Below are 71,519 nucleotides of genomic sequence, written 5' to 3'. Positions count from 1 at the left end.
CAAATGTTCTATAGGATTGAGGTCAGGGCTTTGTGATGGCCACTCCAATACCTTGACTTTGTTGTCCTTAAGCCATTTTGCCACAACTTTGGAAGTATGCTTGGGGTCATTATCCATTTGGAAGACCCATTTGCGACGAAGCTTTAACTTTAACTGATGTCTTGAGATGTTGCTTCAATATATCAACATAATTTTCCTGCCTCATGATGCCATCTATTTTGTGAAGTGCACCAGTCCCTCCTGCAGAAAAGCACCCCCACAACATGGTGCTGCCACCCCGTTCTTCATGGTTGGGATGGTGTTCTTCGCCTTCAAGCCTCCCCCTTTTTCCCTCCAAACATAACGATGGTCATTATAGCCAAACAGTTCTATTTTTGTTTCATCAGACCAGAGGACATTTCTACAAAAAGTGTCCCCATGTGCAGTTGCAAACCATAGTCTTTTTTAGGGCGGTATTGGACAGTGGCTTCTTCCTTGCTGAGCGGTCTTTCAGGTTATGTCGATATAGGACTAGTTTTACTGTGGATATAGATACTTTTGTACATATTTCCTCCAGCATCTTCTCAAGGTCCTTTGCTGTTGTTCTGGGATTAATTTGTACTTTTCGCACCAAAGTACGTTCATCTCTAGGAGACTGAACGCGTCTCCTTCCTGAGCGGTATGACAGCTGCATGGTCCCATGGTGTTTATCCTTGCATACTATTGTTTATACAGATGAATGTGGTACCTTTAATTTGGAAATTGATCCCAAGGATGAACCAGACTTGTGGAGGTCTACATTTTGGAGGTTTCAGCTGATTTCTTTTGATTTTCCCATCATGTCAAGCAGTCACTGAGTTTGAAGGTTGGCCCTGAAATACATCCACAGGTACACCTCCAATTGACTCAAATGATGTCAATTAGCATATCAGAAGCTTCTAAAGCCATGGCATAATTTTCTGTAATTTTCCAATCTGTATCAAGGCACAGTCAACTTAGTGTTTGTAAACTTCTGACCCACAGGAATTGTGATACAGTGAATTGTAAGTGAAATAATCTGTCTGTTATCAATTGTTGGAAAAATGACTTGTGTCATACACAAAGTAGATGTCCTAACCGACTTGCCAAAACTATAATTTGTTAACAAGAAATTTGTGGAGTGGTTGAAAAACGAGTTTTAATGACTCCAACCTAAGTGTATGTAAACTCCCAACTATATATCATTCAGATCTATACTAAAGAAAGGACACAACACAGGTTTTAAAGGTAATATTTTTTGGGAATGGTTTCTCTCGCATCTTCGCAATGTTGAAATTTTAACGGTATAGTTTTTTTTAATTTTTTTTTTACACTTGTCTAATTCAAGTTGTTTATTTAAATGTATTTTGTTCCTAACACCATTCCTCCATGTTTATTGGTAAAAGCAAACATGCTAGTGAGTTAGAAATCCATTTTACAAACCGAATAAATCAAAAATACATACACTTCCTGAAAATATAAACAATAACAAATCCCCAAAAATATTCTTCCAATAAGTGTTTTACATTTTACACTACCATGTCATAGTAGCATCCACAAGGTAGTACAAACATTGGGAGAAAATCCTCAAAGCAATTTCTGAAATCTCACTGAAGTAATAGTTCTGCCATTAGATTTCTCCTACTGAAGTTATCAAGCAAAGGGCTGTTCATAATGTTGCTGTGAAATATGCAATCCAAACAGGAAAAGCACATAGCAAACAAGAAGGGTACTGTGCAGTGAAAAACTACAATTTCTTATTCTCTGCATTGTCCTTCTAGAGCAGGGTTCTCCAACCCTTTTCCTGGAGAGCTAGCGTCCTGTAGGTTCTCACTCCTACCTTAAATCAAACCCAAATCTAATAATCAGCTGGTTGATAAGCGGAATCAGGTGTTACAGCTGGGATTGGAGTGAAATCCTACAGGAGGGTCACTCTTCACGAACAGGGTTGGAGAGCCCTGTTCTGGAGTCTGACTGGCGTCCCTTTCTCACATTCCAATGGGCTTTTTATTGATCTCCAAAAAGAAACATGTTGTGACCTGATATAAAATTGTCATGCTGATAAAGTTATCGCCAAGCCTCACAATGATAGGACAAGTCAAAGTCTAGAGAGGAGTCTTACTTTCCTGTTACTCCAATCTCCTAACTTTCCCAAGAAGACTGCAAAATGAACAAGGGTCAAAATCTTATAGGGGCTACAGCAACATAACCGTTTTCAGCACTTATATTGAATCCGATGGTTTAGTCTTGAATTACAACAGGGTGGTTGGTCCTGGCCAAATATGAAAGCATAACACGCTATAGGGTTCAATATCTATACTTCAGGGGCATCTCTAAAGAATTTCAGATCTCCCTCCCTTGAATAAATGTAAATACAGTATGGAAATATAGCTTTTGTTTTTCATCAATTATACAAGAGTTGATGTTAGTTAACACATTCAGAGCCACCAACGTTTCTCCACTTGCAGGGCGGTATGGGGGGGATCCTCACTCATTAACATTAGGTGCCTCGCTTATGTGAAAATGGATTAACTGCAGATGAATGTAAATTAAGATCCGAAACTGTGCATGGAAACATTACCAATCTAACAAATGACTGGTTATTTTACAACTCTGTCAAAACCATACATTTTCCCTTGAAGATGAATCCTGGCAGAGATGAGTTGGTATGAATGTGTCTTTGATGTAATGTGAAGTGACGCCACAAGGGTTGGTTTAAACAGAAACCTATGTTAAATAAGCAGAGTAAGTGGGACCTCTTTTCCTGACAATTTCCACATTCATTCAAATGACTAAAACTGGGTGGGGAAAGTATCAAAGTAAATCCTATTGCAAACATTTACAACATTTACAGAAGAAAAATCACTCATCTCATAAAAAGTCAGCCTTCTGCTGATTACGTAAGGCAAAATTAGAGATACAAATCAAATGTTCAGTATACATTCAAACAACATTGTCTACAGAAATCCAACACATTTGACAATAAATGACTAGCTCCTCATCCAAATGTCTTTGGCTTTCAGACAACTAAGGGAAGATGACTTGGGAAAACAGTTGTTACACACCATCTCAAAAGTGCGTAACAGTCTTGGTGTTCATATGTACATAAAGTGGCACCACACATTTAGTCGACAACAAAATACTCAGGGGAATATCAATTGTATCTCGAAATTCAAGACGGAGGTTGTATCTAATTTGCAAGGGCATTTCAACAGGGGACTGTAAACTTAGTGACCTCTGCTGTAGACCGAGACGGTGAGATCTGTGAGGGTGTGGCCGTCCCTGGACTGAGGACCTTTGAGCCTCGAAATTATAGACAACATTAGCCAAACAAGGGAGCGAAGGAAACCATAGCTTAAATATATATAAAAATAACTAGCTATTCACAGTAGTCACAAATGTTGTGTGTTACCGATTATCTAGTAACCACATCGAAACATACATCTATTTATAATGGTTTAGATTTTTTTCTCAGAAAAAGTGAGATTTGAATAATTATTCAGATGTTTGAAGAGACAAAACAGTCTGCCTTTTCAAGCTTCAAACATATCATTAAAGGAACTGCTTTCTCTCATGTGTTTCATTCTTCAGTCTCAAAATACTGGAAATTGCAACAAAAAAAAACAAGTGATTTCGTCAAATCGGCTTGAATTTGTTTTTAAAAAATAAAGTAATTCCCACTAAAAAGTGTGACGTTCGTATTGCATTCATCGCCTCCATGAACGACTCTCGTACTCGTCATCCTCGTCGTCGTCTTCCTCCATAAGCAGGTAGGGGCTGACTTCCTCCTGGAGGAATGAAATCAAAGAACATGCATTTTGATGTCATTAAAACGATCTATAATTCCGCAAAATAAATACAAAACTCACTAAATCAACCATTTTGCAATCGATAATTTGTATTAGGACACAGCTATTCTGCACTCTTATTTATATACTTTAATTCTGATTTATTAACATGACACGCTTTTCCAAAATGCCTAAATGGTAAAAAAACAGGAAATGTATGGGGAGAGATGTATAGTAACGTACCTTATTGGCCTCGTCCTTCAACGACTCCTCTTCAGGTTCTGTGGACATGGATGGAGTCTTCGGCTTGTGCCATGAAATCTGTAGAACGCGACCTTTGAACTTTGCTCCTTGGTTTGCAGCCTATAAAATGTGAAAATTATCATGAAGGGTGAAATTCAATTCAAACTTGTGTTAACTGTCTGTTATAAAGGCATCTAAATGTTACGAGCTACTGTGTGTCACATCTGCAGGACATACATTCTCTGCTTCACTCCGGGTCTTGAACGTTATGACAACGCTGGTGGCATCCTGATCATGAAGCTCCTGTATCTCACCAAATTTCTGTGACAAAGACAAGAATACCAAACAGCCCGTAAGTGCCAGTGGAAACTCCTTTACACATCTTCTCAGGCATTGTTTTTACTACTATAATGATTCATGCTTTGTGCCACAGGATGAGTTCTAGCTCTGACTTTCCAATGTTAAAATAAGCCATTTTGGGGGAAACATGCAACTAGCTGGATAGGATAAGATGTGATGGTTGTATTTCCTTACCACAAAGTGAGGCAGCAGCTCCTCCTTCTCTTCCTGTGTGACTCCCATGATGGCGATGGCCCGGGGCCTGTGGTCCACCACCATGTGATTGCCCCCTCCTCTTCCTCCTCCTCTGTGTCCCCGTCCCCTGCCCCTTCCTCGGCCTCGGCCCCTGCCCCTGACGCCTACTGGATCGTCCACCTTTCCCCGCCCGGTCGGTATCAAGCCCAACCACGTGGCCTAGGGGAACACAGCCAACAAAGTCATCAGATCCACAGCTACTCCTCAACATCACACAAAATGAGGTGCCACCTGGCACTATTAGGAGAATACCACAGAGACAGATGTGGAAGCAAGAAAGACAGTTGTGCCACCTGGCATATCCTCAGCAAACAGTGCCATGCAGCGTCAGTATCTAGGAAGAAAATGTAATGCCACTCAGGATAAGAGAGTCTGCTAAATAACTAAAATGTAAAAATGGTGAACGCCAACACTCGTCCTTCCCCACCCCTCCTACTAAATGTCATCCCTCTATTTTCTTACAAGGAACACGAGCTCAAACTTTAATGAAATCAGATGCATCAATGTAGGATATGTGTTTCGTTAGGATTCGTTAGTGGGTGTCCTCTGGGCTTGGTAAGTGCCTGCAGTTTAATGTGCAGAAGAGGGATAAAGCAATGCATATTTCATGGAAGTTAATTTAAGCACACCAGGCTGGGAAAGCCATGCAGAGGTGTTGCCATGAGAAGAAGAAAAACAACAACGAGTTTGTTGTTTAGAACCTGATCCTCTGACACCGAGGACGTGTTTTTCCTCTGGAATTGATTGTAGAATTTTTATTTTTGGGGTGTGCCGGCAATGATTTTGCCCTGGTGCAGCACCCCAGCTAAATGACTGCAGAGGAAACACTGGGCAACATATGTGACTAGCAGCAGCAGACGAGAGAAGCTGTGTGGCAAGGCATACGTTCACATCCAAGGTGATGTCCTGCTGCTCGCTTCAGACCCTTCTTCTAAAAGGTTGCACATTTGTTGGAGTTGTCTTGTCTGCCACTACTCTTTCAGTATGCCAGAACACTGCCACATTCCAGACATGGTCATTAGTTCTAGAGAGAGGACTTCCGAAAGTATGGATACTCCGTCTACCCACCTCAACCTGTAGCTGACCCAGTTTCTGCTTCAGGTCTGTCGTGTCCTCTCCAGAACTCATCTTCTTGTGGAAATCAAGCTCTGCATCCAGAAGCTCCTTTTGTTTCTGAGGGAAAGCACAAATCAAACAGAGCCATTGATATTACATTTGGATTTCCCCAATGCATGAACTACATAGTATAAGCAAATACTGTAAATGGCGGTGATGGCGCAATTAAGTAATTACAGCCCTATATGATATGGTAGGTAGACTCACATCTATCTTGGTCTTGGACTGGGCCGTTGAGTGGGAGGCTGGGTTCATCTCGTTCTGGAGCTGGGAGATCTTGTCGGTCAGATCCTTCAGAGTCTTCATAAGGTTGGCCCTCTCCTCTGGCTTCAATGTGGCCCGGTTCTTTTCAAGTCTGTTTATTAGAGCCTATAGGAGGAAGGACATGAGATTGACTAATCAGTGCTAGACAAGCAGGGTTTTCCAGGACAACACACAGGCTCTTTTGGTCTTACTGGTGTCCTTGGTTTTGATAGTGAATGGACAATGTGATGATGATCACTGCATGTGGCTTATGTGCAACTGTAAAATGGAAGGTGGTGATGGTGGTATCCTTTAAATTATTAACTACACTGAACAGAAATATCAACGCAACATGCAACAATTTCAAAGATCTGAACCGTTTATAAGGGAATCAGTCAATTGAAATAAATGAATTAGGCCCTAATCTATAGATTCACATGACTGGGAATACAGATACAATCCATTTGGAAAGTATTCAGACCCCTTCCCCTTTTCCACATTTTGTTACGTGACAGCCTTATTCTAAAATGAATTAAATCATTTTTTGCCCCTCATCAATCTACACACAATACCCCACAATGTCAAAGTGAAAACAGGTGATTCGAAATTGTAGCAAATTTATTAAAAATAAACAGAAATACCTTATTTAGATATATATTCAGACCCTTTGCTATGAGACTCAAAATCAAGCTCAGGTGTATCCGGCTTCCATTGATCATCATTGACATGCTTCTACAACTTGGAGTCCACCTGTGGTCAATTCAATTGATTGGACATGATTTGGAAAGGCACATACATCTGAGCAGCTAACCGATCGCTGCAGCTGTACATAGTCTATCGGTAAATAGCCCACCCAATTTTACCTACCTCATCCCCATACTGTTTATATTTATTTACTTTTCTTCTCTTTTGCACACCAATATCTCTACCTGTACATGACCATCTGATCATTTATCACTCCAGTGTTAATCTGCAAAATTGTAATTATTCGCCTACCTCCTCATGCCTTTTGCACACAATGTATATAGACTCTCTTTTTTTCTACTGTGTTATTGACTTGTTAATTTTTTACTCCATGTGTAACTCTGTGTTGTCTGTTCACACTGCTATGCTTTATCTTGGCCAGGTCGCAGTTGCAAATGAGAACTTGTTCTCAACTAGCCTACCTGGTTAAATAAAGGTGAAAAAAATATATTAAAAAAAATACCTGTCTATATAAGGTTCCACAGTTGACAGTGCATGTCAGAGCAAACACCAAGGTCAGAGACAGGATTGTGTTGAGGCACAGATCTGGGGAAAACATTTATGCAGCATTGAAGGACCCCAAGAACAGTGGCCTCCATCATTCTTAAATGGAAGAAGTTTGGAACCACCAAGACTCTTCCTAGAGCTGGCCGCTCAGCCAAACTGAGCAATCGGGTGAGAAGGGCCTTGGTCAGGGAGGTGACCAAGAACCCAATGGTCACTCTGACAGAGCACCAGAGGTCCTCTGTGGAGATGGGAGAACCTTCCGGAATCTCTGCAGCACTCTACTGATCAGGCCTTTATGGTAGTGGCCAGACTAAAGCCACTCCTCAGTAAAAGGCACATGACAGCCCGCTTGGAGTTTGCCAAAAGGCACCTAAATTACTCTCGGACCATGAGAAATACGATTCTCTGGTCTGATGAAACCAAGATCGACCTCTTTGGCCTGAATGTCAAGCATGGAGGAAACCTGACACCATCCCTACGGTGAAGCATGGTTGTGGCAGCATGTTGTGGAGGATGTTTTTCAGCGGTATTGACTGGGAGACGAGTCAGGGTCGAGGGAAAGATGAACAGAGCAAAGTACAGAGAGATCCTTGATGAAAACCTGCTCTAGATCGCTCAGGATCTCAGACCGGGGTGATAGTTCACCTTTCAAAAGGACAACGACCCTAAGCACACAGCCAAGACAATGCAGGACAATGCAGGAGTGGCTGTGAATGTCCTTGAGGGGAGCCCAGTCAGAGCCCGGACTTGAACCCAATCGAACATCTCTGGATAGGCTTGAAAATAGCTGTGCAGTGACGCTCCCTATCCAACCTGACAGAGCTTGAGAGGATCTGCAGAGAAGAAGGAGAGAAAGTCCCCAAATACAGGTGTGCCAAGCTTGTAGCATCATACCAAAGAAGACTCAAGGCTGTAATTGCTGCCAAAGGTACTGAGTAAAAGGGTCTGAATACTTAAAAGTGATAAGTGATATTTCCCCAAAAATGTTATAAATTAGCAATAAATTATAAAAACCTGTTTTTGCTTTGTCATTATGGGGTATTGTGTGTAGATTGAGGGGGGGAAACTAATCAATTTTAGAATACGGCTGTAACGTAACAAATTGTGGAAAAATGCACTCTATGCATCTGCTGGTCAGAGATACCTTGAAAAAAAGTAGGGGTGTGGACCCGAAAACCAGTCAGTATCTGGTGCGACCACCATTTCCCTCATGCAGCGCGATACATCTCCTTTGCATAGAGTTGAATCAGAATGTTGATTGTGGCCTGTGGAATGTTGTCCCATTCGTCTTCAATGGCTGTGCGAAGTTGCTGGATATTGGAAGGAACTGGAACACGCTGTCGTACATGTCGATCCAGAGCATCCCAAACATGCTGAAAGGGTGTACAGGTCCTTGCGATGGGGCTGTGCAATATCATGCTGAAACATGAGGTGATGGAGTAGGATGAATGGCACAATGGGCCTCAGGATCTGATTACGGTCTCTGTGCATTGAAATTGCCATCCATAGAATGCAATTGTGTTCGTTGTCTGTAGCTTATGCCTGCCCATACCATAACCCCACCATGGGGCACTCTGTTCACAACGTTGGCATTAACAAATAGCACTACCACACGATGCCATACACATTGTCTGCCATCTGCGTGGTACAGTTGAAGTCGGAATTCATCTGTGTGAGAGCACACTTCTGCCAGTGGCCATTGAAGGTGAGCATTTGCCCACTGAAGTCGGCTACAACGCTGAACTTCAGTCAGGTCAAGACCCCGGTGAAGCACAAAGATGAGCTTCCCTGAGACGGTTTCTGACAGTTCTTCAGAAATTCTTTGGTTGTGGAAACCCCCGTTTCATCAGCTGTCCGGGTGGCTGGTCTCAGACGATCCCGCAGGTGAATTCAGATGTGTAGGTCCTAGGCTGGCGTGGTTACATGTGGTCTGCGGTTTTGAGGCGTGTTGGAAGTACTGCCAAACTCTCTAAAATGACATTGGAGGCGGCTTATGGTAGAGAAATTAAATTAAATTCTCTGGCAACAGCTCTGGTGGACATTCCTGCAGTCAGCATGCCAATTGCACACTCCCTCAACTTGAGACACGTGGCATTGTGTTGTGTGACAAAACTGCACATTTTAGAGTGACCTTTTGTCCCCAGCACAAGGTGCACCTGTGTAATGAGCATGCTGTTTAATCAGATTCTTGATATGCCACACCTGTCAGGTGGATGGATTATCTTGGTAAAGGAGAAATGCTCAATAACAGGGATGTAAACACATTTGTGCACACAATTTGAGAGAAAAATATGCTTTTTGTTCATATGGAACATTAATGAAATATTTTATTTCAGCTCATGAAACATGGGACCAACACTTCACATGTTGCGTTTATATTTTTGTTCAGTATATATGTAATATAAGCAACCATACCTTCTGGCATTCAATCTGTTTCTCAAGCATCTCCTGTTTTTTTTTCCTCATGTCCTGTTGCAACTTCAATGTCTCCTGAATGAACAAAGAACAAACCAAACAATTGATTAGAGTGGAATTTAGATTTTTGTATGAAAGGTGATGATACACTGAAGCTTATTCAAAATGCTAACAGCAAAACTGACTTGCCTGCTTCTTTTTCAAGACCTCCAGTTCTTCAAGTGCTTTGGCAGTTTTACCAAGTGACTTGGATGTTGCCTTGAGGACTGTGGACATGTAGGGTCCCTTCTGAAGGACCCCAGAGGAGGCGAGGAGTGCCTAGGATAGAAAGAGACAAACAGACCCTTTGATTACTACCTTACCCCCTGTGTCAATCCACTCTCTTTGCCATAATACAACACCGTGCTGCAGACATGTATAGGGGCACACTCAGACCCACAGAGCATAGGAAATGACTGCTTACTGTTGCAGTGTCCGTGCTGGGGTGCAGGGAGTCCAGTTTGCCCCCGGCCACAGCCCCAACACTGTGGCAATGTTTGGGCACCGTCTTATTATTCAGCACATAGGCCCCGGGACTGTGCTGCTTTATCACCTGCTGGTTTATACAGAAAGATAGAAAGTAATGCATAGATGATGATCACTGCTGACCTGGAACATAGAACTTCTCTGTTCAAAACCAAAACTGCTGGTTGAATGAATTAATGGTTTGACCAGCTAAGATTTTTTTTTTTGCAGTAGTCACAAGTGCGCTGTTCACCTTGTGGACGTTGGGTTGCTGTTGCCCCATGGCAGAGCTCTGGCTCAGTCCGTCCCCCTGACCCTGACCCATGCTCTGTCCCTGCTGCTGGGTGTTGGCCTCTCTGTGCCAGTACACACGGATGAAGCGGTTGTTGAGCACCGCCTCAATGCTGGAGATGGCCCGCCGTGCCTCTTCATTGGCTGTGTACTGGATCAGAGCTGCCTCTGGGTCACCACCAAACACCACCTATTGGAGACGGGACAGGTCAAAGAAGATACAGGAAGTAGTGATATAGGCAAGCAGGTGTGTCCTTGATTACCATCGAAAGTATGTAGACGCCCCAATAATGATCTAAAAAGTTCCTGTGTTTAGTGGTACAAATGATATCAAGAAATTGTGAGTAAAGTGCTGTCGAGATAAAATAAAAAAAAGCGAATGAAACAGTCAACTACAGTCATGTTACTCTTACCTGAATATTCACGATGGTACCAAACTTGCTGAAGTGTTCATTCAATTTGGTGATGTTGTTGAGATCTCGGGGGATTTTGCGAACTTCCAGCTTAGTGTTCACATAGTGATTCTTCTTGGGGAAGCCCCCGTGTTGGGGCTTGTTGTTGGGGAAGTTGAGTTGGTTGTTGGCCTGGTAGTTTGACCTGGAAGATAATGACAGAAGTGAGTGACAGGGCAGAGGAGCCAATGACAGTGATCTGTGAAACTGAGTTCGGGTCGAGTAACGAGCCATCTAAATCCAGGCTCTTACAGAGCTCAATTAAAACTGTAATTGAAGTGGAATCGCTCACAACACTGCAGTGGTGGAGGGTGGGTACTGTGCGTGTTCAGGGTGGCCCTTGTGTGTGTGTGTGTGTGTGTGTGTGTGTGTGTGTGTGTGTGTTCCTACTTGTCCATCCAGAGTTTTTTGGGCAGCTGGCCCTCTGTGGGCCCCAGGGGCCTCTTCCTGCTCTCCTGCTCGGTGCTGCTGTAGCGGGACACACTGCTGGGAACACTGGCCACTGCCGGCTCTGTCTGGATCACTATGTTAGCTGCTGGGAAAAGGAGAAAAGCAGTCGGTCGTAATGACACAGCTAGAATCTGGACGACAATAAGGATATGTAAAGTGATTCTAGCTGTTCGAGTTGTTTGATACTGTTCTCCAAATGAATTAACATATGGAACTCGTCTCATGTTTCGTATTGGTTAGGAGCAGAGGAAAGGCCCAATCTAAATAACTAAAGTGACTGTGTTAAATAAAAGGGATCGATTAATTAAAGTGGGACAGGATAGACCCACATGTGATACCTCTGGATCCCTGGCCATCTCCAGAAGTGAGGCCAATCAGGTTGGGTCTCTGGGTCTGGATGCGGGGGATGAACTGCCTGTACTGGGGCCGGCTGGCTGCAGTGATGCCTGGAGACTCTGGGTTGTAGGCCTCTGGGTCATAATTATCTGGCAACACAAGGGATGGGACACATCATTAGAAGAACTAAAACAGCATTTTACACTGTGGAGAGTGACAATTCCCAAACAGGCATATCTGTAATAACACCTACTTTAACTGTATGCATGCATGCTTACAAGGAAAACCTAAGTATAACCATACTATTGAGCTCAATATTATAAAGTCTGATTTTTCTATATAATAGGCTATGGCTTGGGACTGTCAAGAATGCATGCACTAAGCTAAAACATCGAGACACCCAGAGCAAGTAAAATAAATACACACACACACACACGCAGAGTTCCTCTGTCAAGTGTCTGTGTTCTTTTGCCCATCTTAATCTTTTATTTTTATTGGCCAGTCTGAGATACGGCTTTTTCTTTGCCTAGAAGGCCAGCATCCCAGAGTCGCCTCTTCACTGTTGATGTTGAGACTGGTGTTTTGCGGGTACTCTTTAATGAAACTGCCAGTTGAGAACTTGTGAGGCGTCTGTTTCTCAAACTAGACACTAATGTACTTGTCCTCTTGCTCAGTTGTGCACCGTGGCCTCCCACTCTTTCTATTCGGGTTAGGGCCAGTTCGCGCTGTTCTGTGAAGGGAGTAGTACACAGCGTTGTACGAGATCTTCAGTTTCTTGGCAATTTCTCACATGGAATAGCCTTAATTTCTCAGAACAAGAATAGACCGACGAGTTTCTGGCCATTTTGAGCCTGTAATCGAACCCACAAATGCTGATGCTCCAGATACTCAACTAGTCTAAAGAAAGCCAGTTTTATTGCTTCTTTAAATCACCACAACAGTTTTCAGCTAAGCTAACATAACCATTGCAAAATGTTTTTCTAATGATCAATTAGCCTTTTAAAATGATAAACTTGGATTAGCTAACACAATGTGCCATTGGAACACAGGAGTGATGGTTGCTGATAATGGGCCTCTGTACGCCTATGTAGATATTCCATTTTTTAAACATATATATATTTTTTTTATCTGCTGTTTCCAGCTACAACGGTCATTTACGAACAATTTGATGTTATTTTTAAAGTACAAAAAATGGGCTTTTCTTTCAAAAACATTTCTAAATGACCCCATACCTTTGAACGGTAGTGTGTGTGTGTCTGTGTTATATATATATATATATATATATATATATATATATAGAGAATTATTGTTTTGTATTAAGAGTAGAGAGATGGACTGCATTTCAATTAATTCATTTTCTCACATATGTGGGCAGGATTAGTCAAATAAAGTTTGCGCTTATCTAATGTGCACCTTATTACAGCACCAACAGTAGATTTCCAGTTCAGAAACAGTGTGACCCTCTGGTCAACATATGTTATTGCACCCTAAATAAATGGCAGGCAAGGCAGTAGGACACAAAAACAAAACTAACACCATCACCCAAAAAGGAAATAATTAGCAAAACGTGAATGAACCATAAACATTTTAAACCAATATAATTTCTCTGTCTTTCCTCACTTACTACAGTCAAACTGAACAATGCCATTTGGTTCACATTGATTTGAAAGATGCTGTATTTCAAAGAAAACAAACTGACAAAAAGTTAAATAATATGGGAGCTATGCTTAAAAGCACCACTTTTCCATGCCAATTGAGATAATCATAGCTGCTTACATTCTGACTGAGAATATTGGGGGTGTAGAGAGACTGAAGGAGATGGAGGTGGTGGAGGAAGAGGAGGTGGAGGTCCCACTCCAGGCAGTCCCAGAGAGGAGGCAGAACTCGCTCCTGAGTTGTTGGGAGTATCTATCCCACTTGCTGGTATTAATGGGGGCCCTATGGGAGATACAAATCCAAGCTGAACCCAGTTAATACTAGACAAAAGCCATTTACTTAAACTCCTGAACAGAAAAGGCTAGGTAAAGCACAGACATGCAGTATAGGGTGAGCACTAGTGAGGGTAAGACAACAACAAAGACAGCTGTTTCTCTGAGGTGCGTATCTGCACTGAACAATTTCAACGATTTTAATGAGTTATAGTTCATATAAGAAATCAGTCAATTTAATTAAATTCATTAGGCCCTAATCTATGGATTTCACATGGCTGGGCAGTGGTGTAGCCATGGGTGGGACTTAGAGGGCATAGGCTTACCCATTTGGCAGCCAGGCCCAGCCAATCAGAATAAGTTTTTCTCCACTAAAGTGCCCTATTACAGACAGAAATAGTCCACAGCAATGACATTGTAGGTAGCTTATGGTGGAGAAATAAATATTACATGCTCTTGCAACAGCTCCGGTGGACATTCCTGCAGTCAGCATGCCAATTGCATGCTCCCTTAAAACTTGAGACATCTGTGGCATTGTGTTGTGTGACAACTGTACATTTTAAAGCGGCCTTATATTGTCCCCAGCAAAAGGTGCACTTGTGTAATGATCATACTGCTAAATCAGCTTCCGGCGGGAATGAAGCCCTCTACCTTAAACAAATGCTAACGGCTTCCTACTCAATGATGTAAACCAGTGGTTACCAACCTTTTCTGAGTCTAGATCACCTTGAGTCAAAATGCAGGTCGATTTAAAATATATATCTATATTTTTTTTTAAACGTGACTTAAAAAGATGTAAGCCTACGCAATAACCTATTAAAACAATTCCGTAGCAATGAGGTTTGTATTAGGCTATATGCAGAATACATTATCCCTGCATATTGGCTATGCTTGAATTGCCCTGCCAATGTTCTTCTCAAACCATTTTGAAATGATATTTTCGGTATATGATCACACTGGCAATAGATAATTTGCTGAGCATAATAATTTTTTATTTTACTGGACTGATGGCCTGCATCTGATGGTCAACCTGAGGGGAGGGAGAGCGTATCAGTGAGGCTGCCTCTCACCCGACTCACCGTCCCTCCCTCCGCTGAGAAAAGGGGACAGTCTTCCAGCTGATGGCGAAACTCAAGTCGAAGTAGGGAGAATGTTCAACACTTTTATAAGCCATAAAATGCGCAAAGTGTTGACAGTGCTGAATAACAAGTTAAACATGAAGTTACTAATAAAAACAGCAGTGCTTTGCTGTATTCGTTGAATCTCTATCTAGTCATGGTTTTAAAAGTTTTAAAATCTCAGAGTATCAACTTTGCTGTGCGCTCAATACTTATTTTTACAGTCTAAGAAACTGTGCAGACACGGTGATCTGAGCTATTGGATTGGCCAGCAGTTGGCCTGTAGGTGCACTTGATTTGCACTCTGGGCCTGCCGGGTAGGCGGAATTCTACCTTCAGACACATGAAACGGTTCAAAATGGTCACACTTTGCCTTCCCAGCGCTAGGGCTGCTGAATCAAGTGCACCTACCGCCAACAGCGTGAAGCGAATAAAAAAGAAAGAAACTTAATTGCCAAGCTTTATCGTTGTTTTTTTTACAGAAATGTTTGGTGATCGACTAGGAACGCGATCGACCGGTTGTTGACCACTGATGTAAACAAACATCCATGCATCCTAAAATGACTCTCACCACATTAGGATCTAAAGTTAGGGCCCTGGGTTTTTCCTAATCATGTGACCTGACCAGGAAAAACACTTGGCCTTAACCGATGTCAAACACAGACTGGTAAGCATTCAAGGATCAGGAGTGATGGTCGAATTGGAGACGGCATCATAGCAGAGACATGGTAACATTACTCACCAGGAGGAGGCATAGGGAAGATGCCCGGTGGGGGCGGCTGGCCGTGGGGGGGCATGGGCATCCTGATTGCAGGGGGCGGCTCGGTCATGGGTGGCATGGCCATCCGGGCCGGCGGTGGCATTCCAGGTGGGGGAAACGGGATCATAGCGGGCAGCGTGACGTCGTCCACAATCAGAGGATCATTGCCGTGGTCAAAGGGACAGAGGTCACCACGCACACAGAAACCTTTCTCTGCGGAAGACAGAAAGGAAGATCGATGAAAATTGCTTAAAAAATGATCAATTACATTCTTACCATAATTGTGCTCAGAATTGCTTTCCCCCCAGTCATATAAAAAATTACATCAGCCATAAATTAGATGCATCTACTTTGCAACCGTTTGGTTTAGAGCTCTTGATAACATCCAGACAATTCTCTGAACCCTCAATGGTGGGGCAGAGTGAGAAATATATCACTGCGCTGTTGAGACTGTTGGATAAATATAAACAGTGTCCCATTGGAGAAGCGGCTCTAAGCCTGATCTGCACTCTCAGGGGAAGGATGTTGAACCTGGGTCATTAGTGGTGCTTTAAACCAGGCTCACACTTACTGAGGTTTAGAATGCAACCAACCTACCGCATTTAATTCATAAACAAACAATTGGCTGATATTTGACTGTAAATAAATATTTGTACAATTCGACTACTGTAGACACATGAACTTAACACTCTACAGCTAACGCTCCTAGCATATACAATGACTAGAAGGCCATCCAAGGCCACCTGCTTCAATATTGAACATCCTTTCACAAGTCTTTGCATGTACATTAGAAACTATTTTGGATATGGATGAGTTAGTCTTGTCGTTCAGTCACTAAAATCGATAAGAGATGTTCAGCTACATAAACAACAGGTCATTATTGTAAAAGAGAATGGGTTCTCAATGACTTACCTGGTTAAATCAAGGCACAAGTAAAAGCCAGGTATTGTTGCTATATTAACTGTAGGGCTAAGAGACATAGGTAACATCTAATTTCATAATATAGACCTAAGATCAGACTGAAATGAGACTATTTCAGTTGAAAAGTCATTCTCCAGAATAACCCAGAGGTGAGCCCTTACCGTCGTAGTCGCGACAGCGGTGCTTGACTGAAGTGCTCTTGTTGAACAACTTGCCCTCCCTGTGATTGGAGTAGTAATTAGACCAGCTCTCCGTGGTGCTGTCAGGCAGGTGAGCGGGCGCTACCACGGTAACAGAGCTGGGGACAGCTTGGCCAGCAGAGGAGGGGAACGGGTGCTGCTGGGGGGTTGGCAGGAGAGGTGGCGGATGCTGGTGTTGCTGCTGTTGTTGGGTACCCAGGGACCCAGAGGTGGAGTTGAAACTCTCAGGCTCCTTCCTCTCCACTTCAAACTTTGACCTGTAATCTGTTGAACATACAGAGACACAGAGAAAAGCTTTAACCCAAAAGTCACAATGCGAACTTAACATTACTTTACACCACTGGTTCAAGGTTTAGTTTAAAAAACGTTGAAGTACTACTTAAGTCATTTTTTTGGGGTAGCCATACTTGACTCCTATAATTATATATTTTTTTACAACTTTTAACTCCACCACATACCTAAAGAAAATATTTACTTTTTACTCCCATACATTTCCCCTGACACCCAAAAATACCCGTTACATTTCGAACGCTCATGCAGAACAGCAATATGGTCCAATTCACACACCTATCAATATAACTTGTTGTAATCCCAACTGTAGTGTGCCTGTCTGTACAAAAAAAAAAAAATTGTGTCGTCTGTTTTGCTTAATATAAATAATTTGATGTGTAACATTTACTTTTACTCAAGTATGACAATTTAGTACTCTTTCCACCACTGTACTTCAGTACATTTAAAACCAGATACTTTTAGATTTACTCAAGTAGTATTTTACTGGGTGACTTTCACTGGAGTCATTTTTTATTAATATATCTTCACTTTTACTCAAGTATGACAATTGAGTACTTTTTCCACCACTGCCCAGAATTTATCATAATCTTTATTATGAGACATCCACACCACAGAGGATCTCCCCAGTACAAGTCCAATCAATAGGCTAATTTCTTGAATCTTGCCTCTTCTTAGTAAAGATTTGTTTTCAACCTTTTAGGTTAACATTTGAAGTGAAGCAGATTTATCCATGTCCGCGCCCATGTGAGTCTCACCTCTCCCTCTGCTGTGCTCCTTGTCCCTGCTCATGTCTCGGCTCCCACTTCGGCTGCGGCTCCTGCTGCGGCTGTAGCTGCGCCCACGAGAGTTGCCTCCGCGCCGGTCATGTCTATCGCGGTGGGAATCTGTGCTTTTACCGTGACGGTCCATGTCACGCCGCTTGCGGTCGTCTCGTCTGCGGTCATCACGGCCCCTGTGTGGTCAGGCGATCAAGGCATGTTGGTTAGTTATTTAGCAGCACTTTTTATACAGTACCAAACTTTTCATGGTAATTTGTACTACTGATGTGACTAGCATTTCAACAACAAGACCTACATTGTGTGTCAAAGATCATTAGACATAAGGGCCTAATCAAACCAACATCTTGACCTCCAGAGAGCATCATCACTGTCAAGAGGTGAACTCACTGGAGTGAACCAGGAAAATAACACAAACATAGATATCAGCCTTACCTTGACTCGTTGAAGTCAGAGCGGTTTCTCAGTGGACTTCTTCTCCTCCTGTTATCCCCCCTATCCTCTTCTACATTTTCAACCTTAAGATTAAGAAAATAACAATAATGAGCTATATCCCAACCATCAAAGACTGCAACATAATACAACGGAAAGGATTCTGCATGAAGCCAGTTTAACAAATGCCCTTACCTCCACAGCCTCCTGTTTTAGTACAGGGAGTTTGGTGTCCTCTTTGGGAACTTCCTTAGCAAGTGGATTACCCAAGTAGTTTTTGGTGGTCAAACATTCAAAGAGCTTATCAACAAATCCAGTGGTTTCTGTAATAGGTGAAGTATCAAGGCATAAGACTTTTATAAACATTTCTCTTGAATTATTTCAGACTATCATTCAGTCACCTAAATGTTTCCACAATGGAACTACTAGTTTATGTGATGAAAAACAACACTGACATTAATGAGTTGCGTGTCCTACCTTTTTGTAAGAAGACATCCAGTTGATCTGCACAAAGTGCTTTTAGCTCTTTCTCAGTTTTGTCCTTCTTTACCAAAGCCACAACATAATTGGCTAAAGCAGAGGGGTCAGCATCACATCTGCAAAAACAACATTACCCATATTGCTCAGAACAGGGTTTGTATCAGACAATATCTGTCAATAATCATGTATAGCCAAGCCAAGAAAATTTGAGATTTTGAATTGAGGCAGCAGGTTAGACACTAATCTAGTTCTACCTAACATATATGTTAGCAATGACAACACACACTTATATAAACTGGGATGTCAGGCTTTCTAACTGGCTAGCTAGCTGGTTGGCTATAAATGCTAGACGTCACTACTAGCAGTGTCTAGGGGTAGCTAAGCTACCTTAGTCACTACATTTATAACTACGCCAGTCTAGTTCATTTAATATCCTAAGTTACCCATACGTCACAAGCCACACTTGCTGTGCAATAGTAATATCAATGATTATCGTTGATTGGGACGATGTTGATTGAGTTTAACTAGCCAACTTTAGTTAGCTGGTAGTCAGACAAAGTTAACTAGTTAGCTAGCTTTCCAGCTGGCTAGTTAGTTAATGTATTGCGGCAGCGACACCAAAACACATAACGTTATCTAGAATGCCTTCATGTGATTAGTGTCTATAATTTGCCCAACATACCAGATATGCAGACTGTTTAACGCCGTATAATTTACACAAACGTTCAATTGGTATTTGCACTGCCACATAGCAAGCTAGCGGTGGCGTAGCTAGTTAGCGTGCTAACTCGTGCAAGCTAGCTAGCTAAGTGTAATTTCAATTCATCACTCACATTGGCTCCAGGAGTTTTGCGAGCCACGACTTCAAAGCTTCCACATTTTCTATGATCATCGTGAAAACGGCTTAATAATACTGACTATAAGTTCAAGGTGTGTTGTGATATTCCTACTTTCATCGTCTATAAATGTATATTAAGCTTAGGCCTTTACTAATCACTTCACTTGCAGGTCGGACGAGTTGCTTTACGTTCAAACACAGGCATGGCAACATAAGGTTCATTGCTATTTTGGATCATTGGGACGTCCCAACTCTGACGTTACCCCCATTGAAATAGAAAATGTTAAGGGTAGGGTTTGATAAGGGTTAAGGTAAGATTTAGGGTAGTGATTAAGGTTCAGGTTAGGGTTAGGGTTAAGGGTATGGACGTCCCAAGGATACCAGATAGCACTAACCGCGACATAACGGGCATGTCGTAAGCCAATCTGCTGGCCAAACCAAGGGGTTGTCACTAGTTATCACAGCCACAAGGTCTACAGAAAATCGTAAACATTAATGAAAACTAAAATGAGCTTTTTGGTCTTAATTTAAGGTTAGGGTTAAGCATACGTTTAGTAGTTTTGTCAAGGTTAGGTTCAAGGTTAGGTTTAAAATCAGATTTTAAGAAGACAAGTTGTATAAATAGGCGGGGTTTAACTATTTGTGGATGTGGTAACTAGTGACGACTAAACCAAGGGGTAACCATCATTCAACTTTTGTAGTAGGAAATATTTGTTTCTCTTTTGGTCCATTCAACAGAGCGATACGAACCTTGTTTCAGCAGGATGTTGTTTCTATCTATACCTTATGTCATGCCTTATTGTAATGGATGTATTGATAATATCTGTTGGAAAAAAGTTTGGATGTTGCCACACACATACCTACTTGTTAACAAAATTGAAGAAGTTTCCTTTAAAATGATTCATAAATATTATCCTGCCAACCACTATATGAAGAAGTTTAAGGAAAATATCAACTCAAATTGCTCCTTTTGTAATGACCACCCAGAAACAGTGTTGCATCTTTTTTGCCATTGTATTCATGTAAGAAAACTGTGGCAAGACATCAGTAGATTTATAATTGAACACTTTTATGAAGGTCTTACACTGTTGTGGGGAGATGTACTGCTTGGATTCTTTACCTACGATAGGAATAAGCTGAAACGTTTTTATGTAATTAATTTCATTATTCTTTTGGCCAAATTTCATATTCACAAATGTACATTTTACTAACAAAAAAAACACATTTTCTTACTATACAAAAAGAAATTGAACTGTATTTTAAGACAATTAAATACTCTACTAATAAAAAAGCTGTTAGAATTATAAGTGTCTGTATGTCCCTTAAGGTCTTTGTGTAATGTGATATTGTACCCCCTAGCTCAATTGTCCATTGTATATAATCTATATATATTTGTGTTCCCTCATGTTCTCTCTGTATTGATTTGTTCTCAACAAAAAATAAAATAATAAAAACACTTTTGTAGGATTTCGCTCTAGGTTTTTCAAATTTATTTAAAAATTCAATTTCAAAGTTTCAGTAATACTGGAGCCAGGCCAGGGTTGACTCTTCACTCAGATGGTAGGAAAATAAGACCTTGCCTAAAATCGTATCAAAATCATTATTGTGTTTTTGTACTCCAGAGAAAGTAGTCTGTGTCCATATGCTGTAAAAGAGCCACTCGCTTATACTACATTTCCCAGAAGTCTGCATGGGCTGTCCCTTGCTGTAGTGTAGATGTCATCAGCCAAGTGCCGAAGCTGTTGGCGTGGGTTTTCTTGACAGATTATCAGTTTTTACCGTTTTCTGTATATTTCTATATCAAAATGACGGTACGTCGTGGCTACTTACTCCACTTGTGCATGTATGATGCTTTTCAGGTTTAATGCTAGTCATGTTATGCATAACTAGCCAACTACTTTGTTAGCTAGCACTTAGCTGCATTAGCATTAGCTAACTTGAACTAGCTTGCTAGCTAGCAGCTAACACGTTACTTAGAAAAGACGAAACTAGACACCGGGAAGAGACCTACGTCTGGCTATCTAGTTAAGACGCCTATTTGATGTTTAATAATAATAATAACAAATCTACATTTAAATTATACATTACATTAATTTTAGGAGCGGAAGGGAACAGCTAAGTTGGACTTCCTCAGAAAGATAGAAGAGGACATGCAGCAGAAATGGGAGAAGGAAAGAACGTTTGATTGTGATGCACCCACCACTATTGGGGAAAGCACCAAGTAAGTCTACTGGGACTGTTATTTTATGATCATCAACGCTCTATGTTAGTTTTCATGTCCTCATTTCCCAACCAATTTCTAATGGACCACCCTCTCCTTTGTAGCAAAAACAAATACTTTGTCACCTTCCCCTACCCTTACATGAATGGAAGGCTGCATCTTGGTCATACTTTCTGCCTTTCGAAGTGCGAGGTAAGATTTATATAGATTTGACTTACATTTAGCACTATAGGTCTTATGTTAAATATCCTCTGTGAAAGATTCATTTTACAATTTGCTGACATATCTGTCTTTTTATTTGTAGTTTGCTGTTGGTTTCCAACGCTTGAAAGGGAAGCAATGCCTATTTCCATTTGGGTTGCATTGTACAGGAATGCCAATCAAAGTGAGTTAATTTTAATCCCTTGTTTGCTGTGTACATTATACATGGTCATGGTTGGAAGTTAGACATTAAAATGTATTTTAATCCACAGGCCTGTGCAGACAAGCTGAAGAGAGAGATGGAGGTTTACGGCAACCCACCACAGTTTCCTTTAGAGGAGGAGGAGGAAGAAGAGGAGAAGCCCAAGTTTGCAGATGAGTTCATCATCAAGGACAAAGCTAAGGGCAAAAAGGTGAACTTTAGATTAAAATTTCAATTGATCCTCTGCGCTGCTCATATTCTTGGGGGAAATTGTTCCCATTCATACACCATGTAATCTCATTGTGATCTCTTGTGTGATCATCAGAGCAAAGCAGTGGCAAAGGCTGGAGGGTCAAAATTCCAGTGGGACATAATGAAGTCTCTGGGGTTGAGTGACATGGAGATAGTGCCGTTTGCAAACGCGGCGCACTGGCTGGAGTACTTCCCACCCATGACCGTGAAAGACCTGAAGATGATGGGTGTGAAGGTGAGTGATAATGTCTCGAGGCTGCCTGCTGGTTCGACTTAGGAGGCGCGCACACCTCCAACCGCTTCCGAGTATATTACTTGCTAATGTTCAGTCTTTGGATAACAAAGTTGATGAGCTTAGAGCAAGGATTTCTTTCCAGAGAGACATCGGGCCTGTAACATACTTTGTTAAATGGAAACATGGCTCTCTCGGGATACTCTGTCGGAGTCGGTGAAGCCAGCAGTATTCTCAATACATCGCGCAGAAAGGAATAAATATCTCTCTGGGATACGGAGGGGTGTATTTCATGATTAACAACTCATGGTGTAATTTTAGGAACATACAGGATCTCAAGTCCTTTTGTTCACTCGACGTAGAATACATCAATTAAATATCCACCTTATTATCTCCCAAGAGATTTCTCTGTCATTGCCACGGCCGTTTACATCCCACCTCAAGCCAATACCTCGACGGCCCTTAAGGAACTTCACTGGACTGACTTTATGTAAACTGGAAACCACATATCCTGAGGCTGCATTTATTATAGCTGGGGATTTTAATAAAGCAAATCTGAGGACTAGGCTGCCGAAATTCTATCAACATATCGACTGTACTACTCACGCTGCTAAGACTCTCTACCATTGCTTTTCAAACTTCCGGAATGATAAGAAGGTCCTCACCCATCCTCCTTTTGGGAAAATCTGACCACGACTCCATCTTGCTCCTCCCGTCCTATATGCAAAAACTCAAACAGTGCTTCGAACTATTCAACGCTTGTCTGACCAATCGGAATCCACGCTTCAGGATTGTTTTGATCACGTGAACTGGGATATGTTTTGGAAAGGTTGTGAGTATAATCTAGATGCATACACGGATACGGTGACTGAGTTTATAAGGCAGTATATAGGAAATGTAGTACCCACTGACTATTAAAACCTACCCTAACCTAACCATGGATAGATGTTAGCATTCGCAAACCACCGCATTTAACCATAGCAAGGTGACTGTTTTTATTCTGCCATATTACCAGTGTAGTTATTCACTCCGCCAGGCAATCAAACAAGTTAAACCTCAGTATAGAGACAAAGTGGAGTCGCAATTCAACGGCTCAGACACGAGACGTATGTGGCAGGGACTACAGACAATCATGATGGACTACAAAAGGAAAACCAGCCATATCGCGGAGACCGACGTCTTGCTTCTGGACAGGCAACCGCAAGGCTATCCAGAGGGTGGTGTGGTCTGCCAAACATATTACCGGGGGCAAACTACCCGCCCTCCAGGACACTTTCAGCACCCAATGTCACAGGAAGGCCAAAAAGATCATCAAGGACATCAACCACCCAAGCCACTTCCTGTTCATCCCGCTATCACCCAGAAGGCCAGGTCAGTACAGGTGCATCAAAGATGGGGACCGAGAGACTGAAAGAAGCTGTTTATCTCAAGGCCGTCAGACTGTTAAACAGCCATCATTAGCACATTAGAGGATGTTGCCTATAGGCATAGACTTGAAATATCTGGCCACTTTAAGGAATGGAACACTTTAATGTTTACATATCTGGCATTACTCATCTCATATGTATTTACTGTATTGTGGACTATGTTAGTCAGATTTGGGTATATGTTGAGTAATTTGTTAGATATTACTGCACTGTCAGAGCTAGAAGCACAAGCATTTCGCCACACCCGCAATAACATCTGACAATCGTGTATGTGACCAATACAATTTGATTTAATGACAAGAAACCAGTAAACTGAGCTTGATTCTTGTATGCAGTACCATGAATCCTGATGTTAAAGGGTAGGGAGCAAAAACGTAACATATGGATTTGTATTAGTATATATATATTCAAGTTATAACTCATTTATTTTTCAAGTAATTACATTAAACCGATCAGAATGCCGATGTCATGCCGGAAAATGTTTTTCCGTGGAGTGGGTAATATGGACTGCCTTGCAAGCCAGCCTATTCCCTATACTGTGAACTCTTAACATAAATAACTTAAAATGTGTAACTTCAAATTAAACAATCGTTTGCAGTGATTACTACTGGTTTCAATAAAATGTTCAGGCAACTTACAAGCAAATACTTTATGAATTTGTTACAAATCAGCTTGTAAGGTTGCGAGCCAACTTGCCTGCTAACGTTAGCCCTACCAGCCAGTTGAGTCAGCCAGTTGCTATCAACACCTAGCTTACAGATGCAATAAAGTAAACCAAAGTTTGGGAAATGCATAACGCCATCTAACCAGTTATCAAGTAATGTTATATACAGTTGCCTTAGCCAGCCAGCTAAAGTTAGATATTTTTGCCTAGCCAGCTAACTAGCCTAGCTAGCCAACCACCATGGTCGATATAGCTACGTAATAAGCCAGAAATCAACACCAACTAGTCTAGCAGAGGCAGGATCCCACAGAACACACAAAAGCCAGCCGATATAAAGTAGAGACTTACCGATTGACGGCTGAGTTAGGAGCGAGGCGCTTCAGAGCAAGAGACTGCTTCACTGGTCGAGGGAGAGTCAACTAATCCAATAGCGATATAGTGTGGTAAATCCAAGTAGATAGATTCCAGGGGCAATAATACATAGGAAGAACGGGTTGAAAAATTGACCAAACAAATTGGGGGATGAAAAAGAAGTCCAGACAAGGTACTAAACAGTTCAATCAGGCAGGAATGATTTGCCAGAGGCAAGCCTGTTGCTGGTACAGGAGAAGTCAGAGCAACCCAGACTAGAAAAGCAGAGCAGGATCATCCGTCCCCCACGTGGGGAATCTGGCTGTTTTAAGTCAAATTGTGATTGGTGAATTGTAGCTCACCACTACCAATACTCAGTCTGCATGGCTAATAGTTAACGTTAGCCAGCTCAAGTTAGCTAACGCCGAGTAGATTCTCCATATGATGAGAGTACATTGTGGGTAGTTTAGAAGATATATCCTGAAATAAGTTAATAAATATGTAAAATCATAACTGTTTGGAGTTATAGGTAACCAGATCGTGACCAATGTTCCCTTTATTTTGTAACTAAGCAAATTTCACGTCTCCTGGGCACTAACTTGAACAACTTGTCCTTCAGACAAGGTGACTGAAAATGTTGTTTGATGCAAGAAACCACTTTCAAAATAAAATAGATAATTATTCCCATACCATTATCAGAATCTCAAATTATGCTACACTCTGCCTATTGGCTACTTAGCTTATTGAAGCCTGTCTCAAAATACAACACTGCCCCTTTTAAAACAAAAGAAACAGCTCTTTACCTGACTCGCTTTTCAAAGATGTTTAGAAATGTACACATTTTGGCCTCCCGAGTGGCGCAGCAGTCTAAGTCACTTACAGATCCTGGTTTGATACCGGGCAGTGTTGCAGCCGGCCGCGAACGGGAGATCCATGAGGCGACGCAAAATTGGCACAGCGTCGTCCGGGTTAGTGAAGGGTTTGACCGGCCGGGGTGTCCTTGTCCCATCGCGCTCTACCGTCTCCACTGGCGGGCCAAGCGCATGCACTCTTGACACAGTCACCAGGTGTTTCCTCCGACACATTGGTGTGGCTGGCTTCCAGGTTAAGTGAGCATTGTGTCAAGAGGCAGTGCGGCTTGGTGGGGTCGTGTTTCAGAGGATGCATGGCACTTGACCTTCGCCTCTCCCGAGTCCGTGCGGGAGTTGCATTGATGGGTCAACTGGATACCACGAAATTGGGGTGGAAAAAGGGGATACAAGAATAAAATGCATGCACCCATTTTATGCTCTTGAAGGACGCAATCACTCCCCTATTGCTGACTACAAATGATCTATAACTGGGCTAATACCTCAATAACTGGATAGAATATGTTCAAAATGTGCACACGCGACTACATGCAGCTCTCGCTTTGATATCACAACAAGCGCATCTACTCACGACCGCTAATGCTGTCAACACAGTCCAGTTCAAAATAAACGGCACAGATCCATATCTGATAATGGTCTATTTTTATTTTTATTTATTTATTTTACCTTTTATTTAACCAGGTAGGCAAGTTGAGAACAAGTTCTCATTTACAATTGCGACCTGGCCAAGATAAAGCAAAGCAGTTCGACAGATACAACGACATGGAGTAAAACAAACATACAGTCAATAATACAGTATAAACAAGTCTATATACAATGTGAGCAAATGAGGTGAGAAGGGAGGTAAAGGCAAAAAAGGCCATGGTGGCAAAGTAAATACAATATAGCAAGTAAAACACTGGAATGGTAGTTTTGCAATGGAAGAATGTGCAAAGTAGAAATAAAAATAATGGGGTGCAAAGGAGCAAAATAAATAAATAAATTCAAATTAAATACAGTTGGGAAAGAGGTAGTTATTTGGGCTAAATTATAGGTGGGCTATGTACAGGTGCAGTAATCTGTGAGCTGCTCTGACAGTTGGTGCTTAAAGCTAGTGAGGGAGATAAGTGTTTCCAGTTTCAGAGATTTTTGTAGTTCGTTCCAGTCATTGGCAGCAGAGAACTGTAAGGAGAGGCGGCCAAAGAAAGAATTGGTTTTGGGGGTGACTAACTAGAGAGATATACCTGCTGGAGCGTGTGCTACAGGTGGGAGATGCTATGATTTGCATCTAGGCCTACTGCATCTCTGATAGTTTATGCCGCACCGGTCTGTGTCGAGTCCGGGCTGAGTCGTGCGTGTTAATGCAATAGAATCCTACTTCGATGCTTTTTGCCTACAACAAAATCTCTTGCATTGTTCATTTTGGTATGTTGCATTGAAAGTGGGTAATACTGCGTTGATTAGATCACAATTGCCGCAGTTAAGGGAAACGTTCATAGTGCTAACAGGGAAAACTAGAACAGTGGTCACCAACCTTTTCTGAATCAGTGTAAGCCTAATCTAAAGCTCAGATTCTTTTTAAACATGAGTTAAATGTAAGCCTATGCAAAGTTAACCAATTAAAAACAGTACTGTAGCAATGACATCCATGTATGACTATTTGAAAGTTAAATGTGTGGTTGTCAAGTTAAGATTCAGACCTAAATGTACAGATCAACAACCATTACTTCACTTTGAAAGTATTTCAGGTGCTGTCCAGGTTCTTAAGCATAATTATATCACAGGTGGACTGGCGACGCTCCTTCATCACAACCGATGTCAACCCGTTCTACGACTCCTTCGTGAGGTGGCAGTTCATCACCCTGAAAGAGAGGAAGAAAATCAAGTTTGGTAAAAGGTATGTTTAGAACTTGGAAAGGTTTATTATAACCTTGCAATGTGTAAACCTTGTAGCATTATTACATAGAATGTAAATCAAACTTTTTGCAGGTATACCATCTACTCTCCAAAAGATGGACAGCCATGTATGGACCATGACAGGCAGACTGGAGAGGTGAGATTTTCTTGCCACTTACATGAACTTTTATTCATCACATGCTTTGGAAAAAACAGGTAACAATGAAATGCTTACTTTACGGGCCCTTTCCAACAATGCAGAGAGAAAGAAAATGGAGAAATAATAATAATAAATGCACAATGAGTAGTGATAACTTGGCTATATACACGGGGTACCAGTACTGAGTCGATATGCAGGAGTATGAAGTAATTGATTTAGGTAAGTACATAAACTTGGAATAAAGTGACAGATAATAAACAGTAGCAGCAGTGTATCTGATGAGTCAAAGTTAGTGGAAAAGGTGTCAGTGCAGATAGTCCATGTAGCTATTTGGTTAATTTTTTTGTAGACTTATGGCTTGGGGGTAGAAGATTTTCAGGGTCATGTTGGTTCTAGACTTGCTGTACCAGTGGGAACAGGTTATGACTTGGGTCGCTGGAGTTTGACAATTTTTAGGGCCTTCCTCTGACACTGCATGGTATAGATGGATGGCAGGAACATAATCTCAATGAGGTTTTGTCCCTCTGTTGTGTAGCTGCAGCTCTATAATCACCTTTTTACATTCTAGGGAGTTGGACCACAGGAGTATACCCTCATCAAGATGAAGGTTGTAGAGCCCTACCCTGCAAAACTAAGGTACTGTATGTAGCAGACTAGACATAGTGTTTTTTTTAGCATGACCTACATTGTCATTGATATGATATACAATCAACTTTGTCACATTTTAGACCTAGCAGTTTGGCCTGATAGCAGGTAACATTTGTTGCTGGTTGGGGAAAGACTACCATCCACCTTCTGCAAATACTCTTCTGAAAACTGTTACCCTCAGTGGCCTTAAAGGAAAGAACATCTTCTTGGTGGCAGCTACTCTCAGACCAGAGACCATGTTTGGCCAGACTAACTGCTGGGTCCATCCTGACATCAAGTACATAGCCTTTGAGATGGCCTGTGGAGACGTGTTCATTAGCACGAGGAGGTCAGCTAGGAACATGTCTTACCAAGGCTTCACCAAGGAGAACGGCAAGGTTACAGTGATCATGGATGTTCTGGGAAAGGTGTGCACATTTAAATTACATCCTTATGTTTAAGTGTCTGCACACACATTTACACAATAATGTACGTTAAATAGCCTGAGTTCCCTCTGACACACGCACGCACCTTTTGCCACAGTTTGACCACACACACTCACATAGTGGTAAATGTCTTTTTACCTTCTCTGTAGGATATTCTTGGATGTGCTCTTAGTGCCCCGCTGTCGTCTTACCGGACCATCTATGCCCTGCCCATGCTTACCATCAAGGAGGACAAAGGTATTGGAATAAAGTATTGAGAATGCTCCAAATACCGCTTTTTAACTGCATCCATCCTGTCTCTGCTAGAGCACATTGAGACGGCTTGAGGCAGTCCTCCTTTTGAAGAGCTAAAGTGAAGGAGACATAAGTCATTGTAGAGCACAGTGAACATTGCTGAAATGGACCACAGAGATTACTTTTTATTAGGGGGTAGATCAGCTTTAATATTACAGATAGATTGTGGCTTCCATCAATGTAATTGCCTGCATCATTTCCAATCCCCCATATTTTATTGATAAATATTTTTTATGTGTCTTTATTATATTCCCCCAACACTACCACCCCTCCCTTAATTGAAGTAAACTAATGGAGAACAACACTTACACTTCTAAGTGCATTCGGGAAGTATTCAGACCCCATGACTTTTTCCACATTTTGTTACAGCCTTATTCTAAAATGGATTAAATTGTTCCCCCCCCTCAATCTACACACGATACCTCATAACGACAAAGATTCTCGAGTCTACAACGCTCCAAGGTGGCATAGCAGTTCAGACGTCTTTTGTCCTCGTCTTGTCCTGTATATATATATATATATATTTACAACTTTTTTTCACATACATTTTATTTTTATTTTCCATCAACTCATCTTCAAAACACTCTCCTGCAACCCGCCTCACCAATTTATATTTATAAAAAAGTATTATTTACCTCAAATCTGTAATCCTCCAAGAAGCTAGCCAGAAACTCCAAGAAGCTAGCCTGAAACTAGCCAGAAGCTAGCCCAGAAGCTAATCCAGAAGCTAGTTCAGAAGCTAGTTAGCTCCTTTACTGGTAAATCGTTAGTATTCAGCTAACCACGGTTTGTGGTCATCAGCTATCCTTTAGCTCGAAAATCTATCGCCAGTTCTGTACGGCGCAGCGCGGCTCGGAACGGAACATACCGGACCAATTTTTCTCTCCATGTCCCTGGATTTCGACTGCTCTCTGGACATTCATACCCGGATCTCACAGCTAGCTAGCTGCTATCCGTGTGACTATCGGCCTTCGTCGATTCCGGAGCAAACATCAATTATTCCGGAGCTAGCCAGCTCCGTCAATCACTCCTGAGTTCCATCAATCACTCCTAGGCTGCAGTCACCTATCCGGACCCGTTTTACTGCCTATGCGGAGCCCCACCGGGCCTTCACAACTGGACTGCCGACGTTATCTACCCGAAGGAGATCCGGCTGGCTCCTCCGTCGCGACGTTACCTGAACGCCCATCTGCGGCCTGCTAACCGTTAGCTGTCTTACCGGCTGCTATCTGAATAGACAATCGGACAATTTATTTATTTGTATTATTATTATGTTTTCTTCTTGGGCCTCTATAACTATATCTATTGTTTTTATTTTTGTTGTTGTTGTGTGATTTGGATTAATCCCCTCTACCACACGGAACCCCACTAATCTACTGACGGAAAGCAAGAGGTGGCTAACAACAGACCTCCATCCTATGCTAGCTTGCTACCGATGGCCTGGCTAGCTGTCTAAATCACCAACCAACCTCTCCACTCACTGGACCCTTTTGATCACTCGACTAAGCATGCCTCTCCTTAATGTCAATATGTCTTGTCCATTGCTGTTCTGGTTAGTGTTTATTGGCTTATTTCACTGTAGAGACTCTAGTCCTGCTCACTATACCTTATCCAACCGATTAGTTCCACCACCCACACATGCAATGACATCTCCTGGTTTCAATGATGTTTCTAGAGACAATATCTCTCTCTTCATCACTCAATACCTAGGTTTACCTCCACTGTATTCACATCCTACCATACATTTGTCTGTACATTATACCTTGATGCTATTTTATCGCCCCCAGAAACCTCCTTTTACTCTATGTTCCAGACGTTCTAGACGACCAATTCTCATAGCTTTTAGCCGTACCCTTATTCTACTCCTCCTATGTTCCTCTGGCGATGTAGAGGTGAATCCAGGCCCTGCAGTGCCTAGCTCCACTCCTATTCCCCAGGCGCTCTCTTTTGATGACTTCTGTGACCGTAATAGCCTTGGTTTCATGCATGTTAACATTAGAAGCCTCCTCCCTAAGTTTGTTCTATTCACTGCTTTAGCATACTCAGCCAACCCGGATGTTCTAGCTGTGTCTGAATCCTGGCTTAGGAAGACCACCAAAAATTCAGAAATTTTAATTCCAAACTACAACATTTTCAGACAAGATAGAACTGCCAAAGGGGGCGGTGTTGCAATCTACTGCAAAGATAGCCTGCAGAGTTCTGTCCTACTATCCAGGTCTGTACCCAAACAATTTGAACTTCCACTTTTAAAAATCCACCTCTCTAAAAACAAGTCTCTCACCGTTGCCACCTGCTATAGACCACCCTCTGCCCCCAGCTGTGCTCTGGACACCATATGTGAACTGATTGCCCCCCATCTATCTTCAGAGTTCGTGCTGCTAGGTGACCTAAACTGGAACATGCTTAACACCCCAGCCATCCTACAATCTAAACTTGATGCCCTCAATCTCACACAAATTATCAATGAACCTACCAGGTACCTCCCCAAAGCCTTAAACACGGGCACCCTCATAGATATCATCCTAACCAACTTCCCCTCTAAATACACCTCTGCTGTCTTCAACCAAGATCTCAGCGATCACTGCCTCATTGCCTGCATCCGTAATGGGTCAGCGGTCAAACGACCTCCACTCATCACTGTAAAACGCTCCCTGAAACACTTCTGCGAGCAGGCCTTTCTAATCGACCTGGCCGGGGTATCCTGGAAGGATATTGATCTCATCCCGTCAGTAGAGGATGCCTGGATATTTTTTTTAAAATGCCTTCCTAACCATCTTAAATAAACATGCCCCATTCAAGAAATTTAGAACCAGGAACAGATATAGCCCTTGGTTCTCCCCAGACCTGACTGCCCTTAACCAACACAAAAACATCCTATGGCGTTCTGCATTAGCATCGAACAGCCCCCGTGATATGCAGCTGTTCAGGGAAGCTAGAAACCATTATACACAGGCAGTTAGAAAAGCCAAGGCTAGCTTTTTCAAGCAGAAATTTGCTTCCTGCAACACTAACTCAAAAAGTTCTGGGACACTGTAAAGTCCATGGAGAATAAGAACACCTCCTCCCAGCTGACCACTGCACTGAAGATAGGAAACACTGTCACCAATGATAAATCCACCATAATTGAGAATTTCAATAAGCATTTTTCTACGGCTGGCCATGCTTTCCACCTGGCTACTCCTACCCCGGACAACAGCACTGCACCCCCAACAGCAACTCGCCCAAGCCTTCCCCATTTCTCCTTCTCCCAAATCCATTCAGCTGATGTTCTGAAAGAGCTGCAAAATCTGGACCCCTACAAATCAGCCGGGCTAGACAATCTGGACCCTTTCTTTCTAAAATTATCTGCCGAAATTGTTGCCACCCCTATTACTAGCCTGTTCAACCTCTCTTTCGTGTCGTCTGAGATTCCCAAAGATTGGAAAGCAGCTGCGGTCATCCCCTCTTCAAAGGGGGTGACTCTTGACCCAAACTGCTACAGACCTATATCTATCCTACCGTGCCTTTCTAAGGTCTTCGAAAGCCAAGTCAACAAACAGATTACCGACCATTTCGAATCTCACCATACCTTCTCTGCTATGCAATCTGGTTTCAGAGCTGGTCATGGGTGCACCTCAGCCACGCTCAAGGTCCTAAACGATATCTTAACTGCCATCGATAAGAAACATTACTGTGCAGCCGTATTCATTGATCTGGCCAAGGCTTTCGACTCTGTCAATCACCACATCCTCATCGGCAGACTCGACAGCCTTGGTTTCTCAAATAATTGCCTCGCCTGGTTCACCAACTACTTCTCTGATAGAGTTCAGTGTGTCAAATCGGAGGGTCTGCTGTCCGGACCTCTGGCAGTCTCTATGGGGGTGCCACAGGGTTCAATTCTTGGACCGACTCTCTTCTCTGTATACATCGATGAGGTCGCTCTTGCTGCTGGTGAGTCCCTGATCCACCTCTACGCAGACGACACCATTCTGTATACTTCCGGCCCTTCTTTGGACACTGTGTTAACAACCCTCCAGGCAAGCTTCAATGCCATACAACTCTCCTTCCGTGGCCTCCAATTGCTCTTAAATACAAGTAAAACTAAATGCATGCTCTTCAACCGATCGCTACCTGCACCTACCAGCCTGTCCAACATAACTACTCTGGACGGCTCTGACTTAGAATACGTGGACAACTACAAATACTTAGGTGTCTGGTTAGACTGTAAACTCTCCTTCCAGACCCATATCAAACATCTCCAATCCAAAGTTAAATCTAGAATTGGCTTCCTATTTCGCAACAAAGCATCCTTCACTCATGCTGCCAAACATACCCTTGTAAAACTGACCATCCTACCAGTCCTCGACTTTGGCGATGTCATTTACAAAATAGCCTCCAATACCCTACCCAACAAATTGGATGCAGTCTATCACAGTGCAATCCGTTTTATCACCAAAGCCCCATATACTACCCACCATTGCGACCTGTACGCTCTCGTTGGCTGGCCCTCGCTTCATACTCGTCGCCAAACCCACTGGCTCCATGTCATCTACAAGACCCTGCTAGGTAAAGTCCCCCTTATCTCAGCTCGCTGGTCACCATAGCATCTCCCACCTGTAGCACACGCTCCAGCAGGTATATCTCTCTAGTCACCCCCAAAACCAATTCTTTCTTTGGCCGCCTCTCCTTCCAGTTCTCTGCTGCCAATGACTGGAACGAACTACAAAAATCTCTGAAACTGGAAACACTTATCTCCCTCACTAGCTTTAAGCACCAACTGTCAGAGCAGCTCACAGATTACTGCACCTGTACATAGCCCACCTATAATTTAGCCCAAACAACTACCTCTTTCCCAACTGTATTTAATTTTAATTTATTTATTTATTTTGCTCCTTTGCACCCCATTATTTTTATTTCTACTTTGCACATTCTTCCATTGCAAAACTACCATTCCAGTGTTTTACTTGCTATATTGTATTTACTTTGCCACCATGGCCTTTTTTGCCTTTACCTCCCTTCTCACCTCATTTGCTCACATTGTATATAGACTTGTTTATACTGTATTATTGACTGTATGTTTGTTTTACTCCATGTGTAACTCTGTGTCGTTGTATCTGTCGAACTGCTTTGCTTTATCTTGGCCAGGTCGCAATTGTAAATGAGAACTTGTTCTCAACTTGCCTACCTGGTTAAATAAAGGTAAAATAAATAAAATAAATAAAAAGCAAAAAGTGGTTTAGACATTTTTGATAAATTATAACAAATAAATCATATCACATGTAAGTATTCAGACCCTTTACTCAGTACTTTGTTACAATCAGATCATATGTTATTGGTCAAAAAAACTGGTATAGCAGATGTTATTGCGGGAGTAGCTAAATGCTTGTTTCTAGCTCTGACTGCATTAATATCTAACAATTTCACAACATACACACATCTAAGTAAATGGAATTTAGAATGGAATTAAGAATATATATGGATGAGCAATGTCAGAGCGGCATAGACTAAGATACAGTAGATAGTATAGAATACAGTATAAATATGAGATGAGTAATGCAAGATATGTAAACATGATTAAAATGACTAGTGTTCCATTTTATTAAAGTGGCCAGTGATTAAGTCTATGTATGTAGGCAGCAGCATCTATGTGCTAGTGGTGGCTATTTAAGTCTTATGGTCTTGAGATGGATAGAAGCTGGACGGGGAGCGTCGCTGCACAGCTATTTTCAGATCTCCGGAGATCAGGTTCAAGTCCAGACTCTGGCTAGGCCACTCAAGGACATTGAGAGACTTGTCCTGAAGCCAATCTGGTGTTGTCTTGGCTGTGTGCTTAGGGTTGTTGTCCCTTTGGAAGGTGAACCTTTGCTCAAGTCTGAGGTCCTGAGCGCTCTGGAGCAGGTTTTCATCAAGGATTTCTCTGTACTTTGCTCCGTTCATCTTTTCCTTCGATCCTGACTAGTTTCCCAGTCCCTGCCGCTGAAATACATCCCCATAGCATGATGCTGCCACCACCATGCTTCACCGTAGGGATGGTGCCAGGTGTCCTCCAGACGTGACGCTTGACTTTCAGGCCAAAGAGTTCAATCTTGGTTTCATCAGACCAGAGAATCTTGTTTCTCATGGCCTGAGAGCACTTTCGGCTCCTTTTGGCAAACTCCAAGCAGGCTGTCATGTGCGTTTTACTGAGGAGTGGCTTCCGTCTGGTCACTCTACCATAAATGCCTGATTGATGGACTGCTGCAGCGATGGTTGTCCTTCTGGAAGGTTCTCCCATCACCACAGAGGAGCTCTGGGTTCTTGGTCACCTCCCTGACCATGGCCCTTCTCCCCCAATTGCTCCGTTTGGTCGGGCGGCCAGCTCTAGGAAGAGTCTTGGAGGTTCTAAACTTCTTCCATTTAAGAATGATGGAAGCCACTGTGTTCTTGGGGGACCTTCAATGCTGCAGACATTTTTTGGGACCCTTCCCCAGATCTGTGCCTTGACACAATCCTGTCTCGGAGCTCTACTGACAATTCCTTCGACCTCATGGCTTCGTTTTTGCTCTGACATGCACTGTCAACTGTGGGAACTTGTATAGACAGTTGTGTACCTTCCCAAATCATGACCAATCAATTGAATTTACCACAGGTGGACTCCAATGTAGTTGTAGAAACATCTCAAGGATGATCAATGGAAACAACATGCACCTGAGCTCAATTTAGTCTCTTTGCAAAGAGTCTGAATACTTGTGTTAATGTTTTATTTTTTAATACATTTGCAAAAAAAATTCTCAACCTTTTTTCTAGTTGTAATTATGGGTGTTGTGTGTAGATTTAGGGGACTTTTTTTTTTTTGTTGATCCATTTTGGAATAAGGCTGTAACGTAACCAAATGTGGAAGAAGTCACGGGGTCTGAATATTTTCCGACTGCACAGTAATATGCATTTTACGGACACAGTATATTTTACAATAGGTATCTTTTTGTTTTTAGTCCCATTATTCAGCTCCCCTCAACCCCCTCCCATCAATCTGTGAACACCATCCATTTTATTTTTAGATTAAATTGTTTTACTCTGCTGTGATGTTTCACACAAGTTCTGAACCTTTCTATTATCATTGTTTCTACAGATTGTAAATTAAAGAGATTTTTTTGCTAAGAGTATTATATTATTGATCGATTGACTAGGACTTTTAAAGTCAACCAACCAGTGCGATTTGCAGCGTTGGTTCCGGGTAATGTTGCAATTTTTCAGCCATTACTGAACCTGCGAACAAAGAAAATCTACATATTTTGGTAAATTGAAAAATGCTAAATTTTGAATCCAGTGTTGTTTTGTGTATCAGTTCATCGCTATATGGCACAGCAGTGACATTTTTTTGTCCTTTTTAAACTGGTCTACTTTTTTGTTTATCAAACATTTCTTTAACCAATTTTGGTCTTGAATGCAGGGCCGACAGACAAGTTGTGACTTACTGATGTACACCTGATGGGATGCTGCACTATTAGTCATTACAATTAATAATTTTGGTCTGCTGTGCTCCAGGCGTTTACATCTGCATCAAAAATGGTGTGGCTCTATTGAAATATCAGAAAGCAGATATCTATGGCTTTGTTCGCTCTAATGCGCATCATCCTGTGTTTGATAGAAAAGGCAATGACTACCTCAGAGGACATAGCAGGGGCATGTCTTGTGGTTTGTAGATGTTAGTTTTGTTTGTCATGTGACCCTGGTCTACTTCTTTTGTGACCCCCAGGCACTGGAATTGTCACCAGCGTACCGTCCGACGCACCTGATGACATCGCTGCCCTCAGGGATATCAAAAAGAAACAGGTGACACTAACTGTACAAAACTGTGCCCGTTTGTGGCTACTGGTCTATTTTAGTTAACCTATGCATTGCAAAATGTGTTTTTGTTATTGATGTAATTGGAGATCACTTGGATTCCTCTTATAGGCCCTGAGAGAGAAATATGGTATCGAAGACAAGATGGTCCTACCTTTTGAGCCGGTAAGCTTAAGTCACACTGACACCCTCGCCTTGCCTCTCACGTCCTTTATCCGGTCCCTAAATGATCAGACAGTGCAGTGTGTGCCTACTATTCACTGCTGCCCTACTCCTCCAGGTGCCTATCATTGAGATCCCTGGCTATGGGAACCTGTCTGCTCCTCTGGTGTGTGACGAGTTGAAGATCCAGAGCCAGAATGACCGTGAGAAGCTGGCAGAGGCCAAGGAGAAGGTTTACCTCAAGGGGTACTATGAAGGAGTGAGTCCTAATGGCTACACAACATCTCGACTATGCATACGTATAATACAATGCAGCTTTATTTATCCCCATAGAACAGTTCAGGATACTGGGGGCTATAGATGTGCATCAGAGTTGTTCAACAACATACAATGGTATATGAAAAATCAACATCCACATGTTCTTCAGATCATGCTGGTTGAAGGCTACAAGGGCCAAAAGGTCCAGGATGTCAAGAAACCCATCCAGACGATGATGGTGGAGAAGGTACCCTGGTTGAAATCAATTATTTGATACCAATCTATTTATTGCGTTTCTGTTTATTTTCTTCAACTATGTTTACAATGTGGTGCTGTATGCTACTGTTGGTTCTTTCTCTGACCTGTATGATGTGTTTGATACGGTTCTTTATGTGTCTCTGTTTTCTAACTGGGATCTCTACCAATGTTCCCAGGGCCAAGCTTTGATCTACATGGAGCCAGAGAAGCAGGTGATGTCACGCTCTTCAGACGAGTGTGTGGTGGCACTATGCGACCAGTGGTGAGTATGGGAGCCTGAAAATACTCCCTGATTTCTGGTAGTTTTTCCTGTTTATTCACTGATAGCAATGGTGAAACGGCGCGATGTTCAGTGTGGATCCAAGGCTACCTGACAGCATAGACAAGTATCTAAGGGTAATTATTAGGGAAACTCTAAACTGAACATTTCTGAGCTGAATTCCTAAATTATGTGGTGTCCGTCTGACAGGTATCTGGATTATGGAGACAAAGAGTGGAAACAGCAAGCCATGGAATGCCTGAAGCCACTGGAGACGTGAGTCATTCCGCTGTTCTTTCGCTCAACTGCCCCAGCTCCCTCCAGTGACAATACCACTGCTAACACTTGTTAAAGCAATGTGTCAGTGTGTTGACGATTTTGTTGGTCAAACTGTGCTTCCTGTATATGTTTGACTCTTTAGGTTCTGTGACGAGACAAGGAAGAACTTTGAGGCCACTCTGGACTGGCTCCAGGAGCACGCCTGCTCTCGTACCTACGGACTGGGTGAGGAGGGTGACGGGAGTTAGTTTGTCACAACACAGCGGATTCTGTGCAGAACCAGGAGGTTTTACTGACCATGTGACCTTACAACTCTGGGCCTAGTTATAGCTATAAAATACAGTCTATAACTAGACCCCATAGAGTCACATTGTCAGAAAACATTCTGGGACCTCTCACGTCCAGAGCATCTTTTGAGACCATCAGTAACCGTTCAGAGCCTTTTTGGAATTTGCAAGGACTTAAGATGGTGTCAAAATACCCACAATAAGGAAGCATGTTTTCGTAGGTCATGTGCCATACTGCAGGAAGGACACGTTTCACATGCTTAATGATCAGTTATCCATTTCATTGGTGGACCCAGCATGCTAAGCCATAGTAATCATATGATAATCATATCCCTTACTGTTCACATTCACTGTTTGATTGTTGTTGTTTTTTGTACGGTGTGATTGTTGCCATAGGTACAAGGTTGCCATGGGACCAGCAGTGGCTGATCGAGTCCCTATCTGACTCCACCATTTACATGGCCTACTACACCGTGGCTCACTTCCTCCAGGGGGGAGTGCTCAATGGACAGGGACCCTCTCCTCTAGGGATCAAGTATGCGCCACTCGACTCTCACGAGGTTGTCTTATTTAGCGGCGATAGGCATCTGTAGATGCAGACGGAAGATATTGCAGCATGTTCAGATGTCCTTTTAAACATATTGCAATGGAGAAAGTTTGTATTTTAGTAGTTGGAGATGTACTGTTTTGCACATGTATTCCGTTTCGAAGAAGAAGATAAATGCGCTGTGCCAGATTTTTAAATCCCTATTTGGTTATGGATACAGTGCTATTGGAGCCACTACATAATCTGAGTCTGTGCCTGCACTCTCTCTCTCTGTAAGGCCAGAGCAGATGACCAGGGAGGTGTGGGACTTCATCTTCTTCAAGAGCTCTCCCTTCCCCAAGACGGACATCCCCAAGGAGCACCTGCAGAGGCTGAGGAGGGAGTTTGAGTACTGGTACCCCGTGGATGCCCGTGTGTCTGGGAAGGACCTGGTGCCCAACCACCTATCCTACTACCTGTACAACCACGTGGCCATGTGGCCCAATGACAGGTGAGACGTACCACCTTCCTGTCTCTGCCTGCCTCTCTCTGGTTCTAGGGCTGCTGCAGGGGTACAAGTCCGGTATTCCTCCTAATTAATATAATAGTTTAAACGTTTAAACGTTTACATGCTTTGTTAGAATAACGTAGCCTTACGTAGAGGAATTTGAAGTTTGAAATGAAGAGACCATGGTAGCCACAACCATTCAAAAAAGTAGTTTTTGTTTGTTTTTGAATTTTTACCCCTTTTTCTCCCCAATTTCGTGGTATCCAATTGTTTAGTAGCTACTATCTTGTCTCATCGCTACAACTCCCGTACGGGCTCGGGAGAGACGAAGGTTGAAAGTCATGCGTCCTCCGATACACAACCCAACCAAGCCGCACTGCTTCTTAACATAGCGCACATCCAACCCGGAAGCCAGCCGCACCAATGTGTCGGAGGAAACACCGTGCACCTGGCAACCTTGGTTAGCGTGCACTGCGCCCGGCCCGTCACAGGAGTCGCTGGTGCGCGATGAGACAAGGACATCCCTACCAGCCAAGCCCTCCATAACCCGGACAACGCTGGGCCAATTGTGCGTCGCCCCACGGATCTCCCGGTCGCGGCCGGTTACGACAGAGCCTGGGCGCGAACCCAGAGTCTCTGATGGCACAGCTGGCGCTGCAGTACAGTGCCCTTAACCACTGCGCCGCCCAGGAGGCCCAAAAAAAGTAGTTTTAAGGGTAATGTAAAAAAAAGTAACTGGTGCACATTGTTATAAACTTATCGTTATCGTGATAATTCAGTACATTTATCATGATATGGATTCTTGCCCATATCGCCCAGCTTTAAGCCTAATGGCAATTCACTGCAGGGTCTAATCAGTTATGGGTTTGACGCCTTGCCGATTGTATGGAATGTAAGACAATCCCTCCAGAGAGCCCCATGATTTTCAAGGAGATTATCTTTGTGTACACAGCGGAAAATGGCCGCAGGCAGTCCGAGCCAATGGTCACCTGTTATTGAACTCTGAAAAGGTGCGTTTATTTCCTTCTCAAATTGATTTTGTTAACTGCAATGAACTCTCCTTTTTCTGTCTCCTGCTCTGGCATGATGGGAGCGGTGTGTTTGTCTTAAGACGTCAGTGTCTTACACAAAAAGCGTGTGTTTTTTGTGTGATCCTCCTAACGATCTGTGTTTGTATTCATCAGATGTCTAAATCCACGGGCAATTTCCTCACTCTGAGTGAAGCCATCGCCAAGTTCTCTGCTGACGGTAAGCATTCCAGACTCTTACCACAATGCTTCCTAATTGCTAGGAAGCTTGATGAGAGGAGCAGTCATTTATTTCCGGAAGTCGTTAGCATAATCAATTAGTTGTCGTTTACTTCTCAATGTTCCTTCTGTTTCTCCTCTGATGGGAGGGTGGCTAGCTTTATTTGAGGAACAGAAGGGGGAGCAGAGCAGTGGGATAGCTTCTCCTGCCTTCCTTTTGATCTCCTCTTCCTACTTGGAGAATAGAAATCAATGCCATCTGTCCCAGAGTGGTGATGGGAGATGAATAATTTTGAGATGATGCCATGCCTGTGGCGGAGTGCTTCGTTCTGATTATTTATGTAGAAGTTGGACTGCCTAAATACACTGCACTCTTCACATACTTTTGTAGTAGACAGGAGAGGATGGAGGGGAATTGTTTTGAAGCTCATTGTTATTATGCATCATTTAACAAATTGATCGGACTCAGCTTTTTTTGTGTCAAAGTGCCGCTGTAATAGTGTGTTTAACACTCAGGGAACGCACACAGTCTTACCATGTTGTGTGTGTGTGTGCGCCCTGAGTGTTAAACAGTGCCGCTGTAATAGTGTGTTTGTGTTTAACACTCAGGGAACGCACACAGTCTTACCATGTTGTGTGTGTGTGTGTGCGCCCTGAGTGTTAAACAATCTTACCATGTGTGTGTGTGCCTTTGCCCAGGGATGCGCATGGCCCTGGCTGACGCGGGAGACACAGTGGAAGACGCTAACTTTGTGGAGGCCATGGCCGACGCTGGCATCCTGCGCCTCTACACCTGGGTGGAGTGGGTCAAGGAGATGATAGCCAATCAGAACAACCTGAGGACCGGGCCAGCCGACACCTTCAACGACCGCGTGTTCGGCAGGTACAGTCCAATGAGACACAAATTTGTGTGGATTCGTCATCCAAACTCCAACTAATTGATCTCTAGCATAGTTCTAAGACTTGTTGACTTATTTCCCCCTGTTCAGTGACATGAATGCAGGCATCATGAAGACCGAGCAGCACTATCAGAGGATGATGTACAAGGAGGCGTTGAAGAGCGGCTTCTTTGAGTTCCAGGTAACAAGCTGACATCTGTCAGTGTTTGGGCTGTGTGCAGCATTCCCAATCACCAGTGATGAGACCCTAAACTGTGTGTGTGTCCTGGCAGGCAGCCAAGGATAAGTACAGGGAGCTGGCCATCGAGGGGATGCACCGGGACCTGGTGTTCCAGTTCATTGAGAAGCAGACCCTGCTGCTGGCCCCCATCTGCCCACACCTCTGTGAACACACCTGGGGTCTCATGGGCAAGGTAAGGGGGACAGGGCTCACAATATGACAACCTCTAAAGGCCATACATCCATATCAGAACCTTGTCGGGATGAAAGGCTATACTTTGTTTCCGAATAACAACACATTTTTAATAGGTTACGCATGTCCGACTGTAACTATTTTCTATACAATTTCCCCTTTCACAGTCCAGTTACGTTTGGCTTTTAAAAAAGGATGTAGGATCAGCTTTCCCTACTGAAGTTGGAACTGCAACCCCCTCCCCCAAAAAGGTTGTGGTCATAAATATTGCCATAATACCCCCTCCTCTCTCCCCAGACTGGCTCTCTGATGAAAGCATTGTGGCCAGTGGCAGGTCCAGTAGACGAGGTGCTGATGCGCTCTTCTCAGTACGTCATGGAGACAGCACATGACCTAAGAATACGTCTCAAGGCCTACCTGGCACCCCCCAAGAGCAAGGTAAGACCTATAGCTACCTGGCACCCCACTAAGAGCAAGGTAAGACCTATAGCTAGCTACCTGGCACCCCACTAAGAGCAAGGTAAGACCTATAGCTAGCTACATACCTGGCACCCCACTAAGTGCAAGGTAAGACCTATAGCTAGCTACATACCTTGCACCCCACTAAGAGCAAGGTAAGACCTATAGCTAGCTACATACCTTGCACCCCACTAAGAGCAAGGTAAGACCTATAGCTAGCTACCTTGCACCCCACTAAGAGCAAGGTAAGACTTATAGCTAGCTACCTGGCACCCCACTAAGAGCAAGGTAAGACCTATAGCTACCTGGCACCCCACTAAGAGCAAGGTCACATTAACGCTCTGCCAAGGTGCAGAGAGATCTGGGCACACAGCCAATAGGGAACTAGCCATTTTATTGCAATGACAATACATTTGTACCAGTACCACAGTAATACCGTGAGTGAATATTAATGTGTGCTTTATGGAGCTGAACTAAGTTTTGAAATGCACTTTTGTGGTTCATGTTTGAATAGTCTAATTGTTAAATGAGACACAATAGTCCTGCAGAATCTTCTCCCTTTCACAGAGCACATTGAGCCAGAAAACAAGTCACTTAATTAAACCATGACAATACCAGCCTTGGCTACAGGCAAATCCCACTGAGTTGTGCAGCCATTCCCCAATAGTGACATGTTAGATCTCATTGTTTTAGTAATGTTCTCACAGCACTGCAGAGACCAATGAGCTCTCACTCTCAAATGGATACAGTCCTAGACAGATGTTAAAATGTCAGGTTCCATCACCATCGTCAGGTTATCCTGTGTAGTATTCCGTTTTAGTGACATGCGTGTATGGCGGAGCGCTATATAGTCATAGCTTCTAGCATGTTGGTTTTATTTTTCAACCTTGTCTACATTTTGACATTCCATTAGTAAGTGCCTGGAGGCAGCAGGGAGCACAGATCTTATAATTCATATATAGTTCTAGCTATATCTAATTCTTTGGCAAAGGAGAATATTATTAACAACTTGAAGCTCTCGCTTTCATACATTTTATTCATGTTGTCCTTTTAAAAAATGTTTTTGTATTTTTTTTAACAACACTTGAATTTGTATACTCAATCGGAAATTACCCATACGTTTCAATCGCACTATATAGCTGAACTTCCGCGACACGGATTGAATCGTGACCATCAGTGAGAACAGCTCTACTTCAGAGACCATTAGAGTAGCTGTAGCATCCTGCCATGGGGACTAGACATATTTAATGTGTGGCTCACACACACCCTCCACTACTCATCTAAGAAGGGGGGGGGGTGACCGTGAAGGCAAAGTGTCTAGCATGGTGACTGGAAGAGACGACAGCTGTCATGTAAAATGAGTTCACGGATGCCCGGCTCCACTTGGCACAGAGACTAGTTCACACAGTAGCTTTTAGAGCGGGATAATGACTACTGCCGATAGGTTTCAGCAGAGGGTGATCTTGTATAACGGAGTAGAGTAGGCCTGGCAGCATTAACTAGAGTGACTTTTCTCAGTCATGTCATGTTAACCCAGGCGGTGTGATAATGGATGTCAGGCTGGATCAGGACTGCCTGCTCTGATGCGCATCGCAGCCAGGGTAATGCTACTGCTGTTGTTTAATAAGACTGGAACAGTACTAGCAGACTGGCTGAGCTCTCCGTTTTCCGTCTCTGTCTGTGTCCCTCCCCTCAACAGAAGGGTGACGTGAAGCCCACGGCCAAGCCCTCCCACTGCACTATCTACGTGGCAAAGACGTACCCCTCTTGGCAGCACAGCGCCCTCTCGCTGTTGGGAAAACACTACAAGGCAAGTACCAACCCCCAGGAATTTGCCTGATGGGGAATCATACAAGGCAGACCGAGAGAATCTGGGGGAAAGAATCCACTGAACCTGACTCAACTAGGTTTTTAACCTGAGTCCCAAAGGACACCCTATTTCCTATGTAGTGCACTACTTTTTACCAGGGCTCATAGGCTGGGTCCTATAGGTTTCTGGTCAAAAGTAGTGCACTGTATAGGGAATAGGGTGCCATTTGTGAGACATCCTAAGTCTGTTTAGAAATAGATAGTTATAAAATGTGAGTTCAAGCTGTTCCCTCCTGTTGTTTTGGGGTGGAGTTGCAACAGAATGGAGAGACCCTACTGTGAGCTGTGATCTGCCCAGAGGCAGAGTATGTCATTCTGCTGACAACCTGGAATCCCCTTGATGATAGACTCTGACACTCTCCCCCCCTGTACGTGTGTGTGTGTTCTTCCCTGTGTGTGTGTTCAGAGCAACAAGGGCGCTCTGCCTGATAACAAGGTCATTGCCATGGAGCTTGGCGCCCTGCCGGAGCTCAAAAAGTACATGAAGAGAATGATGCCATTCGTGGCCATGATCAAGGTGAGGCTGAGGACAGGAGGGTTGGCCCTTTTCTGCTCCCCCAGGGCCCTGATCTGTGGTGGGGTGGGGGGGGTCTCACTATAACGGGGTTCTCAGCTGACCTCTGCCAGGCTCTGCATTCTCACAAGGAGACTAATAAAAATAAACATCTCTCTGTACAGTTATTAAGCACATTGAGGACAAGATTCCCTTCATTAAATCAATTGTATTCATACAGGGGCAGCACAATAGTGATTTGCTAGCCTTACTCAGTGGTTCAGAGCTCAGCATGGTGTATTGCTAGAGGTATGGCTGTGCCAAAGTGATCAAACAAACAAAGTCTTCCAAGCCAGATGATTGCCTGTGTTAACTGTAAAACCGTGCGGTGTGTCAAATAAACGGATGTGAACACGAGTGCTTTAAGGCCAACTGCTGTGTGTTGTGTTCCTCAGGAAAACCTGGAAAAGAATGGCGCCAGGGTTCTGGACCTGGAACTGGAGTTTGACGAGCGAGCCGTGCTGCTGGAGAACCTAGTTTATCTGACTAACTCTTTGGAGGTACACCAAACACTCTTCCCTCACTTTCTCCCAGCACTGCACGTTTCATGGAATATGTTGTGGAGGACAGACTCCACAACCTGATGTTCGTTCTCTAACTCTTAGCCCCCTGGTCATCACCAAAACAAGTGTATACATCCATCAAGCTGTTGTTTTTAAACATCACTCGTTCCTGTTGACTTCTCTTTTTTAGTTTGCCTGTTCATTTATCCCTCACCTCGAGGGTGGAATGCAGCTATTTTGTATCTGCTTACAAGCACTGCTGTCCATACAGCCCTATGTGTTTTATCAATCTAACCTATTTCCCACCTCATTCATTATCCAAGCTAATTCCCTACTAGTGAAGTGTACTTTATTAGTACTGTATTGACCAGAGTGATTCAGCCAGCCCCCTTTTATTTAGAGGCTATTGACACACAAAGATCTAGTTTGTAATCCCCTCTGTAGCCAGTCTCAATTATACTGAAACGACAACAGTTGCCTTGAATGTGCAATCAGGGTAACTTTGCTGCAGCGCCAATCGCATCAGGATTTCAGGCCAATGCCAACGCTCTTTTATTTGCACTCCACCTGTTCACCACAGTATGAATTCACAATGCCTCAAACACACTCTGCATGTCACACTGGCTACTGTGCTAATCGTTTCTCCCTCAATCTTTCTCATTCTCTCTCTTGCTCTCTCGCTCTCCTCTTTTCATCCCCAGCTTGATCAGATAGATGTGGTATTCGCATCAGAGGCAGATGACAAAATAAAGGAGGACTGTTGCCCAGGGAAACCGTTCAGTGTCTTCAGATCCGAAGTAAATCCTACCACTATTTCTGCTTGATTAGCCCTCCACACAGATTTTTGCATCATTCTAGTTGCATCATTATAGTGTTGAGACATCTTTTTATTTTTAGACCTTTCATCATTTTTTCTTAAACCACAATGTGCACTTCAACATTTTTGACAGCCATGGTAAATAATTCCTTGACACCAAAACATGTGATTTATGACAACATGCATATGTATGTCTGTATAATGATTTGAACACTTCGTGAATGATGCATTTAGTTCAGACCAGTGAGCTGTGTGTTTGTCCCCTAGCCCGGAGTAGCAGTGTCCCTGCTCAACCCCCAGCCATCCAACGGTCTCTTCACCACCACTATTGACATCCGACAGGGCGACAGCAGAGACAGCATCATCCGGAGACTATCCAAAGTCAACAGATTCATTAAAGGTATGTTATTAAACCCCTAAAGACCTTGCGACTTCACTGCTTTCCTATTGATACCGTGTAATTGAACCATATTTTATCAAGGTTTGTTAATAGCCTGCCCTGGGCTATTGCTGTTTCCTTGAGTTCACTTTTAAAGTAAACTTTACTGAGAGTATACATTGTTCTTTTAGATGTACTAATTGTTTAAGTCTAGTAGTAATTAGATGAGTACCGTGCTCTTAGTTTCTGTACAGTAACTCCTGATCATACAATTAGCAGAATGTTGTTATTTTAGGTTGCTGTTCAACACGTCCCTTATGTCCTGTAGACCTGACTGAAGTGAAGCATTTACATTGTCCTCCTGTCCCCTTGCAGACCTGTCCAAAGTGAAGCTGATGCGCTTTGAGGACCCTGTCCTGGGGCCTCGCCGGGTGCCCATCCTGGGGAGGGAGGAGCAGGGCAAGCTACCTATCTCTGACAAGTCGTCCTTCAGCATCAGCCTGGCTGACAGGAAGGTCCTTATGACAGACAATGGCCTCAGCGTAGACATAGGAGACACCCTGGTGTACCTGGTACAATAGAGCACAGGTCTTGGGTCTGTTTCAATACTTTTACAATGCTTCCATCCTTGAGGAAACCACTGGTCTTACAAGGGCTACTCTAGTCTCAAAGATATCAGTAATTACCTCAAGGAAGGTAGGAAGGATGCATGTTAAAAAGCATTTGAACAGGGCCCTGCTCTCTGTGTAGGGGTGAGGGACTGAACAGCAGGAGGCTGTAACAGAATGACAAGACAGCATTTTTCTGCTGTAGATGTTACTATGTGCTCTGACATACACAGCTCTGTGGAGTACAGCCAGGAAGTAGTCTTGCCTTTACCATTTCTATTCAAGTGGTTAAAAAAAAATAGAATGTACTCGTGTCTTGTCCTCCCATCGTATACGAAATGCAATTATGTTGTTTCAGCGATTCAGTGTCTGTCATGATGTTTTAAAGAATGGACGAAAGAGTAATTGTACAAGGTGACGTGAATTTTCCGAAAATAAATACATCTTTAACGTATTTGGGTGGTGCATTTCTTTATTTTCATTCATGTTGGGATATATGTCCCGTATTATGGTCACATTGAGCTCCCTCTGCAGTGGTCCTCTAGGTCAGGGTTTCCCAAACTTGGTCCTGCCCCCACTCCCCCAGGTGCACGTTTTTGTTTTTTGCCCTAGCACTACACATCTGATTCAAATATCCAATTCCAAAAACCACAACGTGCAACGAGTTTGGGAAACCCTGCTCTAGGTTGCCAGTTGGGTGGGATGCTCACATGACCAACCTAGAAAACACAACAATGAATAAATGGAAAAACATCTAATGGACTGAAGTCAATCCACTGGCAGTGTGAGCACAGCTAATTAGATCCCCTTTGGAAATCAGTCATGTAGTTGAAACGGTCTACCTGTGTCTCTACTTTGTAGTGTGTGTTTATAGAAACATAATGCTTTTTTGCTTTCAACAGGAAATGTTCTCAGCTGTTCAGAGAATCATGGTGAGATGTTTCTTATTTGACTATGAGCCTCCCTAGCCCATTACTGTCATACTGTTATTACTGTCAAAGACGGCACCAAAAAAAGCAGATGTGATCAGGTCGATGTGCGCTCATTAAGAGGAAATGCTTTAAGGCAGCAACCACAAGAGTACATGCAGACGCTCGCTTAGTGTGTGTCTTTGGTTGTGAGCGAGTCATTTGCCGTTACTACAGCTCTCTGGTAGCACGTAGCTGGTGTCTATGATTAAGGTAAGTAGTGTGTTTTCTTTTACAATGATTTTCTTTTTGACACTGCTGTCAATGCCTGGGTGAGTATTCTTTATCTTGGGAAGAGCTCTCTCTGTTGGGGGTATGAACCTTCTCATCCGCAGGCTCTATAGCTGGCTGGCTAGCTCTGGCCTGGCCTTGGCCCCTACACTGGTGGTGTGCCATTTGCACTGTATCAAGAGGGCGTTACGAGCCCCTAGAAAAGGAGGACCAAAATGTGTTATCTTCCCAGAGCAGCCACTGGCAGGGCTTCTGCGCTCCAGCCCTATCTGGAAGAGCACACCCCATCTTAGTGGGAAGCTCACCCAGTCTCCCCCCCTCCTTCCCTGGCAGGGAGCAGTCAGCATGGAGGATACCACAGCCATAGTCACAGCCACCACAGACCAGTAAGTGTTTGGCCCTTATCAGTAGAGATTACCATTGTCGGGTGTGATACGTCATTCCAACATGTTCTTAAGCCCTTTTTGAGGTGTTATGTTAATTTATTTTTAACCCCTATTCGAGCCACATTGCAGTACTGCTAATCCTACATCAATTTCTATACTTTAAATGCCACTGCCGTTTCTGTTTGTCTTGTTTATCTCAGTTGTGCACCAGTCACCAAAGCAGCATTGCAGCAGGCCCCAGGTTATGAGGAGGAAGCCGGGGGCTGGGACATAGGAACAGGAAGTGCAGGTTGGAACCCACAGAGTGCTGCTGCTGCAATGGAACTTCCCGTTCTCACGCAGCCTGGCTTGGGGGTAACCAAGACGACAGTGACCACGATCACTCAGACTGGAGGGGACTGGAACAGCAGCCTGTTCAACGTGTGTGGAGACAAGACTACATGTGAGGCAGACATAGCCCTGGGCTTATCTCACTGCATTGCACTCGGGCTAAGTGTGAAAGTCAAAGTTACCGGTTTGGGTAACTCAACGGGTCAAATGGTGGATGGCTATACTGCTGTCTTACATGGGCCTACTCCCTGTTATGCTCTACCTTTGTTAATTAAGGGAATTCTGTGTTTTTTATGGAGGATTTATCATGGAGATGACGATTCTCTTGCATGATACCACATCAAATCTATCTACTCTGTAGGGTTGCTAAACATGTATTTAAGTTAAAGTTGTCTAACCGACTACTACTGTCTTGTGGAGAATTGCGGAGAACTAAACTTAGCCCTGTGTTTCTCTCTTTCTGCCCATGCAGGTCTCTTAGGGGCCTTTGTGCCCTGCTGCCTGGACCTGAGTCTGGCCCACCACTATGGGGAGTGTCTGTGTTTGCCCCTGCTTCCTGGCTCCACGTTTGCCATGCGGGTGGGCATCAGGGAGAGATACAAGATACGGGTGAGGATTGTTACGCAATAGTGAAGAGGTTTATGGGGTGTTATTGAGGTCGATGTCCGTGTGGAAATTGGCGATGTCATCACGTTTGATTAAATATAACACTGTGGGTCCATACTTGCAAGCGTTTCGAAAAAGTTTAAGTTTAAAATGTTTCTCCAAATGCATACCAGCCAATTAAAATCATTGACATAGTTGCACTTGATAAAACACTACATGTTAGCTGTTCCCAAAAGATTAACTGAGACATTTAGCCCGATACGAACTTTACCAGCCGGCAGTCATTATTTCCTGTAGAAAATTAAGCATCAGCCAATTACAAATGTTGATGTAGTTGGATGTGATCGAACACATCCATGAGAGCGTCCTTGACAGATATCAAACGACACCATCTGCTGAAACACATACTAAATTTCAACTGGAGGAATGACTCAGTGTAGTGAGCCTGGCTCCTGGTAGTTTTTGCAGTTTGCTACAAGTTTGAATCCCAAGTGAGATATTGTTTTTTTTTTTTTCCTTTGAAATTTACATTTAGTGTGTAGTGAAGGGAAGTGCAGCCAACACATTGAAAATGAAGATTAAGAATACATTTAATGAGGAACTGCATCTTTCTATAGCCTTGTAGACAAGCACTGCTAATAATCAAGTTTATTAGGCCTACAAACACTGAGTGTACAAAACATTAGGAACACCTTAGTAATATTGAGTTGCAACCCTTTTGCCCTCAGTTGGCTGAATGTCTTTTGGGTGGTGGATCATTCTTGAAGCAAGTTGGCTGAATGTCCTTTGGGTGGTGGATCATTCTTGATGCAAGTTGGCTGAATGTCCTTTGGGTGGTGGATCATTCTTGATGCAAGTTGGCTGAATGTCCTTTGGGTGGTGGATCATTCTTGATGCAAGTTGGCTGAATGTCCTTTGGGTGGTGGATCATTCTTGATGCAAGTTGGCTGAATGTCCTTTGTGTGGTGGATCATACTTGATGCACACATGGGAAACTGTTGAGTGTGAACAACCCAGCAGCCTTGCAGTTCTTGACACACACAAACCGGTGAGCCTGGCACCTACTGTACTACCATACCCCGTTCAAAGGCACTTAAATCTTTTGTTTTGCCTATTCACCCACTGAATGGCAAACATACACAATCCATGTCTCAAGGTTTTAAAATCCTTCTTAAACATGTCTCCACCCCTTCATCTACACTGATTTGAAGTGGATTTACCAAGTGACCTCAATAAGGGATCATAGCGTTCACCTCGATTCACCTGGCCAGCCTGTCATGGAAAGAGCAGGTGTACCTAATATTTTTTACACTGTGTATATTACATAGATGTGCAAGCTACACTTACGTGTACAATGTTTTATATACATTATTAGAATCATCCACTTCGTCACATATGCGTAATTTGAATCGAGCGTTGAGGACCTCAAACCCACAGTTAATGTATCCAATTGAGTAACAATTTACCTGTTTAGTGGTGTACTGTATGCCACCTGGCAGTGGTTGTAATGGAGCTACATGACAGCTATTTGCCAAGACCATAACGCTCTTCCACCTTTTTTACAATGTAGGATACACTTAAATTTTGTCATATGTGCAAAAACCTGCCTCTTGAACATTAGTAGCTCGTAGCCTAGTCAAGGATGCACCATGAGATATTGTCACACTACAATTGTGATTGGCCAAGTGGAACAAAAGAATACCTTAAAATATCCCTCTTATGGCCAAGTTGACCTATTTTCAGAAATGGATAGGTTGGGGCTATAAGGTTGTATCTGCATCTTTGTCAAAGTGTTGTTATTGACAGCCTTGTTCTGTCCAATGTTCTCTACCTATATAGTACTCTAAATACCCAAATGCATGTTAAGTTCAAAATAATACAAGATAAAAATTGCAGCATTTAAACCAATAAGGGTTCGGAACTTTAAAACCAATTATCTCAGAATCATCTTTTTGCAGATAGAACCTTATTGTCCCAAACTCTCAAAATACCATTGGTTGGTGGATTTAAAGTCTGTCTTTGATAGGCTGATGCAGAATTGTACATAATCACTGCCAGGAGGTCAGGTTAGCATAGGGCTAAATGTGCCATGTAATCTAATGGGAACAGATAACATGCAGCATTTTAACACATTCTACTTTAATTGGCAGAATGTTTATTTAAACGTAAACTTTTTGCAATGTTCGCAAGTATGGACCCTGGGTGTAAGCAAAAGTTTGAGTATGACCTTGAGTGTGTTGACGCTAGAGACTTCCTGTTTTTTTTGCATGGGCTCCGTCTCAATCCACTGAATCCACTGGTGTTGGCCAATCGCCTATGCGGTAGACAGGCCTTTCCCAAAATCGGTGTTTGTCAGACATGAGAGGATGCAGAAAGGTTACTTTTCACAAAAACATCTGAAGTCCGAACGGTTTGAGCCAGAAACGATTTGGACCCCACCATCAAACTAAGACTCTCAGGAACACGGATATGGCGGCTGTTTCGCAAGACTCTTCTGACTGTAACCCAGTACCGGACAGTGAAAATTAATAGGAGATACTGTAGAATGTGCCAAAACTAAAGGGGTCAAATTTGAGAAATAAATATACAGTGGCAAGAAAAAGTATGTGAACCCTTTGGAATTATCTACATTTCTGCATGAATTGGTCATAAAATTTGATCTGATCTAAGTCACAACTCCTATAAGTCACAACAACAGACAAACACAGTCTGCTTAAACTAATAACACACAAATTATTGTATTTTTCTTGTCTATGTTGAATACATAATTTAAACATTCACAGTGTATGTTTGAAAAAGTATGTGAACCCCTACACAAATGTCTTCACAAAAATCTAATCGGAGTCAGCTGACCTGGAGTACAATCATTGAGACGAGATTGGAGATATTTTTTAGAGGTGCCCTTCCCCATAACTCAAATTTTGTGAATATTTTTTTTTCTATTCACAAGAAGCATTGCCTGATGTGAACCATGCTTCGAACAAATAAGATATCAGAAGGCCCAAGATTGTTGACTTGCAAAAAGCTGGAAAGGGTTACAAAAGTATCACTGAATGCCTCGATGTTCATCAATCAGTCCATGGTAAGACAAATTGTCTATAAATTGAAAGTTCAGCGCTGTTGCACAGCACAGCGCAGAATGCTCAATGAGGTTAAAAAGAATCCTAGAGTGTCAGCTAAAGACTTAAATAAATCTCTGGAACATGCTTACATCTCTGATGAGTCTACGATATGTAAAACACTAAACAAGCATGGTGTTCATGGGAGGACACCACGGAAGAAGCCACTGCTGTCCAAAAAAAACATTGCTGCACGTCTGAAGTTCACAAAAGAGCATCTGGATCTTCCACAGCGCTACTAGGCAAAATATTCTATGGACAGATGAAAATACTGTTGAGTTGTTTGGAAGGAACACACAACACTGTGGAGAAAAGCAGGCACTGCACACCACATCAAAAACTCATCCCAACTGTAAAGTGTGCTGAAGGGAGCATCATTGTTTGGGGCTGCTTTGCTGCCGAAGGGCCTGGACAGCTTGAAATAACTGCCGGAAAAATGAATTCTCAAGTTCATCAATACATTTTGCAGGAGAATGTAAGGCTATCTGTCCACCAATTGAAGCTCAACAGAAATTGGGTGATGCAACAGAACGACGACGCAAAACAGAAGTAAATCAACAGAAGAAAATATGCCTTCTTGGAGTGGCCCAGGCAGAGTCCTGACCTCAACCCGATTGAGATGCTGTGGCATGACCTCGAGAGCTGTTCACACCAGACATCCCAAGAATATTGCTGAACTGAAACAGTTTTGTAAAGAGGAATGGTCCAAAATTCCTCCCGACCCTTGTGCAGGTCTGAACCACGACTACAGAAAACGCTTGGTTGAGGTTATTGAAAAAAATAAATAATAATTGCTGTCAAAGTAGGGTCAACCAGTTATTAAAAACAAGGGTTCACATACTTTTCCCACCCTGCACTGTGAATGCTTACACGGTGTGTTCAATAAAGACATGAAAACGTATAATTGTTTGTGTGTGTGATCAGTTGAAGTGTTTGTCTATTGTTGTGACTTAGATGAAGATCAGATCAAATTTTATTACCAATTTATGCAGAAGTCCAGGTAATTCCAAAGGGTTAAAATAGTTTTTCTTGCCACTGTGTATAGATGTTCCTGAGCTTTCTTATCTCTCAGATATAGGACAGACACTTGAAAAAAAACAGTTCCTTTTGATGTGTTTTTTTTTACTATCAGTTTTGTCATGTATGAATGTGTTATTCAATGCGTTTCTATGGCTACAACAGTAAGGCCAAATTCAATGTTTCATTAAATCATTTTGTAATATTTGTTTTCATACCTACAGGGGTCCTAAAATGTAAGATCAAATAGCTAATGATCCACAGTCTTAAAACAATTGCAAATGTTAGCTTAGTAGATATTGCCCCTAAAGGCTTAGAGACCCAAGAGATGACCTTACTGGGCACAGAGATCTATTCCACATTGTTTCACGGCACAGTACGAGTCAAAAGTTTGGACACTCCTACTCATTCTAGGGTTTTTCTGTATTTTTACTATTTTCTATATTGTAGAATAATAGTGAAGACATCAAAACTATGAAATAACACATATGGAATCATGTAGTAACCAAAAAAGCGTTAAACAAATCAAAATGTAATTTATATTTGAGATTCTTCAAAGTAGCCACCCTTTGCCTTGATGATGGCTTTGCATACTCTTTTCTCTCAACCAGCTTCACCTGGAATGCTTTTCCAGCAATATTGAAGGAGTTCCCACATATGCTGAGCACTTGTTGGCTGCTTTTCCTTCACTCTGCGGTCCAACTCATTCCATAACATCTCAATTGGCCTGTCGGGTGATTGTGGAGGCCAGGTCATCTGATGCAGCACTCTCCTTCTTGGTCAAATAGCACTTACACAGCCTGGATGTGTGTTGGGCCATTGTCCTTTTGAAAAACAAATGATAGTCCCACTAAGCGCAAACCAGATGTGATGGTGTATTGCTGCAGAATGCTGTGGTAGCCATGCTGGTTAAGTGTGCCTTGAATTCTAAATAAATCACAGACAGTGTCACCAGCAAAGCACCCCCACGCCATCACACCACCTCCATGCTTCATGGTGGGAATCACACATGGGGAGATCATCCGTTCACCTACTCTGCGTCTCACAAAGACACAGTGGTTGGAACCAAAAATCTCAGATTTGGACTCATCAGACCAAAGGAAAGATTTTCACTGGTCTAATGTCCATTGTTCGTTTTTCTTGGCCTAAGCAAGTCTCTTCTTCTTATTGGTGTCCTTTAGTAGTGGTTTCTTTGCAGCAATTCGACCATGAAGGCCTGATTTACAGTCTCCTCTGATCAGTTGATGTTCAGATGTGTCTGTTACTCAAACTCTGTGAAGCATTTATTTGGGCTGCAATCTGATGGGCAGTTAATTCTAATGAACGTATCTTCTGCAGCAGAGGTAACTCTAGGTCATTCCTTTCCTGTGGCGGTCCTTATGAGAGCCAGTCATCATGAAGCTTGATTGTTTTTTGCGACTGCATTTGAAAAAACGTTCAAAGTTCTTGAAATATTTTGGATTGCCTGACCTTTATGTTTTGAAGTAATGATGGACTATCGTTTCTCTTTGCTTATTTGAGCTGTTCTTGCCATAATATGGACTTGGTATTTTACCAAATAGGGCTATCTTCTGTATACCACCCCTACCTTGTCACAACACAACTGATTGGCTGAAACACATTAAGAAGGAAAGAAATTCCACAAATTAACTTTTGACAAGGCACACCTGTTAATTGAAATGCATTCCAGGTGACAACCTCATGAAGCTGGTTGAAAGAATGCCATGAGTGTGCAAAGCTGTCAACAAGGCTATTGGTGGCTAGTATGAAGAATCTCAAATATAAAATATATTTTTTAGATGTTTAACACTTTTTTGGTTACATGATTCCATAGTTTTGACGTCTTCGCTATTATTCTACAATGTTGAAAATAATTTAAAAAATAAAGAAAAACCCTTGAATGAGTAGGTGTGTTCAAACGTTTGACTGGTACTGTAATATCATTGAAATTATGTGGAAACGACGTTGATTCAATCAGTGTGTGCCCAGTGGGTGGTGTCATGGGCACAAAAGCAGTGTTCACTCACAGAAAAAACAATTCAGTCTCACTGTCTTTATTTCAAGATATTTAGGTTGGACTTTGTGCTAGTGTATAATGAAATGTTTCACTCACATTTACTTTCGCTCTCTCTACTAACAGTGGATCACTTCATTTATTTTGTATGGCATGCGGTTGGCAATTCGTTTATGATTTGTTTTGAAAAGACTCAGAAAAAGACCATGCCACCACATTTGTTCTGCAGCCAGGCTTAAGATAGGTAAAGCACCCTTTCACCGGAGACCAAATGTGACCAGGCCCTGTGTGTGTGTGTGTGTGTGTAGGGCAGTGTCTGTGAGGACTGGACCACGGTGTACTGCTGCTACCCCCTGGCCGTCTGTCAGATGATCCGAGAGATGAAGAGGAGGATGAAGAGCCAGACCTACCAGGTGTCCACTGCACTGGAGTGCTCCTGACAACATGGCTGTGCACTAGGTTCATTAATCCAGGTTAGGACAACATCGCATTCATGTATGTTATGGGATATTAGAATATTCATGACCTAACCTTGGTATCTAACAACCTTGGCTGTGTATAGAACCTTCATAGGCTCATGTCACTTCCATGTCACTTCCTTTGTACATCACATGGTGTCTGAGGGTCATCATACTACAGGTGCCCATTTGGTTTCTTATGAGCTCTCATTATCCAAGGTTTCTGAAGACTTTCCTGTTAAAGACGAGTCTGTATATGTTAAATGGATGGTGAGTTGGTTGAGTCAAGATCCATTTGGTTAGTGATACTTTTCTTTATTTGCGAGTGGGGACTTGCAGTAGGTTTAGTGTTTTAGCCCATTTAGTATCTGTAACATTAGAGCTACTTTACCAGACAAGGGTTATAAATGTTTGTAAATTAAGTTCACAGCCAAGTTTATGAAACAATCCATGTACGCCATGAAATAATAAAAACCTATTTGCATATTTGTTTTATTTTCTCATTTTATCTATGACAATACCCTGCGGCTGACAATCACGTTAATCTAATTTTGTACGTTCCTCTCTAAACCTCTTGCTAGTCAGCACCAGGATATGAAAATGTTATTCATTTACAAAGCTGGGATGTATCTAAAGGCGGAGTATGCAATTTGTGAAATGTTATTGATGTATTTTTTTATTTGACCTTTTATTGAACTAGGTAAGTCAGTTAAGAACAAATTCTTATTTACAATGATGGCCTACACCAGCCAAACCCAAGTTCCTTTGGTCTGATGTACATCGACTGTTTATTGCTTCATACAGCATTATATGTCGAATACGGAACTCATTTTAAAACTCTACTACAATGATTTCATAAAAGGAAGTGTAAATATCAAAATAATCCTTGCCATTTAATCTCCCTGGATTAGAACTGCAGTCTTTATGACAGCCTGTGAAGAGGATGGCTAGCTGGGAACATGGTGATAGTAGCATGGGAATGCTAGGGTTGCAGAGCTACTGGTATTTTACCAAAGTTACCATCTTGGTTAATCTATGGTAATGTTGGTAATATACAATACCAGTCAAAGGTTTGGGGACACCTACTCATTCAAGGTTTTACATTTAAAAAAAAAACTATTTTATACATTGTAGAATAATAATGAAGACATCAAAACTATGAAATAACACATGAAATCATGTATTAACCAAAAAAGTGAATTATGAGATTCTTCCATGGAGCCACCCTTTGCCTTGATGACAGCTTTGCACACTCTTGGCATTCTCTCAACCAGCTTCTTGAGGTAGTCACCTGGGATGCATTGCAATTAACAGGTGTGCCTTGTTAATTTCTTGTGGCATTTCTTTCCTTAATGCATTTCAGCCAATCATGTGTTGTGACAAGGTAGGGGTGGTATACAGAATATTTGGTAAAATACCACATTTTGATGTCTTCACGACTATTGTACAATATAGAAAATAGTAAAAAGAAGAAAAACCTTGGATTGAGTAGGTGTGTCCAAACTTTTGACTGGTACTGTATACTTGAACAACTATGTGTTCTTATATAGTATTACTTTTTATGTGTCCATGTTGTCCATGAGTTTCTTGTGGAGAGATCATATGCTTCAATAGAAAATAGCCTAATTAATGAAAAAAGCATCTAATAAAAAATGGCATCGCCAATTAACTCTGCAACTCTTCCAACTATTGCCAAAATGTCAAAATATTTACAACAAAGACATCTTGACATGATAAAATAAACAATTATAAAAAGGAAACAAAATATATATACACACCAATGGTTTTCACTCAGTTAATGTTTATATTTAAGGATAATGTGATTTCTCATTCTATTTTCTCTCTTATTATTTTATATATTTGACATATAAGGCCACACAGAGGGCCATAGATAATAAGACACCTGGGTTAATCTGAAGTATCCAAAAGCGTTGGGGCAGTAACCGAAAGGTCCCTGGTTCGAATACCCCCAGCGGACAAGGTGAAAAATCTCTGTGCCCTTGAACGAGGCACTTGACCCTAATATGCTCCAGGGCTGACCCTATAAAACAACACTGTTCACTGCACCTATTCAGTGAATGTGACACAACTTTTTTTTTAATGGTAAAATTCTCCAAAAAACATTAGTTACAAAACTTCTGATAGTTACTGGTAAACAAAGTTTACAGTAATACACTCTTCATTTGCAAACCTAGGTATTACAGTATCATGATTTCATAAGACTCCAATGGTGATTTAGCATTCATACCCTCATTATTGAAAAGGTTTCTCAGTCAAATAACAATCTGGTTTGAGCCAGATGGACAGGAAAACCTGCTGTATCGCCCAATGCTTGACGCATGCACCCCGGTCGAAACTGTTCACGCATATGTTATGACAAAATGTGACGTTTTTGTTCATTTTGGTGTTTGTGCACACAAAATTTGTTCCGAAGGCAAGTCTAAGTTCAGTAGCTGAAGTCTACGCCTCTTCGTCTTTAGGGAGTATGCGAGCACAGATGTTTGCCTTGCCTTGCCATGTTAAACTATCCACAAACCGAACCTATGCATACGGGCACCTGTAAAGACAATGAGTGATTGTGTTTATGCTTGATTCGAGGCTCCATAGGCATGCAGAGGACAAAATGAGCTCCATACTGCATCGCCATGTACCTCCCAAATTTTGTAACAATGCAGAGAGCTCCGTATTGCTCCGCGTTGACATGTTTGGTGGGCGGGAGGTCCTTTTTTTAAACACAAACTCACTTACTTGACAACAGGGTATGAATGCCCTGACTGCAGAGGCCTTTAGACCAGAAATGGCTGCACTACCAATGCAGACGTCGGATTGACCATGCAAGCGAGCGCATTTTAGTGACCCGTGTCAACAGCAGTTGCATCCAACCCCCTTTACATATACCTACCAGCAGATGGCAATGTTGCCACAGAGCTGCAGAACTACAGCTGCTGCTCTGCTGCCCCCTTGTCTTTGCATGGAAACGGAAGGGGTGTGTGTGTGTGTGTCCCGCTTGGTGCACCAGGTGTGCAGGTGATGCTGTTGGTCTGTGGTGAGACCCCTGGGGTGCGGGACTGCTGGATCCAAACTACTGCAGAGCCCATGAGATGATGAGAGGGAGGGGAAGGGAAAAACAACAACAGCAGTGATACTGTAGATGCATGCACAGCCTCCCTTTGTAGTCTTCTCATACATTTCACAGCGTGGTAGGTTAAATGTTTTATATTTTATACACACTGTCTCAACGCTTTTACGTTCCATGCAGTGATGTTATAACTGCTCCTGCTTGTTGGTATTCAAATTCCGTTTAAAGGATTGCTTTAAGTGGAATACGCCACTGGGTTTATTGACATTTCTGCAATCCAAGAAGGTTTTTCTTACATTCCTCTTAGCTGCCATACCATCCCTCCTACAGAGCATGTCTGTCAATCAGCTTCTAGTAGCACAACTTTATGGTATGAGTAAGACAAAGGAAGGAAAGGAGGTGTGGTGCAGGGGGATCTGGGAAGTTGGCACAGTGAGTCCCCTTGGTGACTCTATCCAGGGTAACAACAGTCACCTGGGGCTTACGTAAGAATCCACTTATACGGAGCATGGCAGTCAGCAAGTTCTGCAGCTAAGTAGACAGCGCTACACGGTGTAGATTGCCTTTGCCAAAGGAGGGGGATTTCAATCTGTGAAATATTTCAGTTTATTCCCGGCTGGGAAACCAAGTTGAAACGGGAGGTGTATTTTGTGTTACGCATGTTTTATGCATTGTCAGTCAGACTGTTCCCCAAGGCGGTTAGAGGTTGACAGTCATTATTCAGCCTATTTACCACTGTCATGATTTTGGAGGGCGAGTCTGCTCTGTGTTTCCCTGATAGTGCCATGGTCCACTGCATCTGTCTTGGCTAGGGGCATGTCTTTGCTGCTTCCCTCTGGAATCAATTTCATCTTGTTTTACCCCCTCCGGCCTTATGAAGGGATGGAAGAATAGGCATGCCTAGTTGGTTAGCAGGACCCCATCTGTCTCTCTTCCTCGTCTTGGCTCGCACCTCTAAGCTAAAGTGACATCATCACATGTTGTGGATGGGGTGGTTTGTTGTTCTGGGACCTGTTGTTGAATAATGTGTCTTATCTTGCTCTACATACAGGCTTCTTAAGGTTGTGGCTCCATTGATGTTGTTGCTCTTTCATCTGCCATGACTGGTGTCTCATGTTGTTGGGTGTTGTTAAAGGCTTTCACTGTAGCGACTTGTGGCGAGTGGAATTGATGCTGTGTGTGTGTGTGTGGCACTAATGCGGAGGATAGATCATAGCACCTCTCTCATTGCTCCTCTCTTTCTTAATGGTTGCTCCTCCCCTCCCTGGCTTTGGATGTGGTCCAAAGAGGTTTGTTACCTTGACTGTAAACAGATGAGGACAACTACAGAAAAGTGATCAGACTACCAGACAGGTAGAATTTATTTCACGATTCTAGATCCCTGACTGGAATTATTCATTGTGTTCTTAGGGAATATTGTGATCTTGTCCAACCCATCACTCTCTAAACTACTCATACAATCAGCATGTCACCCAGCTCTCATTTAATCATATCAAGCACACCGCATAACCCCTCACACTCAGTGTACTGCTCTGTTGGTGACATAGTTTGATAAGATAATGACTGTCATAGCATGTGGGTAAAGAACCTGACGACAGCACAGCATAAGGTATGCTTGCAATGACGCACACATGCAGATGCACCAGATTTATGCAGAACATCAAAACAAACAGCTATGTGGAGCTCAATAAAACACATTCAGATCCCTAAAATAAACCATATTAATCAAATTATGAAACGCACACACACTCACCCTCATTGTTATAGTGTAACTGTCCTACTGAATGTCACAGTAGGATCCCTAAATCAACATTTTATAACAGATGGACTACCACACCTCGGCATCATTGACATCCTTTCAACAAAGGAATTAAAGTAGAACTGCTCCCTCGACAGGGAAGGCATCCAGATTTGAACTCCAGCAGGGAATTAACTCAATGGTCACAGCACTGAACAGCCATTTCATGCAGAAGCCTAGCTGGCTGCGTACATATGTTGTCAAATCAAATACACTTACCATGAAATGCTTACTTACAAGCCCTTAACCAACAATGCAGTAAAATAAATAGTTAAGAAAATATTGACTAAATAAACAAAAGTAAAAAAAACAAAAACAATTACATTACAATAACGAGGCTATATACAGGGAGTACCGGTACCGAATCTATGTGTGGGGGTACAGGTTAGTGGAGGTACTTTGTAAAGTTACTATGCATAGATAATAAACAGGGAGTAGCAACAGTGTAAAAACAAAGGGGGGGGTGTCAATGTAAATAGGCCGGGTGGCCATTTGATTAATTGTTCAGCAGTCTTACGGCTTGGGGGTAGAAGCTGTTGAGGAGTCTTTTGGTCATAGACTTGGCAGTGTCTGCTGTGCTGTAGCAGAGAGAACAGTATGACTTGGATGTCTGGAGTCTTTGACATTTTCTTGGGCCTTCCTTCCTAGTATATACAGTATCAGTCAGGTTTGGACACACCTACTCATTCACAAGTTTTTCTTTAATTTACTATTATTCTACAACGCAGAAAATAGTCAAAGACATCAAAACTATGAAATAACACATATGGAATCATGTAGTAACCAAAAAAGTGTTAAACAAATCTAAATATATTTTAGATTTTATATTCTACAAAGTAGCCACCCTTTGCCTTGATGACAGCTTCGCACACTCTTGGCATTCTCTCAACCAGCTTCATGAGGAATGCTTTTCCAACAGTCTTGAAGGAGTTCCCACATATGCTGAGCATTTGTTGGCTGCTTTTGGCTCTGATGTCCAACTCATCCCAAACCATCTCAATTGGTTTGAGGTCGGGTGATTGTGGAGGCCAGGTAATCTGACGCAGCACTCCATCACTCACTTGATCAAATAGCCCTTACACAGCCTGGAGGTGTGTTTTGGGTCATTGTCCTGCGGAAAAACAACTGATAGTCTCACTAAGCGCAAACCAGATGGGATGGCGTATCGCTGCAGAATTCTGTGGTACCCATGCTGATTAAGTGCGCCTTGAATTCTAAATAAATCACTGACGGTGTCACCAGCAAATCATCCACACACCATCACACCTCCTTCTCCATGCTTCAAGGTGGGAACCCCACATGGGGAGATCATCCGTTCACCTACTCTGCGTCTCACAAAGACACAGTGGTTGGAACCAAAGGACAGATTTCCACCTGTCTAATGTCCATTGCTCATGTTTCTTGGCCCAAACAAGTGTCTTCTTCTTATTGATGTCCTTTTGGTAGTGGTTTCTTTACAGAAATGTGATCATGAAGGCCTGATTTCATGCAGTCTCCTCTGAACAGTTGATGTTGAGATGTGTCTGTTCATTGACCTCTGAAGCATTTATTTGGGCTAGGATCTGAGGTTGGTAACTCACCTATCCTCTGCAGCAGAGGTAACTCTGGGTGAACTCTGCACAAGTTTTGGGACACGGTAAAGTTCCTGGAGAATAAGAGCCAATTCAATAAGCATTTCTCTATGGCTGGCCATGCTTCACACCTTCAATGCCATACAGCACTCCTTCTGTGGCCTCCAACTGCTCTTAAATGCTAGTACAACTAAATGCATGCTCTTCAACCGATCGCTGCCCGCACCCGCCCGCCTGATTTTGCAGGTTTTCCTACTTACAAAGCATGTAGAGGTCTGTAATTTTTATCATAGGTACACTTTAACTGTGAGAGACGGAATCTAAAACAAAATCCAGAAAATCACATTGTATGATTTTTAAGTAATTTATTTGCATGACATAAGTATTTGATCACCTACCAACCAGTAAGAATTCCGGCTCTCACAGACCTGTTAGTTTTTCTTTAAGAAGTCCACCTGTTCTCCACTCATTACCTGTATTAACTGCACCTGTTTGAAATCGTTACCTGGATAAAAGACACCTGTCCACACACTCAATCAAACAGACTCCAACCTCTCCACAATGGCCAAGACCAGAGAGCTGTGTAAGGACATCGGGGATAAAATTGTAGACCTGCACAAAGCTGGGATGGGCTACAGGACAATAGGCAAGCAGCTTGGTGAGAAGGCAACAACTGTTGGCACAATTATTAGAAAATGGAAGAAGTTCAAGATGACGGTCAATCACCCTCGGTCTGGGGCTCCATGCAAGATCTCACCTCGTGGGGCATCAATGATCATGAGGAAGGTGAGGGATCAGCCCAGAACTACACGGCAGGACCTGGTCAATGACCTGAAGAGAGCTGGGACCACAGTCTCAAAGAAAACCATTACGCACTACGCCATCATGGATTAAAATCCTGCAGCGCACGCAAGGTCCCCCTGCTCAAGCCAGCGCATGTCCAGGCCCGTCTGAAGTTTGCCAATGACCATCTGGATGATCCAGAGGAGGAATGGGAGAAGGTCATGTGGTCTGATGAGACAAAAATATAGCTTTTTGGTCTAAACTCCACTCGCCGTGTTTGGAGGAAGAAGAAGGATGAGTACAACCCCAAGAACACCATCCCAACCGTGAAGCATGGAGGTGGAAACATCATTCTTTGGGGATCCTTTTCTGCAAACGGGACAGGACGACTGCACCGTATTGAGGGGATGATGGATGGGGCCATGTATTGCGAGATCTTGGCCAACAACCTCCATTCCTCAGTAAGAGCATTGGGTCGTGGCTGGGTCTTCCAGCATGACAATGACCCGAAACACACAGCCAGGGCAACTAAGGAGTGGCTCTGTAAGAAGAATCTCAAGGTCCTGGAGTGGCCTAGCCAGTCTCCAGACCTGATCCCAATGGAAAATCTTTGGAGCGAGCTGAAAGTCCGTATTGCCCAGCGACAGCCCCGAAACCTGAAGGATCTGGAGAAGGTCTGTATGGAGGAGTGGGCCAAAATCCCTGCTTCAGTGTGTGCAAACCTGGTCACGAACTACAGGAAACGTATGATCTCTGTAATTGCAAACAAAGGTTTCTGTACCAAATATTAAGTTCTACTTTTCTGATGTATCAAATACTTAGGTCATGCAATAAAATGCAAATTAATTACTTAAAAATCATACAATGTGATTTTCTGGATTTTTGTTTTAGATTCCGTCTCTCACAGTTGAAGTGTACCTATGATAAAAATGACAGACCTCTACATGCTTTGTAAGTAGGAAAACCTGCAAAATCGGCAGTGTATCAAATACTTGTTCTCCCCACTGTAAATACCTAGGCATCTGGCTAGACTGTAAACTCTCCTTCCAGACTCACAATAAGCATCTCCAATACAAAAATAAATCTAGACTCGGTTTCCTATTTGGCAACAAAACCTCCATGCTGCCAAACACCCTCGTAAAACTGACTATTCTACTGATCCTTGACCTCGACGATGTCATTTACAAAATATCCTCCAACACTCTAGTCAACAAATTGGATGTAGTCTATCACAATACCATCCGTTTTGTCACCAAAGCCCCAAATACTACCCACCACTGCGACCTGTATGCTCTCATCGGCTGGTCCTTGCTACATATCCGTTGCCAAACCCACTGGCTACAGGTCATCTATAAGTCTTTGCTTGGTAAAGCTCCACCTTATCTCAGCTCACTGGTCACCATAGCAACACCCACCCGTAGCATGTGCTCCAGCAGGTATATTTCACTGGTCATCCCCAAAGCCAACACTTACTTTGGCCGCCTTTCCTTCCTGTTATCTGCCGCCAATGACTGGAACGAATTGCAAAAATAACTGAAGTTGGAGACCTATCTCCCTCACTAACTTATATCCGTTCAGCCAAGTCTCGGTGAAACATGAGATATTACCATTTTTATGTCCCATTGGTAGGATAGTCTTAGTCGTAGATCGTCCCGTTTGTTTTCCCAAGAAAATATGGCCAATAATACGAAGGGAAGTGGGGATTCACCTACTCGTCGGCAAATTCTTAAAAGGCACCTTCGCGTTGGACTCATTAAAGAAAAAAATCTCCACCCAGTTCAAGGTGAGTAATCACTGTTCTGATGACCAGAAGATATTTTCGGTCATAAGAGACGGTAGCAGCAACATTATGTACAAAATGAGTTACAAACAATGCGTAAAAACAAACAATATCACAGTTGGTTAGGAGCCTGTAAAGCGGCAGCCATCCCCTCCGGCGCCATACCTGTTGTCGCTCTACTCTCAGCGTTTCTCACCAAACTCCATTACCCATACCACATCATTATTTTCTCTTTATTAATAAGGTCAGATTGTATCTCAGGCAAGTATTTTCATCGCTGTCTTTGTCTGTAGCGGAGTAGGGATTGTGGGGAGGTACTGATCTGACTGATCACCTTTTATCCAAGAATCTCTGTAGTTTTCTAACACAGAACTAGAGGGTTCATCAAGTCAACTTATTTCACACTGACACTTTCATCAGCAGCTGATTAAAGCCATGTGAAATAAAGAGTTGAGGGAAATCTGTTTTCAAACAATGAAGACTTGAAGTAAAGTAATATTCTGGGTTGCAAGCCGCGGGGGGGAGGGACCCCATTGATATCTCCTCTAAGATGTAGGAGAAGAACAGGTGGATTCCATACTCCATGCATTTTTATACCTAATGCAGTAAATGGCTTAGCTTATCACTGAGCTGCATGTATGATCCCGTGACTGCGGGATTCTCCTCGCAGGCTGGGGGTCCGTTTCAAGCTTCCACTCTGGAAACACCTTCTCATATTCCCTTCAATGGAATGCCAGCCACTGCCACTATGTCAAAATACACCAGTGGAAAAACAGAAATATCACCTTTACATAAGTATTCAGACCCTTTACTCAGTGCTTTGTTGATGTACCTTTGAGAGCGACTACAGTCTAGAGTTGTCTTGGGTATGACGCCACAAGCTTGGCACACCTGTATCTGGAGAGTTTCGCCCATTCTTGTCTGCAGATCCTCTAAAGCTCTATCAGGTTGGATGGGGAGCATTGCTGCACAGCTATTTTAAGGTCTTTCAAGCAATGTTCGACCGGCTTCAAGTCTGGGTTCTGGCTGGGCCACTCAAGAACATTCCGAGACTTATCCCCAAGCCAGTCCTGCGTTGTCTTGGCTGTGTGCTTAGGGTCGTTGTCATGTTGGAAGGTAAACATTCACCCCAGTCTGAGGTCCAGAGCACTCTGAAGCAGGTTTTCATCAAGGATCTTTCTGTACTTTGCTCCGTTCATCTTTCCCTCAATCCTGACTAGTCTCCCAGTCCCTGCCGCTGAAAAACATCCCCACAACATGATGCTGCAGACATCATGCTTCACCGTAGGGATGGTGCCAGGGTTCCTCCAGGCGTGATGCTTGGAATTCAGGCCAGCTTGGTTTTATCAGACAAGAGAATCTTGTTTCTCATGGTCTGAGTCCTTTAGGTGCTTTTTCACAAACTCCAAGAGGGCTTTCATGTGCCTTTTACTGAGTAGTGGCTTCCATCTGGCCACTCTACCATAAATGTCTGATTAGTTGAGTGCTGCAGAGATGGTTGTCCTTCTGGAAGGTTCTTCCATCTCCACAGAGGAACTCTGGAGCTCTGTCAGAGTGACCAACGGATTCTTGGTCACCTCCCTGACCAAGGCCCTTCTCTCCCGATTGCTCAGTTGGGCTGGGCGGCTAGCTCTAGGAAGAATCATGGTGGTTCCAAACTACTTCCATTTAAGAATGAAGGAGGCCACTGTGTTCTTGGGGACCTTCAATGCTGCAGAATCTTGTTTTGTACCCTTCTTCAGGTCTGTGCTTTAACACAATCCTGTCTCGGAGCTCTATGGACAATTAATTTGACCTCACGGCTTGGTTTTTGCTCTGACATGCACTGCCAACTGTGGGACCTTATATAGACAGGTGTTTGCATTTTCAAGTCATGTCCGATCAATTGAATTTACCACAGGTGGACTCCAATCAAGTTGTATAAACATTTCAAGGATCATCAATGGAAACAAGATTCACTTGAGCTGAATACTTATGTAAATAATGTATTTGTTTTTTAGCTTTAATAAATGTGCACAATTTGATAAAAAACCTGTTTTAATTGGGTCATTATGGGGTATTGTGTGTAGATTGATGTGAATTTTTTATTTAATTTTAAAATAAGGCTGTAATGTAACAGAATGTGTAAAAAGTCAAGAGGTCTGAAAACTTTCCGAATGCACTGTATAGGCAAATCAGAGAGATTAAATGTTACGGGCAGGCCTTGTCTGGATCAAAATGGGAATTTTTATTTGTCTAGAAATTAGTGCCAACAAGAGTACAAGCCTTATTGTTCCACTAGAGTAGCTTATTTAAAGACCCATAGCTCTTGTCAACTGATCATACCATTCCCCCATCAGAGAGTAATACTTTCACAGAACTCCAAAAGTATGAAGCGCTAAAAATACACTAGCACTGTCTATATTCGAATAGACAACAAGATCCTAGAAGCATGTCCAATTTAGGCTTGTGAGCGATCTAAACATCTTTTGTAGATGACATGTCACTCAAGTGAACAGAGTACAATGGAGGGTGATGAAGCATCATGACTGTTTGAGTTGCAATAGCTCAGGCTTCACTCAGCACACAAACCCCTGTCTGGCTGCTTATTCTCACACACAGACAGAGACCGAGAGAGCGCAGGCAGGCGAGCTGACATGAATACTTCTAGAAAAGGAGACTGTAGAGAGTGATGAGAAAGAGTGGCATCTGGGATTCAATTATACCATATTTGTGCTGGTGTCCACTCTGGCGTACGTTAGCAGACGACAGCCTGTCGGCGGCGAGAGCAGAGGGGTACATGAGGACCTCTCACACAGTGGTGGAAAAAGTAAAAGTCACCCAGTAAATTACTACTTGAGTAAAAGTCACCCAGTAAATTACTACTTGAGTAAAAGTCTAAAAGCATTTGGTTTTAAATATACTAAAGTAAAATTTTAAATCACTTCACATTCCTATACTAAGCAAACCAGATAGGATAATTGTATTTTTTTTTTGTAAGGATAGCCAGGGGCACACTCCAACACCCAAACATAGTTTACAATTGAAGCATTTGTGTTTAGTGAGTCCGTCAGATCAGAGGCAGTAGGGATGACCAGGGATGTTCTCTTGAGAAGTGTGTGAATTGGATCATTTTCCTGTCCTGCTAAGCATTTGAAATGTAACGATTACTTTTGGGTGTCGGGGAAAATGTATGGAGTAGAAAGTACATTATTTTCTTTAGGAATGTGGTGAAGTAAAAGTTGTCAAAAATGTCAATAGTAAAGTACAGATACCCCAAAAACGACTTAAGTAGTACTTGAAAGCAGTTTTACTTAAGTACTTTACACCACTGCTCTCACATTGCACTTGATGACACTTCAACATAGACATGTTTGCATGCAAGTCGGTGCAAGGGGGACAGAACCTTGACTTGGACCAAAGTAATGTGGGCCTCATCTATACTTCAGGTAGAGCTAGATGCATGCATGTTTGCCGGATAATAAAAGAGGACAGACATATTTTTTGTGTGTGAGCCAAAGTGTGCATCATTCATCCTTTCAGCGACCCAAAGAGGGAGGGGAGGAATTGGGGCAGAGTTGTATTGGTGGGTAGAGGACTTTGAGATCTTAGGAAATAAATAAATACAAAAAGTTGGAAAAAACATTCAGTTAAATTGGGGGACAATAATGACCTGGGTGGACTAGACTGGAGAAATGCTTAACTTAAACGACCCGCAATCAAATCTGCCACCAAAAACAGAATGTTCATATAATTACATTTTTTATAAAAGTTAGTAGCTATTGATCACCATTTTCTTCGACGTCGCCATTATAAAGAAAAGAAGTGAAGAAACCCCAAGGATGTCTCACAGCCTCTTTAAAACATACTTTACCTTCAGACACTGGTCGTGTCCGAATACCCATGCTAGCGTACTACATACAGTACCAGTCAAAAGTTTGGACATCAAAACTATAAAATAACACATATGGAATCATGTAGTAACCTAAAGTGTTATACAAATCAAAATATATAGTAGCCACCCTTTGCCTTGATGACAGCTTTGCACACTCTTGGTATTCTCTCAACCAGCTTCACCTGGTTGAGAGAATACGGTCTTCAACAGTCTTGAAGTAGTTACCACAAATTGTGGCAGGTATAACATCTTATCCCGTTTACTTTTGTTTTTTTGCAGCCTGCGCAGGTGCAGTTTCACATATTATGGGTGTTGTGTGATGTTTTCATCTGATTGTCAAATCACTTAATTGAAAAGACGTATAAAATACATATTTTCTAGACGTTGAGGTTAGGTTTAATTTAGGTGCTGAATGAAAGGTGAAAATAAGTATTTTCCATATGTTTAAAATGTGTTACAAGTGTTTATGGTTAAGGTAAGGTTCAAGATCTGGGCTGGCTTAAAACAAAAATCTCAAAAACAACTTTCTTTCGCTGGATTCAAACATGCAACCTTTGACACCAGAGGCAGATACTTACACCCATCCCCAAACACAAAACAGAATCTTACTACTTGAAGGTAACAGCGCTCACTGTTGCCCCTAGTGGCTGGTTTCCATATCATCTTCTGACGTCCTCAGACATGGATGGATGTCGAATACTGGCGTTACTATGGTGTTGAAGTCTGAGCTGTAGTCGATGACCTGGCTGGGCTGAGCACACACCTCTGTGGGGCCCCCAGAGTTGCAGAGGTGTTGTTGCCTACCTTCACTATCTCGTCAGGAAGTCTAGGACCTGGTTGCACAACGCAGGTTTCAGACCCAGGGCCCTGAGCTTAGTGATGAGCTTGGAGGACACTACAGTGTTAAAGGCTCAACTGTAGTCGATATACAGCATTGTTAAATTCCTCGTCCAGGTGAGATTGTGCAGTGCAATGGCGATTGCGTCGCCTGTGGCTCTGTCGGTGCTGTATGCAAATTATAGTGGGTCTAGGCTACCGGGTAAGGTGGAGGTGATAGGATCCTTAACTAGCCTCTCAAAGCACTTCATGATGACAGAAGTGAGTGCTATGTGGCAATAGTCATTCAGTTCAGTTACCTTTGCTTTTTTGGGTTCCGGGAACAAATGTGGACATTTTGAAGCAAGTGGGAACAACAGACTGGGAAAGGGAGAGATTGAGTATGTCCATAAACACTCCAGCCAGCTGGTCTGCACATGCTCTGAGGATGCCGCTTCAATTTAATACCTATTTTATTTACATGAATATTTATCAAGGTAGATAAGGAACTATGAGAGCATGGATTCTAAAGACCTTACACGTTCTCTCCTGCGCACTCCACTGGGCCTGCTGTGGGTCATTTGCGTGTTAAAGTGTCATCCATCCGCCCGTGAACAACAAATAGCAACACTTTTAGCCTCTCTCCTGTTGGTGTGCCAGAGCAAGGAGTGGAAAACCTGTGTGGGGATGGGACTGCTGAATTATTCAGAGGTTGAGGCATCAGTTCTAGGCAGGGCACAAATGGCTTATCTATATCCCGCCCTGCATCGCTACTGTTTCTCAAAAGCCAACGCCTGCAGGAGGTCTCAGTAACACTGTTAAAACCCAATGAGCTCACAGCGTGACTCTGTCTCTGTTTCCTGTAATAAGGCTGGCACGTTGTGACACAGTGGTCTGGGCTGGCGTGAGCCCGGAGAGCAACATCTGAGAGGTCAGCAGCAGTGTGGACTTGACACACGTGCGCACACACCTCGTCATCTCCCACCAGGTGTTATGTGAAGGTTCACTTTGAGCCACAGGATGCCATCCCTCAAGACAGGTGGAGCTCGTTAGGAATGCATGAGAAACTCAGTGATTCTATTTAATGCTGTCAACGTTTATCAGTGAACTGTAAGTGTGATTAATGATAGAGCGCCTGTCCCCTGTACTACTTAACCAAACAGCCATGGAAGTCAGTCATTTACAGTAATGCATGGGGAGAGTTGAGACAAACTCATGTGAGTCCTGAAGGCAGGTGTGCGCAGTAGCTTACAAATTGCTGACCCAGCTCAACCTCCACAGACAGATATTACTTTAATTTTATTGACTTTATTGTCCCCATGGGGAAATGTTGTTGCAGTGTCATGTACACATTTACA

General features: G+C 42.8%; 3 protein-coding genes across 10 annotated transcripts; 2 read left to right on the top strand and 1 right to left on the bottom strand.

Moving 5' to 3' along the window:
- Positions 1–1,237: 1,237 nt before the first annotated feature.
- Positions 1,238–19,682, bottom strand: LOC112258131 (RNA-binding protein 27-like). Of its 5 annotated transcripts, none has more exons than XM_024432271.2 (21): positions 19,420–19,682; positions 18,584–18,702; positions 18,302–18,429; positions 18,110–18,192; positions 17,654–17,850; positions 16,569–16,871; positions 15,469–15,699; positions 13,457–13,618; positions 11,674–11,829; positions 11,285–11,426; positions 10,856–11,039; positions 10,405–10,632; positions 10,111–10,242; positions 9,837–9,965; positions 9,648–9,722; positions 5,946–6,107; positions 5,691–5,795; positions 4,563–4,781; positions 4,266–4,349; positions 4,029–4,148; positions 1,238–3,785 (listed from the first exon to the last, which is right to left on the bottom strand). In XM_024432271.2, the coding sequence occupies exons 1-21, from the start codon at positions 19,476–19,478 to the stop codon at positions 3,705–3,707; spliced, it is 3,099 nt and encodes a 1,032-aa protein (XP_024288039.1). In that variant the 5' UTR covers positions 19,479–19,682; the 3' UTR covers positions 1,238–3,704. The 5 variants fall into 5 exon arrangements, with proteins under 5 accessions (XP_024288039.1, XP_024288040.1, XP_024288043.1 ...); XM_024432272.2 differs by having other exon boundaries at positions 10,111–10,239; XM_024432275.2 differs by having other exon boundaries at positions 11,683–11,829.
- A 1,393-nt stretch (positions 19,683–21,075) lies between these two features.
- Positions 21,076–47,785, top strand: LOC112258130 (leucine--tRNA ligase, cytoplasmic-like). Its single transcript, XM_024432270.2, has 32 exons — positions 21,076–21,235; positions 21,524–21,645; positions 21,750–21,837; positions 21,950–22,030; positions 22,119–22,259; positions 22,374–22,535; positions 27,607–27,719; positions 27,812–27,875; positions 28,447–28,514; positions 28,708–28,933; positions 29,101–29,188; positions 36,960–37,036; positions 37,160–37,213; positions 37,329–37,469; positions 37,638–37,715; positions 37,903–37,988; positions 38,196–38,261; positions 38,407–38,489; positions 38,948–39,086; positions 39,376–39,588; positions 40,538–40,595; positions 40,770–40,833; positions 41,532–41,715; positions 41,822–41,912; positions 42,004–42,144; positions 42,441–42,581; positions 44,302–44,412; positions 44,878–44,988; positions 45,420–45,524; positions 46,229–46,324; positions 46,612–46,744; positions 47,099–47,785. Exons 1-32 carry the CDS (start codon positions 21,230–21,232, stop codon positions 47,302–47,304), a joined length of 3,537 nt encoding a protein of 1,178 aa, XP_024288038.1. The 5' UTR covers positions 21,076–21,229; the 3' UTR covers positions 47,305–47,785.
- A 590-nt stretch (positions 47,786–48,375) lies between these two features.
- Positions 48,376–56,944, top strand: LOC112258129 (PLAC8-like protein 1). Of its 4 annotated transcripts, none has more exons than XM_024432268.2 (5): positions 48,376–48,512; positions 48,864–48,916; positions 49,117–49,358; positions 49,719–49,855; positions 56,311–56,944. In XM_024432268.2, exons 1-5 carry the CDS (start codon positions 48,504–48,506, stop codon positions 56,440–56,442), a joined length of 573 nt encoding a protein of 190 aa, XP_024288036.1. In that variant the 5' UTR covers positions 48,376–48,503; the 3' UTR covers positions 56,443–56,944. The 4 variants fall into 4 exon arrangements, with proteins under 4 accessions (XP_024288036.1, XP_024288035.1, XP_024288037.1 ...); XM_024432267.2 differs by having other exon boundaries at positions 48,379–48,512; positions 48,768–48,916; XM_024432269.2 differs by having other exon boundaries at positions 48,397–48,512; positions 48,763–48,916.
- The last annotated feature ends 14,575 nt before the right edge of the window (positions 56,945–71,519 follow it).

The sequence above is a fragment of the Oncorhynchus tshawytscha genome, linkage group LG09, assembly GCF_018296145.1.
Source record: "Oncorhynchus tshawytscha isolate Ot180627B linkage group LG09, Otsh_v2.0, whole genome shotgun sequence".
NCBI lineage: Eukaryota > Metazoa > Chordata > Actinopteri > Salmoniformes > Salmonidae > Oncorhynchus > Oncorhynchus tshawytscha.
The sequence above is the reverse complement of the archived record's forward strand: the minus strand, read 5'-3'. Positions and strand labels throughout refer to the sequence as shown.

Excerpts from the sequence above, each read along its gene's own strand:
- LOC112258130 (XM_024432270.2), top strand. Across the intron at positions 21,646-21,749 it reads ACTATTGGGGAAAGCACCAA|CAAAAACAAATACTTTGTCA; the intron begins GTAAGTCTACTG and ends TCTCCTTTGTAG. Across the intron at positions 22,031-22,118 it reads GTACAGGAATGCCAATCAAA|GCCTGTGCAGACAAGCTGAA; the intron begins GTGAGTTAATTT and ends TTTAATCCACAG.
- LOC112258131 (XM_024432271.2), bottom strand. The coding sequence starts at position 19,478 with ATGATCATAGAAAATGTGGAAGCTTTGAAGTCGTGGCTCGCAAAACTC. Across the intron at positions 18,193-18,301 it reads TAAAACAGGAGGCTGTGGAG|GTTGAAAATGTAGAAGAGGA; the intron begins GTAAGGGCATTT and ends CTTAATCTTAAG. Across the intron at positions 4,782-5,690 it reads TGGGTCAGCTACAGGTTGAG|GCCACGTGGTTGGGCTTGAT; the intron begins GTGGGTAGACGG and ends GTGTTCCCCTAG.
- LOC112258129 (XM_024432266.2), top strand. The coding sequence starts at position 48,615 with ATGAACCTTCTCATCCGCAGGCTCTATAGCTGGCTGGCTAGCTCTGGC. Across the intron at positions 48,917-49,116 it reads GTCACAGCCACCACAGACCA|TTGTGCACCAGTCACCAAAG; the intron begins GTAAGTGTTTGG and ends TGTTTATCTCAG. Across the intron at positions 49,856-56,310 it reads GGGAGAGATACAAGATACGG|GGCAGTGTCTGTGAGGACTG; the intron begins GTGAGGATTGTT and ends GTGTGTGTGTAG.